The 72,089-nt window shown below is 34.9% G+C and overlaps 3 protein-coding genes and 1 pseudogene across 4 annotated transcripts; all 4 read right to left on the reverse strand.

Moving 5' to 3' along the window:
* Nucleotides 1–21,167: 21,167 nt before the first annotated feature.
* Nucleotides 21,168–22,969, reverse strand: LOC130589338 (cold and drought-regulated protein CORA-like). Its single transcript, XM_010684707.4, has 2 exons — nt 22,774–22,969; nt 21,168–21,948 (listed from the first exon to the last, which is right to left on the reverse strand). The coding sequence occupies exons 1-2, from the start codon at nt 22,883–22,885 to the stop codon at nt 21,419–21,421; spliced, it is 642 nt and encodes a 213-aa protein (XP_010683009.1). The 5' UTR covers nt 22,886–22,969; the 3' UTR covers nt 21,168–21,418.
* Nucleotides 22,970–35,888: 12,919 nt separating this feature from the next.
* On the reverse strand, nt 35,889–37,674 carry LOC130591971 (uncharacterized; annotated as a pseudogene).
* A 298-nt stretch (nt 37,675–37,972) lies between these two features.
* LOC104897760 (cold and drought-regulated protein CORA) lies at nt 37,973–42,760 on the reverse strand. Of its 2 annotated transcripts, none has more exons than XM_010684710.4 (2): nt 42,565–42,760; nt 37,973–41,829 (listed from the first exon to the last, which is right to left on the reverse strand). In XM_010684710.4, the coding sequence occupies exon 2, from the start codon at nt 39,249–39,251 to the stop codon at nt 38,361–38,363; it is 891 nt and encodes a 296-aa protein (XP_010683012.4). In that variant the 5' UTR covers nt 39,252–41,829; nt 42,565–42,760; the 3' UTR covers nt 37,973–38,360. The 2 variants fall into 2 exon arrangements, with proteins under 2 accessions (XP_010683012.4, XP_057251464.1); XM_057395481.1 differs by having other exon boundaries at nt 41,207–41,829; nt 42,565–42,758.
* Nucleotides 42,761–46,408: 3,648 nt separating this feature from the next.
* On the reverse strand, nt 46,409–47,792 carry LOC104897761 (cold and drought-regulated protein CORA). Its single transcript, XM_010684708.4, has 2 exons — nt 47,613–47,792; nt 46,409–47,124 (listed from the first exon to the last, which is right to left on the reverse strand). The coding sequence occupies exons 1-2, from the start codon at nt 47,722–47,724 to the stop codon at nt 46,739–46,741; spliced, it is 498 nt and encodes a 165-aa protein (XP_010683010.2). The 5' UTR covers nt 47,725–47,792; the 3' UTR covers nt 46,409–46,738.
* Nucleotides 47,793–72,089: the final 24,297 nt, after the last annotated feature.

Raw genomic sequence — 72,089 nt, forward strand, 5'->3', positions numbered from 1 at the left:
GTTCCTCTTTTATGCGCACTTGCTCCAACAAATTCTTCGAGCAACAATTTATTCCATGCTAGCTTCAACTATAAAACAACAATAACAACATACAACCATATCTAATAACCCTAATAATCTATGATACAAAGATTCTGAGTTACTAGATAATTAAACATACCTTGTAATTCAAAGTGTATAAAAATAATATCTTGACTTATATTATAAAATCTTTCTCTACAAGATATATAAAATAAACATGACAATATTTTTGGTGTTTCATAATTTTCTAAAATAAAATCATATTAATATCTAAGTATTTGACATCGTCAAAACATGAAATACAATACTTACCATGCTTCCCCAATTTCCTCTCAACGACTTTAATTTGTAAATTAACCTTTTAATATTGAGAGAGCCATTGATGATGCTTTTAATTGAGCTTTGCCAAATTCAAACTGATATTTATTAGTTTCATGCATATTAGGGGGATTTTGGTAAATTAATATATATCTAACTAAATACAATATTTATAAAACAAAGTATAGCATTTGTAAATTAATATAGTGTATCCTTTATCCATTAAAGTAAATATTAAAGATGAGTAAATAATTATAGATACTTGTATATACAATATTTTTCTCTAAGGTACAACACTACAACCTAGGTATTTGAAAAATACAACATTTATGGAAAGCTAAACTACAACATTTATCATGTAGAAATATGCCTTGAATCATTGTGCATCGAAGATGTTCGACAAAATGCGTCAAATAGTGTCTTCGGGGTTCCGCCCGATCGGGTCGGGCGAGGCCGCCCGATCGGGACCTCAACTGTGTTGAGAATTGAAGTGAAGAAGTGTTTGTCAGTGTTCGCCCGATGCCATCGGGCCTCTTCGCCCGATCGGGCGAGACACCAAATTACGACTCGGGCGATCTCGCCCGACCGGGCGCGCAACGAAGTTTGGGGAAGTGAAATATCGCCCGATCGGGCGGCTGCCCGGTAAACGCGGAAACGCGTTTTCTGAACGGGATATAAATACCTTATTTATATCTTAGGGTTTTATACTACGAAATTCATTCTTTTCTCTCTGTAATCTGTTCTTCTCATATAATAAAATATTCTCCCTCTCTCTGCCGTGGATGTAGCCAAATTGGTGAACCACGTAAATCTGTTGTCTGATTTTATTGTTTTTGCATTCGATATTTGTTTCTCTCTCACGTCCGTTATAACAAATTGGTATCAAGAGCTTTGGTGATCGATCTGTGTGAGAAAGATGTCTGGGATGAATGTCAAAATTGATAAATTTACTGGGAGGAATAGTTTTAGTCTGTGACAAATCAAGATGCGGGCTTTACTGAAGCAACAGGGGTTGTGGGCACCGTTGGCCAAGAAGCCAACGGATTCAGTTGCCGCTGAGATGGAAATTCTGGAGGAGAAAACGCATTCAACAATTATGTTGTGTCTGTCTGACGACATAATTACTGAAGTTGTGGAGCAGGACACTGTTGCTGGTCTGTGGTTGCAGTTAGAGAGCTTGTACATGACGAAATCTCTAACGAACAAGTTGCTTTTGAAGCAACGTCTGTTCAGCCTGCGTATGCAGGAAGGTACGTCTCTAAGAGATCATTTAGATAAATTAAATACCATCTTACTAGATCTGCGAAATATTGATGTTAAAGTAGATGATGAGGATGCTGCTTTAATATTGTTTGTATCTTTGCCTATGTCATATGATTTTGTGGATTCATTTATTGTTGGTAAAGATAGTCTGTCGTTAGAAGAAGTAAGATCTGCTCTGCATACTAGAGAAGTCCGTCACCAGGCTTCTGGGTCTAGTACAGAAAATCAGGCATCTGGATTAGTAGTTACTGGAGGGAAGGGACAAAAGAAATCTGGTAAAAAGAAAACGAACTTTAAAAATTCGAATTCTAAGGGTCCTAAAACTACTGATATCTGTAATTACTGTAAGGAGAAGGGGCATTGGAAGAATGAGTGTCCTAAGAAAAAGAAACAGCAGGATAAAAGTGAAGGTTCTGCTGCTTTGGCAGAAACTGGAGGTGATTCTGAGGAAGATCTGGCCCTATAGTTAATAGCCAGTCACATTGTGGGGATGTGTGGGTTCTTCATTCTGGGGCATCGTATCATATAAGTCCATGCAGGGAGTGGTTCTCAAATTACAAGCAGATAGATGGGATTAATGTTTCTATGGCCAACAGTGCTGCCTGCAAAGTAGTTGGAATAGGCTTTATAAGGGTAAGGACTCATGATGGTACATTCTGTACCTTGAACGAAGTTAGGCATGTTCCATTAATGACAAAGAATCTGATATCTTTGAGTCTCTAGATAGCAAGGGGTTCAGTTTTCAAGGTGAAGGTGGAGCTATGAGTGTCTACAAGGGTTCAAAGGTGGTTCTGAAAGGTATTAAAGTTGGTACCTTATATATTCTTCAGGGTCTACTGTGACAGGATCTGCTGCTGTTGCATCATCTGAGATTCACAAGGAGGAGTTGACCAAGTTGTGGCATATGAGACTTGGGCACATGGGTGAAAGAGGGATGCAAATTCTGTCAAAAAGGGATCTTCTATGTGGGCACAAGGTGCAGAGCCTAGAGTTTTGTGAACATGTGTGTTTGGGAAGCTTCATCGCAGCAAGTTTCCAAAGGCGGTTCATACAACTAAAGGTACACTTGATTATATTCACTCTGATTGTTGGGGACCTTCCGGAGTTGCATCTATTGGAGGTCACAGGTATTTTGTGTCGATGATTGATGACTATTCAAGAATGACTTGGGTGCCTTCAATAATTTCAAACAGTGGAAGGCTTTAGTGGAAAATCAAGTTGAAAGGAAGGCCAAAAGGCTGCGAACTGATAATGGTCTGGAGTTCTGTTTGACTGAGTTCGATGAGTTCTGCAAAAATGAAGGGATTGCTCGCCATCATACTGTTAGAAACACGCCACAACAGAATGGAGTTGCAGAACGCATGAATCAGACACTTCTGGAGAGAGCAAGGTGCATGCTCTCAAATGCTGGGATGGCTAGGAGGTTTTGGGCAGAAGCTGTAAGTACAGCTTGTTATCTGATAATCGGGGACCCCATACAGGTATTGACTGCAAGACCCTTATGAGGTGTGGTCTGGTAAGCCTGCAGATTACTCTTTGTTGAGAATTTTTGGTTCTACTGTTATTATCATGTAAATGAGGGAAAATAGAACCTAGAGCTAAGAAGGGTGTATTTGTGGGTTTTGGGAGTGGAGTTAAGGGCTATAGAGTATGGTCACCTTCTGAACATCGTGTCATACTTAGTAGAAATGTAATATTTGATGAAAATTCCATGCTTAACTCTCCTGTGAAGTCTATTGTGGTGTCTGTCAGTGGAAATGTTGATAAACAGGTGGAGCTGCAAGTCACTCAGGCTGAGAGTGAATCACAGCACCAAGGTGGAGAAAATCAACATGAAGAAGAGCCATCTAGCTATCAGCCATCTGAAATTCATCAACCAAGCATAGCATTGATAGAGCTGAAGAGTTGGTGTGGGGCCTCCAAAGAGGTATGGTTTTGAAGATATGGTGGCCTATGCACTTCAGGTTGCTGAGGAGGTGGAGGTTGAAAATCATGAGCCATCCACCTAAAAGAAGCTGTTTCTGGAAGTGAGTCTACTTTATGGCTTGCTGCAATGGGAGATGAGATGGAGTCTCTGATAAAAATCAGACTTGGGAGTTAGTCAAACGTCCTAAGAGAGGAAGATTGTGACATGCAAATGGGTCTTCAAGAAGAAAGAAGGGTCTTCACCTACTGAGGGGGTTAAGTATAAAGCTCGGGTTGTTGCAAGAGGGTTCACAAAAGGAAAGGGTAGATTATAATGAGATTTTCTCACCTGTAGTCAGACATACTTCCATCAGGGTGCTACTAGCAATGGTTGCACATCAGGATCTTGAACTTGAGCAACTAGATGTGAAAACAGCTTTCCTACATGGGGAGTTGGAAGAAGAGATTTATATGACACAACCAGATGGGTTCCAAGTTCCGGGAAAAGAAGACTATGTTTGCAGATTGAAGAAGTCCTTGTATGGGCTAAAGCAGTCTCCTAGGCAGTGGTATAAGCGGTTTGACAGCTACATGATTGAGTTGGGCTACAACAGAAGTGAGTATGATTGCTGTGTGTACCATAACAAGTTGAGTGATGGTTCTTTCATATATCTGGTTCTGTATGTAGATGATATGCTTATAGCTGCTAAGGCTAAGTCTGATATTCAGAGGTTGAAGGGTCTTCTCAGTGTTGAGTTTGAGATGAAAGATTTGGGTGCTGCAAAGAAGATTTTGGGGATGGAGATCTATAGGGAAAGAAGTCAGAAGAAACTTTTCTTGTCAGAAAGGTTATATTCAGAAGATTCTGTCAAGGTTTGGCATGACAACTGCAAAGCCTATAGACACTCCAAGTGCTTCAAATAATCATTTGTCTGTGGCTTTTGCACCCAAAACTGCTGAGGAGAAGGAGTACATGAGTCGGGTTCCTTATGCTAGTGCAGTAGGGAGTTTGATGTACGCTATGGTTTGCACTAGGCCGGATCTTGCACATGCAGTCAGTGTAGTTAGTAGGTTCATGGGTGATCCTGGTAAGGAGCATTGGCAGGCAGTCAAGAGGATTTTTAGGTACCTAAGAGGTACTTCTGATGTTGGTCTCATTTATGGGAATGATACCCAGTGTTTAGTCACTGGTTATTCGGATTCTGATTATGCTGGAGATGTTGAAGTAGGAGGTCAATGACTGGTTATATTTTACTCTTGGTGGTTTGTCGTTAGTTGGAAGGCAACTTTGCAGGTTACAGTTACTTTGTCTACTACTGAAGCAGAGTACATGGCATTGACAGCAGATGCTAAAGAGGGAATATGGCTAAAGGGACTAGTTAGTGATCTTGGGTTACATCATGATCAGGCTACTGTTTACTGTGACAGTCTGAGTGCAATATGTTTAGCTAAGGATCAAGTCCATCATGAGAGGACTAAACATATTGATGTGAGATACCATTTCCTGAGGAGTGAGACTAGGATTAAGGTGAAAAAGGTAGGAACTGCTGATAATCCTGCTGATATGTTCACCAAGCCGGTTCCGCAGAGTAAGTTTCAACATTGTTTGGACTTACTCAATGTTCGTGATTGTTAGTTGCCTTCCTTGGGCAATTCTGGGGTCCTTAGGGACTAATCTGGTCTGGTTGTCGTTTGGGACAAATCTGGTGTTTGAGAGATTCTGGGCGTTGTGATCAATGCATCTGGTTTTCTGGTTATTGTGAGAGGATTCAAGTCAAGGTGGAGAGCGAAGATGTTCGACAAAATGCGTCAAATAGTGTCTTCGGGGTTCCGCCCGATCGGGCCCGCAACTGTGCTGAGAATTGAAGTGAAGAAGTGTTCGTCAGTGTTCGCCTGATGCCATCGGGCCTCTTCGCCCGATCGGGCGAGACACCGAATTACGACTCGGGCGATCTCGCCCGACCGGGCACGCAACAAAGTTTGGGGAAGTGAAATACCGCCCGATCGGGCGAGTTCGCCCGACCCGATCGGGCGGCTGCCCGGTAAACGCGGAAACAAAATTCATTCTTTTCTCTCTGTAATCTGTTCTTCTCATATAATAAAATATTCTCCCTCTCTCTGCCGTGGATGTAGCCAAATTGGTGAACCACGTAAATATGTTGTCTGATTTTATTGTTTTTGCATTCGATATTTGTTTCTCTCTCACGTCTGTTATAACATATCAATTTATAAAAAATATTTTAACTTATTTACAACATCATCACCAGTGTATATCTGCATATTTGATATATATCGGTTTAAAATTTGACATTTCTCCCTTTAAGCGCACTTTTCAAACCTCATTGCAAATTGTGTATCATTTTGGAAACTATAACCACATGCTTTTTTTTCTTTTTTATTGTAGAAATGTGATTTTATATACTATTTGTGTGAAATTCTTTTTTTTTTATTGGGAAATTAAATCAGCCCAAGGGCTAACCCCTACCAAGGCTACTAGCCTTGTAGGAACTACCAGCACATTGGCTGGTAAAGCATGCACAGCATGCTAAGGAAATACCCCAACATAATGCTGGGGGTAAGGATCGAACCCCTGACCTCAAGGATCAGAGGGGAGTGCTCTACCACATGAGCTAACCCCTACCAAGGCTACTAGCCTTGTAGGAACTACCAGCACATTGGCTGGTAAAGCATGCACAACATGCTAAGGAAATACCCCAACATAATGCTGGGGGTAAGGATCGAACCCCTGACCTCAAAGATCAGAGGGGAGTGCTCTACCACATGAGCTAGCTCCTCATCCTTATTTGTGTGAAATTCTTGTTTCTGATATTTTATGGACCATAATATGTTTCTTATTTTAGATCTACGGTTTATCAAAATGTGTTTTGAAAAATGGGGTTAAGACATATTACTTTTTTCTCTTTACATACATTGATGAACTTCTTATTAGAGTTTTGGGAAGAAAAAAAAAAACTGCTCCTATAAATGAACATATCTCTTAAGCACAAATAAAATGTCACACCAACTGAAACTCGAAATAAGAATACGAGGCATTGAGGTACTCGAGAGTTGAGAGACATGACAGATAAAAGAGGCTCCGAGTCCGGGCCTATTGATTTCATCGCCATGTGGGCTTGTCCTCCAAAGTTGGTTAGCTGGTCCATTTATAGGTTCCAGGCCAGAAAACCAAAATTATTAGAGAGAGTAGATCATGCAGTAGGTCACATTGAGTCATTAATGCATGACATAATATAATATAAACTTACTTTATTTTTGTATGAGTATCAATATTTTCAATATATATATATATATATATATATATATATATATATATATATATATATATATATATATATATAATATATATATATATATATATATATATATATATGTAACATCCTGAACAAAAACATGTCATGTTGATATATGTACTTCACATTCCTCCATGCAATCAAATGACATATTAAACAATAAAAATGTGTGTTATATGCCTCGAACCCATAACCTCTCATTTGAGGTGTAATTGCACTAAACAACTACTCCATAATCTCATGTTAGTCTTCATGAGAAAAAAAATATATTTAAAGACAATACATTTTCTATTTTAATTTTAAGACAATTAAATACAAGTATATATATTAATACTCGTTAAGTTAATGTTAATAATAGCATGTCCTACTCTTTCAGTATTCTTATAATAAGAAAAAAGTTCTTCAAAGTTTTATAACTTACATAATTAACACTACTATACCATTTCATTGCATTAGTTATAAAGATTGTGTGTGTGCGCGCGCGCGCGCGTGCGTGCGTGTGTTTACTCTCTTGAAACCGAGGTTATATTGTTATTATGATTTACTCCCTCTATTTTTTTTTTATCATTCTCACTTGGAATCTTGACACTATTCATACTTAGAGAGAATCTTCTCAATTTTTTTCAACTTATAAGCAAAAAATATAGTCATGTGGGTGCTATTTGATTCGTCTCAATTAGTACTTTATTAATATTCAATCGTTACAATTTTTTACAAATATATAACAAAAGATATTTAAGTTCGAATATGTGTATTGGAAGACGAATACAGGAAAGTGAGAATGATAAAAAGAAAAAACAGAGGGAGTACTATGTAGAAACTAGAAAGTTTAAAAAGAACTCGAAAATCATTTAATTTCCTAAGCACAATCCAATATGTATCACTCTTTTTTCCACATTTCTCAAGTGTTTGATTTAAGAATTCAAATTCACATTGATAAATGATTAGGAGAATCGCCAGAGCCAACAACTTGTTTAAGGCTAAAACTAAAAAAATATTACTATACTATATAGCCAAAGGGTGAGTTGTTAACTTCTCTTAAAGAAAAATAAGTTAAATTTAGATAAGTCCAATTAAATTCAAATAAGTTTTAATACCTTGTAAAATGAACTTCAATAGTCTAAATTAAGTTAGATTAAATTTATATAAGTTTAGTTAAGTTTAGATAAGTTAAATTTAAATAAATATAGGAGAACGCACCTTTAGCCCCGTAAATGTCATGTATTACTATAGCAGTAAAATAAATACAAAAAATAAGAAATAGAAATCCCTCTTAATCTTTGTCTACTAGTTCAACTTTTTTCTTTCTCCTGTTTGGTACATAGCAATGCACGCCACTTACTAGATTAGTGGTACATTAGCAATACATGAATTTATTTTAAAATTATTGTTAACTATACAAGTATACAACACTTAAAAAGGTTAAATAGAATGGGTGATTGGGTGGTCTGGTGGGACAATATTTTAGAATGGTGTTCTTTGTGCAATCAAATGGTGGAATATCGTAGAAGTCACAAAACGGAAACAAAATGACAACAATAAAGAACAAAAAGTAATACTTATTATAGAAACACGAGAATCAAGAGGAAATTCACCAATTTTGCACTAGAACTTTGAAGGATATATAAGATAATACTGCAAAATCTCTAAATCTCGTTCTTTTTTCGTATTTTCTTTAACGTACACCACCGTTTATCTTTTTCATGCGAATACAATCAGTGGAGCAATAGATTATTGTCTTTTGCAATAAACCCATCTGACCAGGTTTTGTACTCCTTAGTAGAAGTATCAATGGTTATCGTCTTTTTCAATAACCCATTTGACCAGGTTTTCTCATGTCCATCTCTAAAATGCTGTTACTAGCTTGACCCAATTCTGCAACAAGTGATCCTGCATGATGTTCATTACTCGCCCAACAACGACAAAAACAATAAGTCTACCACCATTATTGAAAAGAATGTGGCAGTCTGGTTCCATGGCCCAACATGACGCAGACGGAAAATATGGAGAAAAGCAAGCGCTAATCTCGATCAAGAACGAACAGATTTACAAGCGATGAATATGTAGAAAATTCGGAATCCACCAGAAAAGAGTAGGAACTCTGTGATATTATTAAAAGTCAAAAAACTGACTCCCAATAATGACCTAATAATGTTTAAATACTTAACACAAAACCCTAATACGAAATTAAGAAAATAATAAAATTCGGAAATAATTAAAATGCTGATTTCGGACCTTAAACGAACTCGGATGACTCAAAAAGCCTATAGCTCACGGCATAGCGGTGAGTTTGACTCGTTGGTCCGTTCCGCTTCCAGAAAGGTATTACAATAAGCAATCGGACTCCGGAGGCCCGATTAGTAGAAATCATTTCAGGCTCTTTTGTCGAACTTCGTTATCGAACTTATCCGCTAACCTCCCTACGTTACAACACCTCACATGTGATTGATGAAGTAGGCGAATAGGGGTTGAATCGTTTGATGGATGATGGATAGGGTGGATGGGGATTTGGGTTGTGAATGATGGGGCGGGTTGAAATCCACCCGTCCCATTCTGACCCTTTGGCAGTGCTAACTCCTAACTATCAGAACATATAAACCTTATCATATAAAAAAACATAGAAACCAAAAACTCATGTAATGGTCTAATAGTGGGTATGTGGCGTATGTCCTAGGGCCAAAGCCCATCATCTTTTGTAGTCTAAATGAACCTAGTATTACTATTATTTCCAAGATGGATTTTTTTGAGCTGGACCACCTAGTTCAAATAATGGCCCAACTAACCTCTAAAATGGATTTAGGATACTCCAAAGCCCAGCCCGGTAAACAGGTCTATTTTTCCTATTAATTAGACGTTGAACAGGTCAGTTAATATTTAATAATTGATGTAGTACAATAAAATAGCAGGTCCCTCACAATAAATTAATTTGTCGATTTAACTAATGATATCCATTAGATTACAAAGAGATAAAAGAACCAGACAAGTGTCAAATTATGGGTACGTACCGCCTTCTTTGACTGCAATCACTCTTAAGTCGTACTGAGTAGTGAGTACTGACACAGAAGTCAAATCCACAAGGGTGCCAAATACAAAAATCAATAATGAGTGACCTACCAAATCTATGATTATGAGACAAAAATTAAAAAGGGGATATGCTAAGAAATATCCCCTTCCCTTTTTTGCATGGCTACGAATTAAGTATGATGCATAGTTGCATACTCACTAGAACCTACTGATTGGCTCATTGAGTCATTGGCCCCGCAGCTCAAGTACACTTAACAATACTTATCTAGTTGCCAATCATCTCCTTATAATTTATTCTATTTACTTAATTTTCAATTTTTATCAGAAAAATTAAGGTCATATGAATTCTAATAAGGCTTAATAAAGGTCAAATAACTTTTGGTAAGTTATGTTTAGTAAAAGCAAGGTCTGACGCTTTTAAAAAAGTCTAATAAGTAATAAGCTCGATAAATTAGGATAAAGACTCATAATTAATTTAAGATAAGTTTAGATAAAGAAATATAAGTAGAATAGAACAAGGTCTTTGTTTGTGTTTTTTTTTTTTTGTTTCTCTTTTAACAATTTGGAACATTCATTAATATGTTTAATTATATCACACATATCTTCTATGATAGGAAATTTATAGTGAACCTGGGTGTACCACGGTATGATGTATCCAAGACTATTTTTTGCTCATTATCCTCATTTAAATTCTCCAAATGAGCAAAATTATACTCATTTCTAATCACTTTTGCTCATTTACCGGGATAAGTATACTTTCTCAAATGGAAAAATACTTCTACTGATTTGAGAAAACGAGCGCACAATTTTGCCAAAAATGAGTAAACTTTAATTTGCTCATTTTCTAATGAGTATAAGTGTACTCATTTTAAAAGTGTAATATTGATTGAAATGTGAAACTAAGTTCACCGTTAATGAACTCCAAGACTTCAATATATGTTTCTGCCATGATGAAGCATAACGTTCTCAAATCAATTCGATTGACCATGATAAGAGAGACCATGAAAGATAAAGAAACTTGGATGTGAGAAATAATGAAGGACAAAGAAATTTTGAGGTGATAGAACAATGAAGGTAATTAAAGAAATCTAAAACAAGTATTGATTCTTAAATCATCTTTTGAGAACTCTAGTTTTGATTCTCAGATATGAAATTAATTCCGGCATTGATGAAAATCAGAGCTACAATGTTTATTTTGTCTTTCATTAATTTCAATGAAGGTTACAAATCTGGAAAAGAAAAGAAAAAATGTAGGAGAAGAATTTGGAATCGAAAAACAATTGAGGAAAGAGAAATTACTTGGAGGTGGGAAATAATGGAGGGTAGAGAAATTTGGAGGTAAGAGACATAATACAGGACAGAGAAAATTGAAAGTAAGAAAAACAATGAAGAAGAAGAAGAGGAAGAAAGAAGAGAGAGAAATAGGTGGTTAGAAATGAGTAACATATTACTCGGTTGGAGAATTTATCACATAATTGTCCTTAAGTGTACTATGGTCATGGTATACCCGAGTTATGTATGTACCCATCCTCTAATGATAATAATCTTATTTTATATACTTATTATGTATCAAGCAATGCTTTACCTAGTGGTAAAGGTTTGACCTTATTCTTTAAGGTCATGAGATCAAACCACACTATAGACTCTTTGGGAGAGACGTTTCCCTTACCATCGTCTCTCCCTCCAAGGAGTTTGACATGTAAACCTGGCGGTTTACCTGTACGAGGTGCTAGTTCAGTAGAGTCTTTCATCTTACCTACCTATAAAAATATAAGTATTATGTAATTTTCATTTTCTCTACATATATAATAGTGTGGTCAAGATGTTGTTGCTGCTATCGTCATTGGTATCTTTCAAACTGGGAAGCTTTTGAAATGCATCAATGTTACTGCTGTCACTTTGATTCCCAAGGTGAAAAGTCTAACTCGTGTTAGTGACTATAGACCAATTGCTTATTCCTCAATCATTTACAAATGCATAACTAAACTTCTATGTGAGAAGTTAAGAGGGTCCTCCCCTTTATTGTCGATCTCACACACTCAAGGTGCATATGTATCTGGCAGAAGCATTCTCCACAATGTCTATCTTACTCTGTCAAGATATTGTTAAGATGTATAAAAGGGGTCAACAACAAAAGGGATGCCTTATGAAAATACACATCCAGAAGGCCTATGACATTGTCTGCTGGGAATTCCTTGAGGATGTGATGCTCATGCTTAACTTTCCTCCTCAATTTATGAAGCTTGTGATGGTGTGTGTTTCTAGACCTATATTCACTCTCATGTTGGATGGTGTTGCAACCCAATTTTTTAGTTCCAAAAGGGGACTAAGGAAAGGTGACATAGGGTCACCCTTGCTTTTTGTCCTTTGCATGGAATATTTCACAAGAATCATGGCTTATGTGGGGAAACAACCTCAGTTTAAGAATCATCCCAGATGTAAGTCTCTTGGATTAGATCATCTCTGCTTTGCAGATGATTTGATCTTATCTGATCTTAAAGGGTGATTTTCCCTCTGTGTTGATGATGCTCCAAGGGTAAAAAAATTTCTCTGCCTCAACTATTTTAGTGGTTAGCCTGCCAAATCAGCTGTTTATAGTTGTAGGATGAGCTCTCAGGATATGCAAAGAATTATTGACAGTTCAGGGTTTAAACAAGGAAGCTTTCCTTTTAGGTGTTTAGGGGTTCCTATAAGCACTAAGAAATTGTAAGCAATTGATTGTGAGCAACTGGTTGAAAAACAATGATTTGTAGAATTCGTGTTTGGAGTTCAAGGAACATCTTTTTTGTAGGAAGAAGACAGTTAGTGAATTCTGTTATGTTAAGCATTTGTGTCTATTGGGGCCAAATCTTCTTATTGCCAAAGAAGATTATAAAACAGGATAATGCTATTTGTCGTTCCTTTTTATGGACCGGTACTTGCAATTCTTTCCAGGCTGGATATGTTAATTGGGATGAGGATTGTAGACCTAAGAGCAATGGTGGCTTAGGCTTCAGGTCATTAAGTCACTGGAATATGGCTATGGTGGGGAAGCAAGCTTGGAGTATAGCAATGAAGGAGGATAATCTGTGGGTGAAGTAGGTGCATGTGATGTATGTTAAGGACCAAGATTGGAGCCAGTATAGGGCTCCAAACTTTGCCAGCTGGGCCTTGAAGTTCATCTACACAAGGTTAAACAAGATATAACACAGTAGTGGAAAAAAAAAAAGCAAGGGTTGCAGTTTATGAAAAATGCAGCCCTTAATAATGAAAGGTTGCGGTTAGCCCGAAATCCACAGCCCTTCGCTTTGAAGGGTTGCGGTCAACGCAAAACCCACAGCCATGTAAGTGATAAAGGGCTGCGATTTTGGGCTAACCGCAACCCTTTATGGGCTTTTTTTATAGTTTGTATTAGAATTGCACAGGCCTTTAAACACAACCTCACGCCTAAATCCTAAACACAATATCACCCGCCTCCTTCTCCTTCTTCTCTCTCACTCTCACCCTCCTCCCTTCTCCCTCGTCGCCTAGTAATTCGAAACCCCCCCCCCCCAACGACTGCCAGCCTCTCGAAATCATCACAGAAATTCCGACTCTATAACCCTATGCTCTCTCCTCCCTCTTCCTCATTCTCCTTACCTCCTTCGACTCCTTCGTCATTCGTCAGCCCATTTCTTCGTCGACTTTCTCTCATCTCATCCCCATTTCTTCGCCGGTTTCTCTCTCCTCTTATTTCTTCGCCTAAAAACTTCGTCGGCTTTCTCTATTCTCTGCTGAGAGTGATTTTCGAACACAACTGTAAAACTCTGGTAAAAACTTCGAGGTTACCACTGAGTTCAACCGTTTCAAGCTTCGTGCGTTTTCCGGCGAGGTTTTCAAACTGTTTCAAGCTTCGTGCGTTTTTCGGCGAGGTTTTCGAACCGTTTTAAGCTTTATTCGTGCTCATCTCTGTTTTGGCCAGTCGAGGTCTCCAAATTCAGGCGTTGTTCGCTGGCTTTATTTTTTATTCTTTTGAATTTTCGGCAACATTAGGCACTGATTTTTCTCCCGTTGCTGCATCAGGTCTAGGGTTTTTTATCATCATTTTTTGTACTTTATCTACTTGTGATAATTGAGATTTAGTTAAGTGTTTTATTTTATATTCTAGGTTTTCTATTTTATTTTATTTTGTTACTTGTGATATTCCACTGTAAATTTCAGTTTGTTTTGTTTATAATTTATAATTTCAAAAGTAATCTATTATTTCGTTTTTTTTTACTCTAATTAATTTCTTGATATATTATTTACAGTTTATTCCAATGTGATGTTCTTAGCATTTTAATATTACAGTTTATGTTGTAAAAAATTTCATATATTTAGGTAAAAAAAATACAAAAAATAAAATAAAATATTTTTATTTTTTGGGTCAAAAGGGATGTGGTAATTCTTGTACTATCCAATTCACTAATGCTATGTGTTCCATACATGACCTACCTTCGGGGATGCTGATTGGAGCAGGTGAACCGCGAGGGAGGCTCGCTTTACTACATCCGCAAGGTGGCTATGGCACGGGTAGTTGAAGCTTCTGATCTGAGTTTATTTGACCTCTGGCATCAAAGGTTAGGTCATCCTTCAGAAAGAGTAGTGAAGATGCTTCCTCAAATTCAACCTAGTACTACTCAGGAAAAATTGAATAAAATTTGTGATTTCATCCAATGGCAAACACAAACATGTGATAGTTTTCCTATTAATGATAATAAGGCTACGTTTATTTGAGATGATAATACATTGTGATTTGTGGGGTCCTTACACTACCTCTTCCTCTTGTGGAGCAATTTATTTTTTGACTGTGGTTGATGATTACTCTCGTGCTGTTTGGGTATATTTATTGCATAATAAAATTGAGGTTTTCAAGTACTTCTCCTCTTTCTTTGCCATGGTAACTTGTCAATTTGAAACAATCGTAAAAGTGGTTCGTCGAAGTGACAATGGAACGGATTTTAATTGCATGTTTGATTTCTTTGAGAAGAGTGGTATCTTGTTTCAAACCTCTTGTACTGGGACAACCCAACAAAATGGCGAGTTGAACGTAAACATCAACACATTTTGAATGTTAGTCGAGCTTTGATGTTCCAAGCTAATTTGCCTGTTGAATTTTAGGGGGAATGTGTTTTGTCTGCAGTTCACTTGATTAACCGTACCCCTTCTGGTGTGTTGCGTAAGAAACCCACATTTGAAATAATTTATGGTCATGCTCCCGTTTTTAAGGTTTTGCATACTTTTGAGTGTTTGGCTTTTTCTCATAATCAAACGGGTAAAAAGAGATAAATTTTCTCCCCGTAGTAGAAAATGCATCTCCGTTGGAAATCTGACGGGGAAGAAAGGTTGGAAATTGTATGAATTGGAGACTGGTGATATTTTTGTGTCCCGGGATGTTCAGTTTCACGAAAATACTTACCCATATTCGTCCTCCACACCAAATGAACCCCATCCCACTTTGCCCAATTCTTATCCTCTCTCATTTCCTTTCCTTGCTGATGATATCGAAGCCCAGCCCACTGAGCCCAGAAATATTGAACCCCCACAACAAGAAACCCAACCCACACAAAAAAATCCCCATCCGTATCTCAGGACCGGTAGCCCAACCTGACTCACGACCAGCCCGCCACATCGCCCTCTCTTGGACCTCCTACTGCACCGGTTCACGTGGATCAGGCCACTCCCGAGACTCCTTCAGCCCCATATTCACCTCCTTTGGGTCGCGGATTTCGAGAGAAACGACTCATTGCTGTGTTAACTGACTATGTTGCTCATGCAGCCCAGCCCTTATGCCCCCTTGCTCTTCTACTGCTTCGTCACGCCCCTCAAGTACTTGTTCCTTTCCCATAGCTAATTTGGTGAATTATGATAATTTTTCATTGCGCCACCGTGCTTTTCTTGCTGCAGTTGACGATGGGGTTGATCCCACTAATTTTAAACAAGTTATGCAGCATTCCGATTGGCTTGAGGCGATGCAAAAATAACTTAGTGCTCTTGAGGGTAATGCTACTTGGGTACTTACTGATCTTCCTCCCGGGAAGAAAGCTCTAGGGTGTAAATGGGTGTATAAAATCAAGTATAACTCAGATGGTAGTGTGAAGCGGCTGAAAGCTAAATTGGTCATTCTTGGGAATCATCGGGTCAAGGGGATTGATTACAATGAGACTTTTGCACCTATTGCTAAAATGATCATTGTTCGCACTATTCTAGCTGTTGTTGCTGCCTGAAATTGGGCGGTTCACCCGATGGACGTCCATAATGCCTTTATTCATGGAGATCTGGATGAGGAAGTGTATATGAAACCTCCTCCAGGTTTTAGTGGTCTCCCTAGTCAAGTATGTCATCTGCAGAAATCACTCTATGGTCTTCGTTAGGCTCCCCGATGTTGGTTTGCTAAGCTTGACGCTGCCCTGCATCAGTATGGTTTCACTTAGTCTTACTCTGATTACTCCTTGTTCATCTACCACCGAGGTGATATCTCTCTTCATGTCCTCGTCTATGTCGATGATCAGATTATTTATGGCAATGATTCTGCTGCTCTCTCATCTTTCAAGGAGTATCTTAGTGTTTGTTTTCATATGAAAGATCTTGGTCCTCTTAAGTATTTCTTAGGCATTGAAGTTGCGCGCAGTGCTGATGGTTTCTTTCTCTCCCGGCGGAAATATGCTCTAGGTATTTTTTTCCGAAGCTGGGCACTTGGGTGCCAAACCCTCCGACACTCCTCTTGAACATAATCACAACTTGGCTCGGGCCTATAGCCCCTTAGATTTGGATCCTTCTCAGTATCGACGGCTTGTTGGTCGTCTTATTTATTTGGCGTTCACACGTCCTGATTTGGCCTATGTGGTTCATGTGTTGGTCCGGTTCATGCATGCACCTCATCACCATCACTAGGAGGCAGCTTTGCGCGTTGTTCACTAGCTACTTGAATGGGAATCCTGGTTAGGGTATTATTCTCTCTTCTCCTTGTGACTTGCATTTGACCGCTTGTGACTCCGATTGGGCCAGCTGTCCCTTGACTCGCCGATCAGTCTTCGACTGGATTGTGTTTCTTGGTTCATCTCCCATCTCGTGGAAGACTCGGAAACAACATACTGTTTCCCGTTCATCTACTGAGGCCGAGTATCGTTCCATGGCTGATGTTACTACGGAGCTTAAGTGGCTTCGTGCTCTTCTTTTGAGCTTTGGTGTTTCTCATCCCCGATCGAGTTCTCTCTTTTGTGACAGTAAGTCCGCTCTTTATATTGCCCAGAATCCTGTCTTTCATGAGTGGACGAAACATATTGAGGTTGATTTCGATTATATTCGGGATGCTATTCAGGCCGATCTTGTAGCCATCGCACATGTGCCTACTACCGAGCAATAATTGACAGATATCTTCACCAAAGTATTGGGTGTTCGAACCTTTACGTAATTATGTGGCAAGTTGGGAATTGGTGATCCCCATGCTCCAACTTGGGGGATGGGTGGGTTGGACCATCTATGTATAGTATCTTGGGGCTTAAGTTGTAGGCTTTGTATTATAATAGGCCCATTAGCCTAATTACATACTTAGGTTGTATATTTACTTTGATGATTGACAATCAATGACAAGATAACAAAAATAACTAAACCTATTCTTCTCCCTGACATGTCACTAGGGAACAGGTTCGCCAAGCTCACGATCTTGCAACAGTTATTCGCATATGTCGTACTCCTTTTATTAGCATGTGAATTTCTTTTCGTTCATTCTCCCAATGAAAAAAATTAAGCATCAACTTTTAAAAACTATCTATTTTTCATTTGAAAACAATAATCATTAAAAAAAGGTTGAAAATAAGTTTAGCCTAAGTTTTGGTTTGAGTCAATTCAATTTAGAAGTGATGAGCCATTTGATTACAGTCAGATTAATTTCAGATTGAGCCATAATTAGATGTATTATAGTCACTTGATCACTTCATTTGGACCTCTCAATTGTTTATGGCTTATGCATCAAGTAATGATAGTTAGTCGATATATTTATTTATTCTATGGTGATTGGGCCTGCTTCTGTGGTATCTAAAAATAGAACATATATTAATAATATTTTATATCCTTGGTGGAAAAATGCGTGTAAACTAGCATTTCAAGAGCAAAATTTAATTTAGCATGAGCTAAATGAAAAAAACCTTCCGATAAAAATATACAGTAAAAATGAAAATTTCTTATTAGAATCCCCTTTGAAACCATAATCAACAAATTCTTGTAAACTTTATTTAACTTCTAAGAAGTGAAGTATGTAGAGAGTTCAATAACCATGTAGTAATTCTATCCTAATTTCGATTAAATTAAGCTTAAATCCAATAGTATGAAGGAAATATGTTTTGATCTTCTACAAAATACACTATCGAACTCAACAATCAAAATGTAAATATGTCCTAGAACATATCTAAGATTGCATCTTAGGTGTAACATATTATATCATAACCTATTCTATAACATGTATAATGACATAAATTATACAAATAATGACATGAATCTCATGTCATTTTGTTACTTATTTCATGTCATTTTAAGTATTTTTACAAAAGAGGTGATAGTTGATGAATTGTTAGTTCATACATTATGATGTAACAGTTACTCCTTAAAAATTTGTGCATATATAAACAATTATATATAACTAATAGCCATACATGCAAATTATTGTTAGAATATTAGAACAAATATTTTTAAAATCCTGGCTACTTTCCTATTTGACTGGGTTACTCCTTACATGGTTTAGTGATAATCTTCAACATTTATAACAAGTGAAAGTATTGTGTCAGACCGTCTGACACAATCCATTTGGTCGGACCATCGTCATGTTAAAAACTCTCCTATTACTGCTCCTCCCGTTTCCCATCCACAAAAGAACCAACAATGGCAGCACTAAAAACTCTCCTATTACTGCTCCTCCCACTCCTCGTCCTCGCGACTACCATCTCCATTGTTGCCACAGCCAACGACACAACCAAAACCGTCACAACATCCACAGCAGTCGAGATTGACAAATGATTTTTATTTTACGGATACATCTGCAGTAATTGTTGTTTGCTTTTTAGGGGGGGTATCTTGAGATTTTAGTAACATGAACTTTACAGTTTACGGATTTGTATGCATATAAATACGAGATTATGTGTTATTTTTGTCTTTCCCAGGATCTAACAACCGGATCTGAAAATTTTTAACAGAAACATAGTTTATCAATTGGATGGATGAACTTCCACGTTTGATATTGTTGATCGCAGATTAGTATCACACTATCACCCAATTGGGAAAGATTCTTTTAGTTGTAAAAGGATACTTCCACAGCAGTCGACATTGACGACGATGAGGACTTGAGCTTCTTAGATGAGCCCAACGCGGCTGCTACCACCGAGCTTAAGGAGGGTGGATCCGACGTTGTGAAGACTACCTGAAAAAGAATGAAAACTACCTGAAAAAGAATGAAGACTACCTGAAAAAAAATAAAGATCAACTGAAACCCGAGTAAGTCTAACTGAAGCACAAGAACCAACTGAAAAAAAAAAGAAGACTAACAAAAAAAAATTGAAGATTACCTGAAAAAAAAATGAAGACTACCTGAAAAAAAATAAAGACCAACTGAAACCTAAGTAAGTCTAACTGAAGCAGAAGAACCAATTGAAAAAAATGAAGACTACCTGAAAAAAAATAAAGACCAACTGAAACCCAAGTAAGTCTAACTGAAGCAGAAGAACCAACTGAAAAAAAATGAAGACTACCTGACAAAAAAATGAAGACTACCTGAAAAAAATGAAGACTACCTGGAAAAAAAATGAAGACCAACTGAAACCCAAGTAAGTCTAACTGAAGCACAAGTACTTTTAACTGAAGTCGTCCGACGAGAATATTGTGTCGGACGAGTCCGGACACAATACGAATAATTGTAAGTCCACATTACCTTCTTGTCAAAAAAAAGTCCACATTACCTTAGGTTTATTGTAGTTAGGTAGATACATGTAATAGATACTTCTATTTTACTTACCTGAAATATAATAAACACATTGGATGGGTTTGAAAAACTGACATCCATGTTTACATACACACCCTGATGTGCTCATACTAAGAACATGTTTGTAATTAAGTTTGAAATTTAAGTTAAAAAGACATGCCTGGCACAAGTCACTAACACAACAAATCTTTATAACATGTACTCCTGTTTTTGTTTTTTCCTTTTTGGTAAAACCCGACCACTTTTATTTGTTTGGCCAATACTAGATAAAATAACCACTAGAAGTTCATTAAAATCCGTTCTTAAGCATCCATTAACATCTTTTTAATTCTCCTCTCTCTTTTCTCTCTCAAACCTTAGCCTCCAGCCTCCCCTATCTTTTTTCACCAATTAGGGGCTACCATGGATGATTTCATCCATGGTAAGCCCCCTTTACCCTTTTATTTTTAGTTTTTAGTTCATTTATTTCTTATTTGCTAAATAAAATAGTCTCTGTTTATAAGATTTTCTCAAACCCTGTTATGGGGTTTCTAGTCTCTGTTGTGGAGATCTCCTTCTCCGGTATGGGAGTTGTGAATATGGTTCTTTTGTCTTCAAGTAGGAGAAATTGTTCTCATTGTTTGAAGTTCGACACTAAACATGAAGGTTATTGGAATCTCGGATGCGGTCAACATGGCTAGATCAAGAATGTTCCCAAACTATGTCATAATGATAGACTTCCTCATCAAAGCTGCTTGATTCAGCAAATACAAGGGGGTTTGCTCAATCTAGTTCATTGTAGTTTCTTGGAAGATGAATTTGATGTAACCTTGTTTGACTGGATTTTGTTTTTCTTCAATACCTATTGTAGATGTCGTTTAACCTTCAATTAATGAAATTTCTCGCTAAAAAAACATAAAATAACCACTAATACATCTGAAAAATTATAGTCATATTTCCTCCAATATGAAATAATTATTATATAAATGAAACACTTTCTCAAAAAACTCTCACATGAAACACAAAAGTGTCTCAGTTATTTCAAAATAGAGGAAATAATATATTTTGTTTTATATTATATTTTTCAAAATATGTTAGTGATGCATAGTTAGATTTCCTAGATGTTAGATTACTCTGATTATAATTAGAGAGGATAGTTATCATTTTTGGAAGAACAGTGAGTACAGAACTTAGCCCTTTGATTCCCCTTAGCTTAAACACTTCTCAAGAAAGTTTGTGTTCAGAAGAATAATAATATGATTACGTAAGTCCATGTATCTCCTGATTTGTAATTTATACTAGCTAGTATGGATCTATATTTCTATGTTGTACAATCCTTTTTGCAAAAGTAATAAGTACAAAATTAAAACAATAATAAGTAATATAAAGACGTTTACGATTTTATATATATATGTAACTGAAAATAAGAGTACATTGCATGGATGAGAAACCATTACATGATCATAAATACATGTAACTACGTAAGAATAAAGCAACGTAACCTTTTCGTAATCCATAACATGGTTTTTTCTATTGACACAGAACGTAGTAGTACGTTTCTCTAGGATCACTATATTATTCATATACAAACACATAAATTCTATCTTACTAGAGACTCATTAGTCATTACTTAGTTACCCTTTTGTTCCTCAGTAGTCTTTGTCTCCTTTGGGGGATAGTGGCCACCATATCCGCCATGACCATAACCTCCATGGCCATAACCACCATGACCGTAACCGCCATGACCATAACCACCACCACCATATCCACCACCACCATATCCACCATGACCGTAACCTCCGTGGCCGCCGTATCCACCACCATAGTGCTGAGGGTCTACAACTTCAGTTTTCTCATCCTCCTTGGGTGGGTAATGACCACCATGCCCACCATGATCATATCCTCCTCCGTGACCATATCCACCGTGTCCATAGCCACCGCCACCGTATCCACCATGACCATAACCTCCATGGCCACCGTATCCACCACCGTAGTGTTGAGGGTCTACAACATTTTTCTCATCTTCTTTGGGTGGGTAATGACCGCCGTGCCCACCATGTCCGTATCCGCCACCGTGTCCGTAGGAGCCATGTCCGTATCCTCCACCGTGTCCGTACGATCCATGTCCGTAGGAACCATGCTTAGACTCTTCCACGGACTCTGCAAAACAGAATCATGAACGTACATTATATATGGTGTTACGTCATGTACTCATGTTCTAATAGTACGTATAACTAGTACATAAATCCGTAGTATGATATAGGAGTAATCCACCCACAAAAGGTTAACGTTTATGTTAGTTTTGTTTCGCGGTTTATTTAACACCTTTATGGCTTTATCCAATGATATATTGCGTTCAGAAAAGAAATAAGTAGTTAATAATACACACATACACTTTACACATATAAAAAAAATACGATTAAATTGACCGTCTTTATAAATAAGAAAGAGCTAGCAATAGAAAAAATTATATATCAACTATTGATTTTATTTCATCTAAACCCTTGTATATTCATGAGTGCCAACGTATGATTTGAATAATTAATATCTTTACTTATTGATAAAAAAAATAAAAAGTTAATGTTTTCAAAATACATATTGAGATAATCAAACAACATTTGTCATGTTTGAAAATATTTTTAATTTAGTATAAATCATAGACTATGATAAAAATAGAATATGTTAACAATACAAAAGTATTAACTATATAGATTAAATAATAAACAAAGGGAGTATTTAATTTTTGAGAGGGAGGGAGAGAATTCTTAATAGCTGAGCCACATCAAGTGAATGAGAGAATGCAAAATCAATGGCTCTAAGGGATACAAATTTTATTTAACTTCTTTTTTTTTTTTCCCTCTCTCTATATCCATTTATTGGACAGTCATAAATAACTAGATGAAATCCTATGGACCAATAGGAGTTTATTGAAATGGTAGCATGCTACATGCAAATAATAATTGGAAGCAGTAGTAAGAAACTCACGTGTCTTTTCAGTGGTGGAAGACTTAGCTAGCTGACGAGCTGAGACTTCAGAGGAAATGAAGAGAGTCACAACAAAAAGGAGAGCAAGGAGTAAAGCCTTTGAGTAGGCCATTTTCCTAATGTTTAAGAAGCTAATTAAAATCTTGTTTTGTGATAAGACTCAACTTATGTTTAATTTGAGTTTGGATGAGAATGTCAAGCTGGGTAACCCATGTATTTATAGCCAAATAAATGAGGGAAGGGGGCCACCAGTAGGTAGGTGATCAATTTTAATTGATAGTGATATGAATTATGGCTTATAGGAGGTTGAAATAAATTTGAGTTTGGGTGAAAGATTTTCCACAAGGCAATTAATAAGGACATTTTGCTTCTTTAATAAGTACTACGATGTTTGATATTTATACAAATATATTAAAATGCGCTATTATTAAAGGAATAGTGTCATGTGGTATTCTTTTTAAATTTCTAAAACACATGTTTATGATTTCATGAAAAAATGTTAACAGTGTGTAGCTATTAGGAATTGAATACATGACATTTAAAATGAAAGTGAGAGTTTAACCACCTATCCACTAGAATATCAAGGATTAATGTTTCAAAATAAAACATAATGAAGTCTTATAATTATATGTAACTATAAATACATAAATATGCTTTTTGATCTCTAACACTTTTATTAAGTAAGGTAAGAAATTCTATTACCTAAATTCCATTGACATAGTTATTTTTGTCCCCAATTACTTGCAAGTTTTTTAAAAACAGCTTATTATGCCTTAACGTCCATTTTTCAATTTTTCACTAGAAATTAAAGAAAATTACGAAAAGCTAATTTGAATTCAATTATGAAACTTTAGAATAATAATATATTTGATAATTGTAACTATTCGGAGCATCGCTCGGGACAAAAATATAATTATATCTTTAATTATAATGTATAATATATAAGTGATTAATTCCTTCATACCATCACAAGTCACCTTAATATTAGCAATAAAATAAACCTAACTTATGCTACCTTTAGTATTTTATTTTTTAAAAAAAGGTGCAATAATACTTGTTGTTTCACAATTTTTAATGTACAATTCAACCATTATTAGTGTGGATCAATTTTCATTTTTTTTTTGGGTAAAGGTAAGTGTTTTATACTATAAAGCACAAAAAAACATAAGGGATGTCTACTAGGCCAATTTTTACAACAAGCAAACAAAATCCCAACATAAATCCTAAAAACAGAAAACCCTAGTTAAATATATATAAATTTACAAGCTTTCAAACAAAGCAAAGTCCATAGCCCGTGTTCAATCAGGCAAGATTGCTTCAACTCTAATCCTAATTAACATTGTCTTGTATATGTTAAGAACTCGATATTTCCATAAACCTTTATCATGAGCATCCCCAATGTTGTGTTTTGAACTTTGAATATTTTGATGATAATAGATACTTTATGCTATGACATGAATATATGTAATAATAATCGTACTATTAAGATTGAACGAGTTGAAGATATGAAAACTTAGGTCTCGTTATATTAAATTCACGTGTATGCAATGCAATTAACACATTAGAACTTTGTGCTAAAATTTAAAAAATGGAATTAGGATGACTAACTATTTTCTTAGCTAGAGTTGAGAAAATAAGTGATTATGTTAATTTCATGTTTGTGTGGATTAATGAAAAAAAGGAGAGTTTTATTTTACAAGGATTTCAAAAATCATCTTTAAAGAGAAAATTATTTTATTTTCGAAATAAAATAATATAAAACATTTTTAAGGATTTTCCAAAAAATGATATTTTGTAAAAAGAAAAACTTATTTCTAAAGAAAAGATATTGATAAAGATTTTTGGATAAAAATTGATTTAAAAAATTATTAAAGTTGGCTTAAGATATGGAAGAATCTTTATCTTATAAGGAAAGAAAGAAATTCAGTTTTTATAAAAGATAAAATCTGATTTTGAAAAGAAAAAGATTTTATCCCTTAATTTTAAGAATAAAATTATTCAAGAAGATCTTGGAGAATAATTATTATTCAGTTGATTGAATTATCTAAGGGATGAAAATTTATATAACAAAACATGTTTTCAGATTTGGTGAGATTCGGATTTTGAGAGATGAAAACGAACTCCCAGAGCATAGTGTACGACACCGAGTTCTAGTAATTAAGTTAAGGTTTCTAAACAACGATTGTAATAATCCACTATTTGCTTGAATAAGAAGCATGCTTCTGAGAAATCATCCTTTATGTATTATAGAGAGTAGCAACATTCAAGGTTAAGTGTTGGGGAGCACGACTAGAATTAGTAGTGGGGGATCATATTGTATCAAAGGTTTGGTATTTTGAGATTCAAATAATAAAAGAGTAGTTTGTGCGAACATAGATCTCAGAGGTTAGATTGAACCACGTTAAATTTATGTGTCTTATTATTTGATTTATTGTTTTCCTATATTGATACAATTTCGTTTGAGCAAAAACATCAATAGAAAAGTTTACGAGTAAATAATACAGTGTAAGGCACTGTGCCATATGAGTGTTTTTGCGAAAATCGATTAATTTTTGTCACTCAATTCAACCCTATTCCTTAAGTGTCAACTTGTATTCCAACAAGTGGTATCAGAGCAGGCTATTTTCAAAAGGCTCATCCCTAGAGAATAGAAGTCATGAACATGCAACATGACTCTCGAGAAAGACACTCAAAGCAAGTGTCTGATTTTCAACGGAAAAGATTACGGATGGTGGAAGGCTAGGATGAGGATATACATCCAAGGATCGAATTATGAATGCTGGAAAGTCATAAGAGAAGGACCAATCCTTATCCAAGCCAAAAATGCTGAAGGAAAGATGGTCGACAAAGATGAAGACGACTACAATTCAGTCAACTATGCAAAAGCCGAAGAGAACTCCAAAGCTATGAGTATTCTCCAATATGGAATTGATCCTGATGAATACTCAAGGATCTCGGCATGTTCTAAAACAAAGGAGATATGAGATACTCTAAAATTGGCCCACAAAGGTCCGAATGAGGTATAATTAACAATCTCGAATTGATTTACTTGTGCAACAATATGCACTGTTTACTATGAATAAGGAAGAATCTATGAAGAAGATGTTAACCCGATTTACACTAATGACTAATGAATTGCATTCTCTAGGCAAAACCTATACTTTTGAAGATTTAGTAAGAAAGGTGTTAAGAATTTTAATATATAAATCGTTGGCTCCCTAAAATAACTGCTATTCAAGAAGCTAAAGATTTGACAAAACTCACACTAGAACAACTTATTGGATCATTAATGACTCATGAACTTGTTTTAGATTCTAAGAATAATGAATCAAAAATTAAGGGTATAGTCTTAAGAACTAAATTGGAAAGTGAAGATAGTGATAATGATGATGACGTTGATCTTCTTACTAGGAGATTTAAATTTTTTCTCAAAAAGTACAAAAACAACAATCATAAAAAAGGTGAAAATTTCAAAGGTACTAATTCTGGTTGTTTCAACTTTTTAAGTGTGATGAGTACAATCACAGGATAAATGAATGTCCCTTATGGGATGATTAGGGGTGTTAATTATATAACGAGCCGAGCCGAGACCGAACATGTCCAGGATCGGCTCGAAAATGTTTGAGATTGAGCTTGGCTCGAGCTCGAAGCTCGTCGAGCCTAAAAATCTAAGCTCGGCTCGAGTTCGAAAGACTCAAACCCAAGCTCGGCTCGAAAACAAAAAATTTCTGATATTAAAAAAAATTTGGCAAAAAATTTATTCATTAGGCTTTTCATAAAAATATAGCCCAACATACTTTTGCCAAGATTAAACTAATATGAAAGTCAAGTAATGCCCATTTAATAAATAGGCCCAACTTCCATTGAAGTTTGTCACTCTTTATCCACATGCCCTTTTAATGCAAAAGGTTCACTTTTTCCTTTCCTTCCTCACCAATGTAGGACTTCAGAAATTTCATATAACAAATCTTGCAATCACAAGCTGCACTTCACCGATGTGGGACACTTGCAATTTCATATGATGTAGCTATACCACTCTAGCATGCAATATTTTTTTATTTTTTATTTTGCAAGAGGCATGCAAATTTAATTTTTCTTTTGTAATATGTAGTTATTGACTTAGTGCCACCTTTTTGTAATATTATTTTTAGATATGATGTATTCAATGTTTATATAAATATTTTAAAATAAATGTTTATATAAATATTTTAAAATAATTAAACTAGTTAATTAAAGACTTTATAAATAGTCCAATAATACAAATAAGACATAATTTAAAATGAAGTTTAGTGAAAGGTAGTAAGATTTTATAATGAAAATAAGATTGTTGTTCACCTTCTATGTCGATGTGGGACATTAATATCTTATCTAAAAAAAATATCTAAAATACTTTCGAGCTAGTTCACGAACTCTCGAGCCGAACTTAGGGAGGCTCAGCTCGGCTCGTTAAGGTCTCGAGCCGATACCGAACTCGAGCCGAGCCCTCCCGAGCCAAACTTTGACCGAGCTTTGACCGAGCCGAACTCGAATAGTTTGTGAGCCACCCTGGCTCATTAACACCCCTAGGGATGATGAGAAGCCTAAAGAAAAAAGGGAGCAAACAAAGAAAGTCTTCAAGAAAGCAATGATTGTTGGCGTTTAATTGGGGAGATTCAGATTCTGAAGAAGAACAGTCAAAGGCACAATGCCATGAAGCAAAATTGTGTCTGAATGTAGTACAAACAACTCAGAAAAAGGCATGGATGATTCTCACTTGTGTCTAATGGCATAAAACTCGAACTCACAAGATGAAAAGGACAGTGAGGTAAGTTTTCTTTCTCTAAAACCTTCAATATATCTTCTTTCAAAAAACAACTTGTTATATTGCTTGTAAACATCATTGATGATTGTCAAAAATTGAATGATGATTTTCATCATGCAAAAAGAAGTGAAAATTTTAACTAAGCAAAAGATTGGGTTGGGATTGGAATATAAAGATTTATTAAAGGACTGTAAAGAACCGATGAAAAAGAGTGATGAAGTTGAAAAAACTGTTGAAGATAAAAATGTTGAGTTAAACGCCTTAAGATACGAAAAGTCCCTTGCAAAAGAAGTTGTTAACAACATTGTGCCATACATTGGGCCGGAAACCGAAAATGCGAGTCTTGAGAAACAAATTAAATCTTTAAAACATGAGTTATTACCCCCACTAATGGAAGAGCTTGTCTAGGCATCTCATCGTGTCAGACAGGCACACTTGACCTTTCGCACAAAAAGACAAAAAACAGACGCTGAACTTTGGTACTAACTTACACCAAAGTTCAGTAAAATTGGTACCAATACCAAAATAACTCTTATTTTGGTGCCTAGTGTAAGTGAATTTTGGTATCAACTTTGAGTTTTGGTACCAATTATACTTACGTTGGCACCAATTATACTTACTTTGGTATCAACTTTGAACTTTGGTATCACTAATACCTCCTTTAGTACAATAATTTGGTATCAACATTAAATTTTGGTATCACTAACACTTGGTACAATAACTCTTATACTTTGGTACAATAACTCTTACTTTGGTACCTATGAGAGGTCATTTTGGCCTCTCATGATGAGACGCCATTTCGGCCTCTCATGATGAGACGCCAAGTGTTTCTCTTGATGGAACTCAGGAGATGTAGAAACCGGTACTAAAACAAACTATAATCTTCCTTAGAAAATTTTCAACCAATACTCACAACCATCAATACTCAATTTCTTTAGAGATACTTGAATATCCGTATACTTCCTCTATTTTTTAATTGCACCATTTCTTTTTTTTTTTTTTTTTTTTTTACGTTTGTTGAGATGCTTATTTGAACATCAACATCTCTAATTGCGTATAAGTTAAAATTATGAAAAAAAAAATTGATATTTGAAGTCCTTGTATTGAGACGAATCTAATAAGACTCCACTTGACTATGTTTCTTTTTCTTATATAATGATTCGAGATAGCTTAACAAAATTGGTTGATGAATAGATCCAAGAAAACGAGAAAATAAAAAAAATACAAAGGAAATATCTTAATGGAAGCTTACCAAGTTTGTAACTATGAAATACAAACCATTCACTGAATTAAATCAGGAGAGGAGCGAGTGATCCTTTTCTTTTTCTTTTTGGTATTATAAATCTAATTTGCATACTTAGCTTATTACTTTCTATGTCATTTTATTGTATGCTCCATATAGACTTGGTATAAATTTTGATATGTTGTCAGCATTCTTCAAGGGAAGTTTAACTGTTCTCGGAAGGTTGACTATCTCATAAAGAATATTCTCCAAATTAGTAAAGGATTTCGGACGTTATCAAGTTAGCACACATATTCCGAGAAGCAAATCTAGTTGTTGATCATCTATAAAAATTAGGACACGCTATGTCCAATTCAACAACAGTTTTCAATTCGTCAACTGACAAGAGACTTTCTCATCTTCTATATTTTGATAAATTAGGAAAATACCTTGAAAGAAGGATTTCCTAATTTCCTCCTTATACAAACAAAAAAAAAAAATATTATTTACATAAGACTTGGGACTCATGGGATCTCTCATAAAAAATGAGCATCTTTTAGAGATATCTAAAAAGAGAAAAATAATGCTTACTATAAGACATATTAGGAAAGATCTAGACGTATCACAAGTTTACAACTTGCTTGCATATATATCCCTTCGACCCTTCCCGATAGACGATACCATGACTCATGTGTCACTTCTAAAAAAAAATTCCGAACTTAAATGAGATGATCTAAACTGAACTGAAATGAATTGAATTGAATTGAACTGAATGGAGAGAAACTGAATTGTAGAAAGAAATTGGATTGAAGTGAAATGAACTGAAAATAAGTCCAGAAGCACAGAGCCTTACTCAGGTTTTCCTTATGAGTTTTTGGAGCTTGGATAGGTGTCTCATCGTGAGAAGCTAAAATGGCATCTCATAAGGACGCTCTTGTCATTTCGCATAAAAGCAAATAATTAACTGTGAACTTTGGTACCAACATATATCAAAGTTTGCTAAAATTAATACCTATACCAAAATGACTTTTACAATATTTTGGTACCCAAGTGTAATTTGATATCAACTTTGAACTTGCTACAAATTATACTTACTTTGATATTATTTTTAAAAAAATATGGCCTCTCAAATTATGATACCAAATAATATCTGTAGAAATATGCCTTGAATCATTGTGCATCGAAGGTGTTCGAAGAAATGCGTCAAAAAGGGGTTTCGGGAAACCGCCCGATCGGGTCGGGCGTGGCCGCCCGATCGGGCCCGTAACTGAGCTGAGGAAAGAAGTAAAAGCTGGTCGCCCGATGGCATCGGGCTGGGTCGCCCGATCGGGCGAGTCACCGAACAACGACTCGGGCGACTTCGCCCGACCGGGCGCGCAACGAAACTGGAGAGGAAGTAAATTACCGCCCGATCGGGCGGGTTCGCCCGACCCGATCGGGCGGCTGCCCGGTTAACGCGTTTTCGCGTCTTTCTGACGGGATATAAATACTCTGTTTATATTCTAGGGTTTTTATCACGAAATACATTTTTTTCTCTCTGTAGTCTGTTCTTCTCATATAATAAAATATTCCCCCTCTTTGCCGTGGATGTAGCCAAATTGGTGAACCACGTAAATCTGTTGTCTGTTTTTATCGTTTTTTGCATTCATAATTTGTTTCTCTCTCACGTCCGTTATAACAAATTGGTATCAAGAGCTTTGGTGATCGATCTGTGTGAGAAAGATGTCTGGGATGAATGTCAAAATTGATAAATTTACTGGGAGGAATAGTTTTAGTCTGTGGCAAATCAAGATGCGGGCTTTACTGAAGCAACAGGGGTTGTGGGCACCGTTGGCCAAGAAGGCAACGGATTCGTTACCGCTGAGATGGAAATTCTGGAGGAGAAAGCACATTCAACAATTATGTTGTGTCTGTCTGACGACATAATTACTGAAGTTGCGGAGCAGGACACTGCTGCTGGTCTGTGGTTGCAGTTAGAGAGTTTGTACATGACGAAATCTCTAACCAACAAGTTGCTTTTGAAGCAACGTCTGTTCAGCCTGCGTATGCAGGAAGGTACGTCTTTAAGAGATCATTTAGATAAATTAAATACCATCTTACTAGATCTGCGAAATATTGATGTTAAAGTAGATGATGAGGATGCTGCTTTAATTCTGTTGGTATCTTTGCCTATGTCATATGAGAATTTTGTGGATTCATTTATTGTTGGTAAAGATAGTCTGTCGTTAGAAGAAGTAAGATCTGCTCTGCATACTAGAGAAGTCCGTCACCAGGCTTCTGGGTCTAGTACAGAAAATCAGGCATCTGGATTAGTAGTTACTGGAGGGAAGGGACAAAAGAAATCTGGTAAAAAGAAAACGAACTTTAAAAATTCGAATTCTAAGGTCCTAAAACTACTGATATCTGTAATTACTGTAAGGAGAAGGGGCATTGGAAGAATGATGTCCTAAGAAAAAGAAACAGCAGGATAAAAGTGAAGGTTCTGCTGCTTTGGCAGAAACTGGAGGTGATTCTGAGGAAGATCTGGCCCTAGTAGTTAATAGCCAGTCACATTGTAGGGATGTGTGGGTTCTTGATTCTGGGGCATCGTATCATATTAGTCCATGCAGGGAGTGGTCTCAACTTACAAGCAGATAGATGGAGGCAATGTTTCTATGGCTAACAGTGCTGCCTGCAAAGTAGTTGGGATAGGCTCTATAAGGGTAGGACTCATGATGGTACACTCTGTACCTTGAACGAAGTTAGGCATGTTCCATTAATGACAAAGAATCTGATATCTCTGAGTCTTCTAGATAGTAAGGGGTTCAGTTTTCAAGGTGAAGGTGGAGCTATGAGTGTCTACAAGGGTTCAAAGGTGGTTCTGAAAGGTATTAAAGTTGGTACCTTATATATTCTTCAGGGGTCTACTATGACAGATTCTGCTGCTGTTGCATCATCTGAGATTCACAAGGAGGAGTTGACCAAGTTGTGGCATATGAGACTTGGGCACATGGGTGAAAGAGGGATGCAAATTCTGTCAAAAGGGATCTTCTATGTGGGCACAAGGTGCAGAGCCTAGAGTTTTGTGAACACTGTGTGTTTGGGAAGCTTCATCGCAGCAAGTTTCCAAAGGCGGTTCATACAACTAAAGGTACACTCTGATTGTTGGGGACCTTCCCGAGTTGCATCTATTGGAGGTCACAGGTATTTTGTGTCTATGATTGATGATTATTCAAGAATGACTTGGGTGATTATGATGAAGCATAAAAGTGATGCTTTCAAGAATTTCAAACAGTGGAAGGTTTTAGTGGAAAATCAAGTTGAAAGGAAGATCAAAAGGCTGCGAACTGATAATGGTCTGGAGTTCTGTTGGTCTGAGTTCGATGAGTTCTGCAAAAATGAAGGGATTGCTCGCCATCATACTGTTAGAAACACGCCACAACAGAATGGAGTTGCAGAACGCATGAATCAGACACTTCTGGAGAGGGCAAGGTGCATGCTCTCAAATGCTGGGATGGCTAGGAGGTTTTGGGCAGAAGCTGTAAGCACAGCTTGCTATCTGATCAATCGGGGACCCCAACACAGGTATTGACTGCAAGACACCTTATGAGGTGTGGTCTGGTAAGCCTGCAGATTACTCTTTGTTGAGAATTTTTGGTTCTACTGTCTATTATCATGTAAATGAGGGAAAATTAGAACCTAGAGCTAAGAAGGGTAGATTTGTTGGTTTTGGGATTGGGGTTAAGGGCTATAGAGTATGGTCACCTTCTGAAAATCGTGTCATACTTAGTAGGAATGTAATATTTGATGAAAATTCCATGCTTAACCCTTCTGTAAAGTCTACTGTGAGTCTCGTCAGTGGAGATGTTGATAAACAGGTGGAGCTGCAAGTCACTCAGGCTGAGAGTGAATCACAGCACCAAGGTGGAGAAGATCAACATGAAGAAGAGCCATCTGAAATTCATCAACCAAGCATAGCACTTGATAGAGCTAGAAGAGTTGGTGTGGGGCCTCCAAAGAGGTATGGTTTTGAAGATATGGTGGCCTATGCACTTCAGGTTGCTGAGGAGGTGGAGGTTGAAAATCATGAGCCATCCACCTATAAGGAAGCTGTTTCTGGAAGTGAGTCTACTTTATGGCTTGCTGCAATGGGAGATGAGATGGAGTCTCTCGATAAAAATCAGACTTGGGAGTTAGTAAAAGTCCTAAGGAAAGGAAGATTGTGACATGCAAATGGGTCTTCAAGAAGAAAGAGGGTCTTCACCTACTGAGGGGGTTAAATATAAAGCTCGGGTTGTTGCAAGAGGGTTCACACAAAGGGAAGGGGTAGATTATAATGAGATTTTCTCACCAGTAGTCAGACATACTTCCATCAGGGTGCTACTAGCAATGGTTGCACATCAGGATCTTGAACTTGAGCAACTAGATGTGAAAACAGCTTTCCTACATGGGGAGTTGGAAGAAGAGATTTATATGACACAACCAGATGGGTTCCAAGTTCCGGGAAAAGAAGACTATGTTTGCAGATTGAAGAAGTCCTTGTATGGGCTAAAGCAGTCTCCTAGGCAGTGGTATAAGCGGTTTGACAGCTACATGATTGAGTTGGGCTACAACAGGAGTGAGTATGATTGCTGTGTGTACCATAACAAGTTGAGTGATGGTTCTTTCATATATCTGGTTCTGTATGTAGATGATATGCTTATAGCTGCTAAGGCTAAGTCTGATATTCAGAGGTTAAAGGGTCTTCTCAGTGCTGAGTTTGAGATGAAAGATTTGGGTGCTGCAAAGAAGATTTTGGGGATGGAGATCTATAGGGAAAGAAGTCAGAAGAAACTTTTCTTATCTCAGAAAGGTTATATTCAGAAGATTCTATCAAGGTTTGGCATGACAACTGCAAAGCCTATAGACACTCCAAGTGCTTCAAATAATCATTTGTCTGTGGCTTTTGCACCCAAAACTGCTGAGGAGAAGGAGTACATGAGTCGGGTTCCTTATGCTAGTGCAGTAGGGAGTTTGATGTACGCTATGGTTTGCACTAGGCCGGATCTTGCACATGCAGTCAGTGTAGTTAGTAGGTTCATGGGTGATCCTGGTAAGGAGCATTGGCAGGCAGTCAAGAGGATTTTTAGGTACCTAAGAGGTACTTCTGATGTTGGTCTCATTTATGGGAATGATACCCAGTGTTTAGTCACTGGTTATTCGGATTCTGATTATGCTGGAGATGTTGACAGTAGGAGGTCAATGACTGGTTATGTATTTACTCTTGGTGGTTCTGTCGTTAGTTGGAAAGGCAACTTTGCAGGCTACAGTTACTTTGTCTACTACTGAAGCAGAGTACATGGCGTTGACAGCAGCTGCTAAAGAGGGAATATGGCTAAAGGGACTAGTTAGTGATCTTGGGTTGCATCATGATCAGGCTACTGTTTACTGTGACAGTCTGAGTGCAATATGTTTAGCTAAGGATCAAGTCCATCATGAGAGGACTAAACATATTGATGTGAGATACCATTTCCTAAGGAGTGAGACTAGGATTAAGGTGAAAAAGGTAGGAACTGCTGATAATCCTGCTGACATGTTCACCAAGCCGGTTCCGCAGAGTAAGTTTCAACATTGTTTGGACTTACTCAATGTTCGTGATTGTTAATTGCCCTCCTTGGGCAATTCTGGGGTCCTTAGGGACTAATCTGGTCTGGTTGTCCTTTGGGACAAATCTGGTGTTTGGGAGATTCTGGGCGTTGTGATCAATGCGTCTGCTTTTGGTTATTATGAGGATTCAAGTCAAGGTGGAGATTTGTAGAAATATGCCTTGAATCATTGTGCATCGAAGGTGTTCGAAGAAATGCGTCAAAAAGGGGTTTCGGGAAACCGCCCGATCGGGTCGGGCGTGGCCGCCCGATCGGGCCCGTAACTGAGCTGAGGAAAGAAGTAAAAGCTGGTCGCCCGATGGCATCGGGCTGGGTCGCCCGATCGGGCGAGTCACCGAACAACGACTCGGGCGACTTCGCCCGACCGGGCGCGCAACGAAACTGGAGAGGAAGTAAATTACCGCCCGATCGGGCGGGTTCGCCCGACCCGATCGGGCGGGTTCGCCCGACCCGATCGGGCGGCTGCCCGGTTAACGCGTTTTCGCGTCTTTCTGACGGGATATAAATACTCTGTTTATATTCTAGGGTTTTTTATCACGAAATACATTTTTTTCTCTCTGTAATCTGTTCTTCTCATATAATAAAATATTCTCCCTCTCTCTGCCGTGGATGTAGCCAAATTGGTGAACCACGTAAATCTGTTGTCTGTTTTTATCGTTTTTTTGCATTCATAATTTGTTTCTCTCTCACGTCCGTTATAACAATATCAAAGTAACTTTTACTTTGATAATATTCAAATACTAAAATAAAAAAGTCATTTTAATCTCTCACCATAAAAGGCCAACACTTTTTCGAGTTTTTGGCCTTCTCTTTCACGTTCCGATGCAATGTTTTGACCATAAGTCCTGACAATTTGGTTTGGAATTCGGGTGCAAGTTGCGGAGGATATTGAAGTACTCGGCGTCTATCCTATACTATCTTCTGCCATCATCCAATGTATTACTTACTCGTGTAGGTGGATAAACCTTCTAATGGATTCCATAAAGGGGAAACTTGTATACATATTGACAAACGTGCTAGGGGTATCCCTACACGGCTACACCTCCACAAGGCTATAACTACAAGGCTTTATACTTTATTGTCATATTGGTATAGTTTGATACATATTTTCTCATATTTTCACGTTCTTTCCATATTTACAATTATTTAACTTTTATGTTTGTTAATTCATATTTTACATGATGTACTATCTTAACAATAGGGGCAGCACACCCCCCACTTCAAGCGCACCTCTGTATCGACTGAATCACTCTAAGGGTCTAGTCGGTGGAACCGGTGAACCACGCGAGCTGGTTAGATGCGTGGGGCAGAGGGCTCGTAGTACCCCCTTTTCCTTTTCTTCGCTTCGGTAGTGAATCACCCACTAAAAAAAGAGGCAAGCCTGCGCGCTCTATTTGAGACTACTAAGGCGGGCGTGCCTTAGGGTGTGTTTATCCCTCAGACTCAAACCCAAACTTCAGACTGTGCCACATCAGCTTTCCACTAATTTTTATCTACTTTTTATTCTTCAGACTCACTCCAGACTCATTCCAGTTTTACACTTTATCCCTCAGACTCTCTCCAGACTCTTTATCAAAAGTTTAACATATTATTTTATATTTAATCATTTTCATGTTTTTTTTCTATAACATTATTAACTTAATATGTTATGAGCATATATAGTTTAATTATTTACTAATTATTATAACATTAAAATAACAATTTATCTAATTATTTATTTAAGATTACACGAAATAGTAAATTACACACGAAATAGAAAAGTACACACGAAATAAAAAATTACATACGAAATAGAAAATTACACACGAAATAGAAAATTACACACGAAATAGAAAATTACACATGAAATTTAATTAGCGTCTCCTCCATAACGCGACCATATGTGTTCCACCAAATCATGCTGTAGTTGGTGGCATTGTGCTCGGTTGCGAATTCGCGTATGATTTTCAAAGTACCTGCTTCGGTTTACATAATAATTTCTTAGCCGCCCGGTATGAAGTTGTGGACTTTCGCTTTGATTCCTTGCTACTGTATAATTAACGCTAGTGGTCATTAGAGTATCATCTCTTTCATCCTCAATAATCATATTATGTAATATGATGCATGCTTTCATGATATCACCAACTTCACTTTTTTTCCATGAACGTACCGGGTTGCAAACAATCGCGAATCTCTTTGGAGCACCCCGAAAGCTCGTTCTATATCCTTCCTTGCACCTTCTTGATGTTGAGCAAATAGTTTTCTTTTCTCGGATAGCATGTTCGCTCGAGGAATGGTTTTGACGAATACAGGCCATTCAGGATAGATACCATCCGCAAGATAGTATCCAATATTATACGTGCTTCCATTTATCGTGTACTGGATTTCGGGACCTTGACCTTCAAGCAACTCATCAAATACCGGGGATCGATCCAAGACATTAATATCATTGTTAGATCCTGCAACACCAAAATATGCATGCCAAATCCATAAATCATAAGAAGCAATAGCTTCTAATATCATTGTTGGTACACCTTGATGACCCCCAGTATATTGACCTTGCCATGCCGTGGGACATTTATCCCATTGCCAATGCATACAATCGATACTACCAAGCATACCAGGAAATCCGCGGGATTCCCCAATTTGAAGAAGACGTCGGGTGTCATCAACTGTTGGCCTTCTTAAGTAATGTGGTTCAAAAACCTCAATCACACACTTACAAAAATTCTTCAAGCATTGTAGTGCCGTATTGCCAGCTATTCGCACGTACTCATCTACAGCATCACCAGCCACTCCATAAGCCAATAATCGAATGGCAGAAACACATTTTTGAAGTGGTGAGAGAGAATTCCTACCAAGAGCATCAAGTCCCTTTTGGAAATACGTAGAATGATTTTCGAGGGCATTGACGATGCGAAGGAATAACTCCTTTCTCATTCGAAACCTTCGGCGAAATTGTGTTGTGCATCATATACCGGGTCACTTGAGAAGTAATCATTCCATATGCGCTCATGTCCTTCCTCACGATTTCTTTCTGTGTATTTTCTTTTCTTTCTTATTTTACTAATGTTTGAAGGTGATGTATCTTCAATGACATGATTTAAAATCTCATCTACTAAATCTGTGGAAGTGTCACCCCCCATGTATGAATCATACGTTTAATTGTACAATTCATCGAATGTGTTGGGAGGGTTAAAGTATGACATATCACTATGACTTGAGGTTTTAAATTTTTGAGAGGATTTGTGGATAGTTTGCTATGAGAATTTGAGTTCAGAAATGGGTAAATATATAGAAGTTGTGGAAGTTAGTAATTCAATGCACAACATTCAAATAATTCAATCACTGTAATGAGTACTACAACAATAATGCACTGATCTTTGGTACAAAATTCAAAAAATAGTGCAATTATATCTGACAAAGTTACTGAAAAGATGGATGTGAGGTAACAAGTCATGTACTGATATAGACTTGGAGGTGACAACTCATTGAAATTGGAATCAATTCACCATTATTATTATGATTATTTTTATTAATAATATTACTAATAATTATCATACTTAATGTTAATAAAGGAAATAATTAATTATTATTAATATTAAGAAGTAACATAAGTTCATGAAATAAAAACATGCTTTACTGAAACATAGCTACAATATATTAAAACAACATAAATAAACATTAATAAACATAATCAAATTTTGCAAGTTGTAAGCAACCTAATCATCAAAAGTCCATCCATATTTTTCTGCAAGTGCTTGCAACTTCTTCTCATGAATCTTTCTTTGCAAAGGAGCCATCTTGGTGACATCGGCACAGAGTAGTTGGTTTTCAAGCTCCTGCTCCTTTAAATCTGCCATACGACTCATTGATTGTGCACGTGACTCTTGAATATCTTTTGCAACTGATATGGCTTCACTATGATCACTTTGGGTGCTTTTTCCCTTTCTCTGTGCAGCTAGTTGTTTCTTTGCAGCTTGTTGACCTGTTGTGGTCGGGCCTCATCAACTTCATCAAAACCCTCAACATCCTCCCCGCTTGCTGTGTAGTCTCCTGATTCAGAAATCTTGTTCCTTTTTGACGAATCACTATCGTTGTCTTTCTTACGTTTGCTCTTTAGTTCAGCTTTGAACTTATTAGTTTCACACACAATAATCCACACATGATCGTATTGAAACTTGGAATTGTAGAGACTTTGGTAAAGTGCACGAGCCTCCGAGAGCTTCAAAGCTTCATTAAACCCACTTCTCTTTTCATACTTGGCATAACACCCTGCAAACTTTCCAAGTGCATTATTAATTGCCCACCAATGTTGTTTGCAAGGGTTTACCTCTCGTTCAGCTTGATTTGTTTGCCTATTTTCATTGAAGAATGCACAAATTTTCCCCCAATATGCATCGGCTCTTTGTGCATTGCCATTCACTTCATCTTTGGTAGTATTAATCCATGCAATACCAAGAAGTGTTTCATCTTCTATCGTCCAAGTTAACCCTTTTTTCTCTTTAGTTTGACTTACTTTGCGACGTGATGTAGTACGAGCAGCAGTACGAGTAGTTGTAGTAACATCAATATTCGCCTCTTCAATACCCGCATTATCTACAAATACGTTGTCGGAATTGGGCCCAATACTAATAGGGGTAAAAGGAGGTTGGTCAATACTTTGAGTAGTAGGAGTATATTGGTTATTTGGAGTTTGGAGAAATTGGGTAAAATTTTGCACTTGTGCATTACCCATACTAGTGGGATTGGGGTTAGAAAAATTTGTATTTTGGGAATTTTGGGAATTTTGATATTGATTTTGTTGAGCTAAAAATGTCTGAAATTGAGGATTATTTTGAAACATACTCATAAGGGAGTTTAAATCAAAATTTGATTTGGATCCATTAAAAATATAATAGATAGATTTTTTTTTTTTTGAGAGAATAGAGATAAAAGGGAAATTGATATGGGAGAATATAGAGAATGTAAAAAAAAAGTTGTACCCAAAGAGTTATTTATAGGCATTATTACAAATTATTATACAATAAATTATACAGATCATGACATTTTTTATTACTAAAATTTATAACTGTTAAAATTTAGCCGTTGAATTTGTGCAATTGGACAAAGTATCCGTTGCATTTGTGTTGGTGGGCCATGCTAATAGTATTAAAGGGAGTCTTTGTCAGAGTTTTACAAATCAAAACTCTACGCGAGACTCACTTCCATTTTTTGGCAGTTTATCGCGTCAGACCCAATGAGACTTTGCAAAGTCTCTGCTTGAGACTCCAGGTCTAGACCGCGTTAAACTCACCCTTATTTCCTTGTCTAACCGAGACCAGTAGCAACCTGAAGATGGGCTGGAATAACTTGGGGCATTTTTTCATCTATGTCCCTTTTAGTGGATCAAACTCGTCCTCCAGAATTGCTATACGACCTAGCATATCCTCAAGCTTTTTGCCGAAACTCTCAATTATCAATATTATTAAAAAAAACAATTATTTGAAATATATATAGGATTAATTTTAATAATCCAATTTTGAACGTGTTCGCTGAATTTAATTTCACTGTTAATTATTTTTTGATAACCCAACTTATAAAGTAACTTCTCAAAATAATCTAAACTCTTTTTTTCGTCATCATCTATCAATTTTGAGTTTACTGTATGAATGGAAGAAAGTAAATAATAATTGAGTTGTTGTCGATGTTAATAGATAAATAGTGCAAAAGGTAAACAGTTGCAAACATTGAAAAAGAAATTAATATTATTCTATAATTTACGTTTTTACATTTGACAATAATGTAAAATTTATATAGTGTTATATATTAGAAGGTTCTACATACCACTAAAATGGTTGTAATTGATATCATTTGAGCTTCCAAGTTCCACCTGATTGTGTGCAAGAATTTTCTCATGTAGATATTAGAGGGATGGTAAACCTCTTTCAAAAGGAGTCCATTTTCTGTATACTTTCAGAAGGCAAACTAGTTGTTCTGCATCTGTGTTGATATTGCATCTGTGTTGATATTGAGAAGTCTTGTAGAATTCCACTATAAGGTTTTATGATTTACTATAAATAAGAAGTTAAGGGACAGAACATCTAAATCTAAAATAATTTGTTATTTGTGATATGATTTATATTTAAGAGTTTCATTTAGGGCACCATGCTATTAATATGTTTCCTTGTACATTGATATTGTAATAATTCCGAATTTGAACCACAAAGACTAACTACATAACACAATGTTCAAAAACCTTTAGTTAGCTATCTAAATAGTTTTTATTTAGAAGATTGAAAATGAATATCAAGGTTTAAAGGACGGAGAAAATATATATATTGTTTGCTTTTGTTTACAATATAGTTATGGCTTTTGACTCGGCCCATGAGAAATCTAGTTAATGAGTTTGTTCTCCCTAATAATCATGGCTTTTACCAAGTTAAAATCAGAGTTATTTCCTTATTTTTGAATAGTTGATTCCTTTTAACTTTAACACTATTTGCATATTATATTCCGACCATATGTATAAAATTCAATATTAGCTTACAAGATACTGTTGAACGTGTCTCCACAGACATGCTCAAATTATCAACTTTTATAATTTTTTAATAATAGAAAAATAAAAATATTAATAATTAAAGTTGTGTGTCGGCAAATGTATAAATTAGGTTAAATTCATACATTTATTTGAAAACGGAGATATCAGTAGTAAAGCTTGCAATTCCGGTCAATAGGGATGCATGCATGGACACATGGTTCAAGAAAAAATATGTTAAAATAAATTTGAAAGAAAATTTTACTAGAAAAAAAAGTGTAGAACTCTACTAACAGAAGAAACTTACATTCCATAGAATGCAACTTAAAAGCTCTGTGCATATCATACAAGATCTCAGATTACATTAAGTAGAAGATTACATATCATTACATGATGCATCGAGTATAAAAGCAACATTTCCGTAATTTATGTCCTGTTTTATAAGACACAAATACATCTATACTTTTCTCCGATCAAACATGTATTATTATTTATTAATATACAAACACAAACACAGAGAATACATTTTTGTTTTTGGGAGGCATTAGACTCACTCAGACTTAGTTACCCTTTTGTTCCTCAGCAATCTTTGTCACCTTTGGGGGATAGTGACCACCATATCCACCATGTCCACCGTGACTGTAACCTCCGTGGCCGCCACCGTATCCACCACGTCCTCCGTATCCTCCACCACCATATCCTCCGTGGCCACCACCGTATCCTCCGTGTCCACCACCGTAACCTCCGTGTCCACCACCGTAACCACCGTGGCCACCATAGCCTTGAGGGTCTACAACTTCACTCTCCTCTTCCTTGGGTGGGTAATGACCGCCATATCCACCGTGTCCTCCGTGTCCACCATGTCCATGTCCTCCTCCGTAGTAGCTATGATGCTTAGACTCCTCCACAGACTCTGCAAAAAACATTATGAGAAATATATTGTTAGTGCATTTTTAGTCAATGGGTAATGGCTCACTAAACAGTGGTTGGACGGAAAACATTTTTTAAGAAAAACATTTTTTGAGTAATATTGTTTAAAAGAAACATACATCTTTAATTAAGATAACTATAACTAATCGATATCTAAACTATTTTCACCCATTTCGAAGCAAATACAGGATAACGATAAGCCTACTTTTGAGTATATTTTCCTCAGTCCTACTTAAATTAACACTCTTATACTTATTTCGCTTCAAAATATAGTTCTTACTTTCATTTTTTATGTTCCAAAATATAGTTATCATTTCTATATTTAGTTACACATTTTTCCATAATTTACCTAGAAAAACCGTGTCCTCATCAGCTCATTCGTATGTGCAAAATTTTGATTTAAGTAATAACATTTTGTTTCTATATATAAAAATAATATGACTAAAGTGAAAATATATGAATAATGCAAAAATCATAATATGGCTATGTTTGACATTACTAGCTGAAGATAAACTAAAACTGATAAGTTAATTGAAACTGAAGATAAAGCTGAAACTGATAAAGCGCTAGAACTGATAAAGTATCATATTATAACCGCTAATAGCTAGCCACAAAATCGGAGAATGCGTACGGTTACGGAGTATCTAAAATATTCACAAACAACCTATATAGACTGCCGAAGGCCCGAAAGAGGGAAAAAAAAGAACATTGTACTCACGTGTTTGTTGAGTGGTGGAAGACTCAGCTAGCTCACGAGCCGAGACTTCAGAAAAAATAAGAAAAGCCATGGCAAATAGAAAACCAAGGAGTAAAGCCTTTGAGTAGGCCATTTTCAATTTCCTAAACAACTTGAAAGAGATTTTTGTGAAGACTGTGTTTTTGTTTGTGGGATGAATGAGAAAGGCAATAGGATAGCTATATGTATTTATAGGCAGATACATGAGTAAATGGGGCCCCTAGTAAAATTGTGCATGTGGTGTATATAAAAGGAAGATGAAATAAAAATCAACTTAGAGTGACAGATCATATGTAGAGGAATTATATTAATTTCACGCAGTAAATGGTTAGCTATATAGGTGGCTAGTACTGTACATCCAGTTATATTTTGTCAAAGATATGAAACTCGGAGTAAAGACGATGAATCTGATCTTTTGGGTAAACTTAAGGCCGTATTTGGACACGGGCAACAGAGACATATGCGCAGCAGCCCAGGGCTTTAGAATGCAAGTCTCAAGTTAATAAAGGCTAAAGAGATAAAAGGAAAAGTTTTTTTAAAAAAAAATACCACTAAATTGCCGACTGTCGAGAATAGAGCTTAATCTACAACCTTTTTAGTCCACCTCTTTTTCAATATTTGATAGTTTTCATACTTGTTCAATTCTCCCACTTTTTTTCTTATTCGATTTTGAAACTTATTTTCATTTTATTCTCCAATTATAATTCCGTTGCAAAAATCTTGGCGAAAATCTATATATAACTTGACGTTGATTTGTTTGACAAACGATTTTCTCAAATGTTCAATTACCGAAAAGGGATTAAAGTTAGTCTATGAACACTCCTCCTTCCATTGTTGGTTACATCTCAATTACTCATCAATTTTCCCTCTTTCTTATGTTATTTTTTTCATCCTTTCCTTTGGAAATTTGGTTGCTGAGTTGTTTTTTCAAAGGTTTGATACTCCAAGAACTCAACTGTTCAAGGAGATTCTACCAATCACAAAAACATTAGGGAAATTTCACTAAATTTTGTACGAAATTTGGTGCTTTAATATATTGTCTTTTAAGGTAATAAATAGTGTCATTTACAACCATTTTTTTACTCACTACATACTCTAGATATTGATTTTCTTTTTTATCGGCTATTAACTAGGGTCCCATTTTGTAATCACCCATAGGGCATGTAACTCCAAAACGGGCCTAAAATAAGTCATATACACTAGTTTGCTTTAACATACTTTAATACTTTCATTTTTGTTCTCACTTTGTTTCTTTATTATAATTTATCACTTTATCTTTGGAGAGAACCAAGAAGGAGATATAAAAGTATGAGAGAAAAACTAAAAAAGAAGAGTAAAATTGAAAAATGAGAGAGAGCAACTAAAAAATGGGTTAAAATATTAAAAAGTGGATGCCATGAGTAGAAAAAGAGGAAAAATTTATGTGACATATTACTCTAAATAGAATAGATAACAGTGTGTAGATTAAAAAAACGGACCAAAAAGAAAAGTGTGTATTTAAAAAGAAATGAAAAAATAGGATTTTTTTAATTTTAATAATGCAACCTTTTAGCCATTCAGAACGAATAAGCAAACCTTTTAGTTAGTTCTAAATAATGCAAGCTATATATTAAAATTCCTACACCAAGTCAAATTGGCTGGTAAATTTTTTTTGTAAAAAAATTTAAAAACTCATTCTCTCACTCCCTTCTCCCTCACGCTGGCTGCCCACCCCATCTCCTTCCCCTACCCCTCGCCCCACCCGTCTCCTTCCCCTTTCCCTGAAATCAGACAAACCACCTACCCATCTCTGAAACTACCAAATCCACCCATCCCATCCCTTAAACCACCAAACCCCCCTCCTGTCCACACTCTCTCTTCTCTCATATTCCCTCTTTCTCCCATGTTGCGTATTGCCAGCACCACCGCCGTCCACCAGCGCTTATCCTGTGCGCCACCAACCGCCAACCTAGTACGCGTCCCCTTCTTCCCCCATTCACATTCTCTCTCGCCCAAACTCTTTCTCTCTCTCCTCTGTTTTATGATTACTAACTCCACCACAGCACCACCACACGTCTGCTCAACCACACCACAACCATCTGCCACCAAGATCAGCGCGCACACGAGCCAACCCCATCCTCGACCGCCATAGCACTAACATTGCCCAATCTTTTCTCTCCTTTTTCTCTCGCGTGGTTCGTAAAAGAGGGAGAAGTTAAGAAGGTGGTATGGTGGGGGTTGTAGAGAAGGGTGGAAGTGAAAAGAGGAGAGTTTGGGTCTGTATTTTTTCAAGGGTGAGGGAGGAAAAAAGTGGTGATTTTGAGGTAAGGGACTAGGGGCGGGGTTTTTCCGGTGGGTAAGGTCGTAGTGGTGGGGTGTGGTGGGGAAGAGTTCAGTACTGGTGGAGAGAGATAACGAAGAGAGAAAAAAATAATTTTGATTTTTTAATCCTACAAAAATTTAAAACTAACCAATGAAATTGTGACAAGTGTCCCGGACAACCTGTTTATCAGGTTGCATCGGGTTCTAACCTATTCAGAGAATTTTTAGATAAAGGTTTTATTATATAAGAATAATTAAAAGATTTGCTTATTCGTTACGAATGGCTAAAATGTTGCATTATTAAAACCAAAAAATCTAAAAAAGTATTATTTATGAACAAACTTTGACCAAAAAATTTGAAGGGAAAGTTGTTTCCTCCTATCAATTTAAACCTATTATAAATTGCCAAATTAAATAATATTAAACCCATATAAAAAAAATTATTGATTTCATCTTAACCCAAACAACCTAGAAATTCTTGTGTCAGAGCCGATTTGCCTCGTACTTGATCGGCCGATCCGAAAACTAGTAAACTTGTGCTATTTTTTTTCAAATTATAACACTTTCCATCCAAATATACCATTAACTATCGCAATTATTGATTTTGGCATGTCGTTTAATTTTTTGTTGAACTTAGACATCATGATGAATGACTATATCAATTATGACTTACTTTGTGTGACATATTATTTTATTTCATTTTTTTTAGAATCGGGTACATGGATGGACTAATGAAATCTCTATCTCATGAAAAAATCACCAGGCAACTAAAATAGTGGAATTCATATCTCAGAAAGAAAGCACTAGAAACTAAAGTAAAAAGAAAAGGAAAAAAAAAACAAGATCTAGCTTCCCAAGGAAGCATTACAATTATCGTTGGCAAGATCCCGAAATAGCCACACCACCTAGCAGCGATCGAAGTCGAAGACGGCGTAGCAGCGACTGGATTAAGGCTTCGACTGGATTAAGACCCATCACCAGAAATAACGACTGGATTAAGAGCCACCATAGTGTCAACAATGGCAGATCTGGCAACAAAAATGCCTAAACCATCGACGACGGAGGTTAGTGTCGATGACGTGCAAAAAGAAAAGTGTTTAGATTAAAAAGAAACAGGTAGAATAAACTTTATGTTTCATTCCACTTTACTGATGCGCATCTCTCATTTTTATTTCCCTATATTTTTTATACATGTGTGCAAGATTCTCTTAGCGCAAGCGACTGTGTAGGATCTAATAACGGTATAATTTAACATGGACGCGAGCTTGATGGAAGAATCCAAGGAAAGAAAGGCGATTTAAAGAACGAAATTTTGGTGCCCTTCTTTGTCTTTCGAATTTAGGATTCATTTTATTGTAAATGTATATTTTGATTGTAGCAATCACAACTCACAGTGGTATAAGTTTAAGTAAAACGTACATCTATCACAATAATAAGTACAAATATTAATGGTCAAATACGTATATTGAAGACTCTACAACAATAAATGGACAAAATTAAAAAAAAAAAAAACTTATAAAAGAGGTATAAAACACTCTTAATCACATTTCATATATGTAGCTAAAAAAGGAGTCCATACATCACAATATTAAATTTACAATAGCACATGAAAAGAGAAGTATTACATGATAAACATATAGGAAGTAACCTTCTAGAAATCCATGTCCTATTTTGCATAGACACAAAAGGATGAATCCTTTTGTTTTGATTTACATACTACCTTCGTTCGCCTTAAGTTGTTTGTTACATTGTTGTTTGAAAGTACATCATCAAATGTGACAAATACTTGCGGATAGAAGGAGTCTTTGACATAAATAAACACAAAGTACATAGTTATTATTTAAGGGCATTATACTCAGTTACCCTTCTGTTCCTCAGCAACAACCTTTGTCTCCTTTGGGGGATAATGACCACCATAACCTCCGTGGCCATATCCACCATGTCCATAACCACCGTGACCATAACCACCATGGCCATATCCACCACCACCATATCCTCCATGACCACCGCCACCATATCCACCATGACCATATCCACCGCCACCATATCCACCATGACCATATCCACCGCCACCATATCCACCATGGCCGCCATAGCCACCATAGTGTTGAGGGTCTACAACTTCACTCTCCCCTTCCTTGGGTGGGTAATGACCACCGTATCCACCGTGTCCACCGTGTCCGTGTCCATGTCCATGTCCTCCTCCGTAGTAGCTATGATGCTTAGACTCCTCCACAGACTCTGCAAAACAATATCAAGAATGTTTTGTACGTTAGTTGCTTTTGTGGGGAAATGTTAAGTACGTTTTATAATACATAGATTTCATTTAGATGGACGAGAAAGTATTTTCAAAACAACGATATATCATGAAAAGTTCACTTTTATGAAGCAATCAAATTATATCGGGTCTTGTTTTCACTTTTTCAGTCATTCTAAATACAATTTTAAAATATTGGATTTTTCGTTATTTAAATCGTATATCCCATCACTTGTATTGATTTATCAAGGTGTAGAACACCCGAAGTCAAACTCAAAGAGGGTGATCATAGTTGCTGAAAAATTAAGGTGTACTGCACTAGTAGTACTTTTTTTTTATATATTATTCTTCTAGTTTTTAAGTCCGAAAGGCATATATAAACTAGCAACCTGTATTATAGAAAAATGCCCAGCCTTATACATGCATGCTACAAGAAATACTTGTTTACAGTATTTTGACAAGAAAAACTCACGTGTCTGTTCAGTGGTAGATTCAGCTAGCTGACGAGCTGAGACCTCGTAGGAAATGAGAAGAGTCGCGGATAAGAGGAAACTAAGCAGTACTAAAGCCTTTGAGTAGGCCATTTTTAAGTTCCTATAAAAAAAGGAGAAGTTTTTGTGTAGGCTAAGCTTGTATTTGTGTGATGAGAAAGGCAAAGAGTAACATATGTATATAGTGCTGTCAGTTTGGTTGAAAACCGATGGTTAAACTGCAAATGGTTGATCAACTGAACTGAATAAACTGAACTGAATTGACCCATAACTGAAAAGTTAAAAACTGATAAGTCAATCAGATTAAAGTAAACTGCAATTAACTGAACTGAACTGAACTGAAAATCAACCGAAAACATACCAAACTGAAATTAACTGTACGAAAAACCGATTTAAACTGAACTAAACTGAACTGGAAATGAACTGAATTTAACTGAAAACTGTTTCGAACTGTTTTTAACTGAACTGAATCAAACTGTTTTTAACTGAACTAAATCAAACTGTTTTTAACTGAACTAAATCAAACTGTTTTTAACTGAACTAAATCAAACATTTAATATAAACTTTGAATATCATGTACTTGTTTATATTTTCATTTAATTATCCAATCTCTCCATTTTCAAATAATATTCTCCCAAATACAGAATGCTAGCTAGTGTTCTTAATTATGGAAGTCATAATTTTTTTTAAAAACCAGCTACATCCCTTTAATCTAAGAGATGCAAATGATTTAAAATTTTACTTAAAATCTGAAGTAATTTTAAGGAAAATATATACACAAACCAAGCATAAATCAACAAATATACAAAACATAAAATCTCAAATTCAAAATTTTCAGTTAAACATGGGTAGATCTAAAATCAAAATCCTTAGTAATTACATTCGCTCATTACAGAAAATGATAAACTAGATCTAAAAGTTACAAAAAAAATAATTACAATAAAAATAATAACACTTTAACTCTTAAATCTGTACATTGATTTGGTTATTTCAGCGTCACCAAACTTCAAACTTCCCAAAACTTCAAACTTCCCAAACTTCTGGATACTGAAGACAAAAGTTACAATCACACAACTAATTCCATTTATTCCTTCTTCGTCAATATTATTGAAATCTGGAAAACTTAATTATACTAAAAGAAGAAAAGAAGAGTAAAGAGGAAGAAAAAAAGAAAATTAACCATGAACATTCATGAAGTAAATATCTAAAACGAAAAACCAAAAAAAAATAAAATTAATCTAAACCTTCAAACGATCGACACAAGGAACCACCACCACCATAAAAGAACGAACGAACCGAGGAACCACCGCTGATGAACGGACGAACGAAATGCTCTCTTTCTTCGTGGTATTGTTTTTGCGCACGACAAAATTACAACAATTAATTAATCCCAGTTCTTCGTTTTTCGCTGAATTAATCAAAACCCAATTATCCCCTCAAAAAAAAAAATCAAAACCCAATTATATTATATTATTGCTTGAAATTGGAGAATAAATTATTGGAAATTTAAAAAAGTGTGCAAAAGATTCGTTATATATGTACCTACATCTAGAGGAGGGTGGTAGAGTATTACTTTGTATATTTCAAGTTTTCAACGCCATGTTACATGTAGGAAGAAGGGTTGATTTGTATACTAAGAAAAATGTAATTTTGGAAGGGGAAAAAAAAAGGAAGATTGAGTTGAAGGAGAATTGAGAATCTGGATGAAAAGGGTTTTGAATGAATGGAAGTAGAAGAGATAGGAAAGGAGCAGCACAGAGAAATGGAAGGAGCAGCGCATGAATAGAATTTTTAGGTTTCGCAGTTTGGAGGAGAGATGGGAGAAGGTAATAGAGTAGGAGACGATCTAACGGTTTATTTTGTTTTAGACATGTATCCAACGGTTAATATTTATGATCCGTGTGCTTTGTGTTGTTTTCTTGTGTGCCCTTGATTATGATAATCTAATGGTTTAGATTTTGTCCATTAGATGGTTTTGGATTTTGCATTAAGAAAACAAATAATCCTACCAAATTATTATTCATAACTAATCTCCATGTTCCACATCCCTAAACCCCAAACTCATACTTTATAACCCCATTTTCAAATAATAATATTATTATTTATAATAGTAATCTCCAGTTAAGACATATAGCTCAAGTAGATGTTTTAACTCAAATATTGTACTGATGTATTTTTTATCTTAATTAGCCTATCAACTACCATTGACACATTCATTTAGTATAATGTGTAATTCGAATCGTTCAAGTATATTTTTTTGTTTATGAGACGCATTACACTCGAGGATGATTATCATTGACTAATATATATACTAATTCATTGTATTACTTTGTGTTTATACTAATGTATACTGGCTAGAAATGCAACACATTGATATATACACTATCTATACATTGACATATAGTCGAAATGCAATACATTAATCTATATACTAATCTAGTTTAGCCTAGTCATTACCCCTTATTATTATTATTATTATTATTATTATTATTATTATTATTATTATCATTATCATTATCATTATCATTATCATTATCATTACCATTACCATTACCATTACCATTACCATTACCATTACCATTATCATTATCATTATCATTATTATTATTATCATTATTATTATTATTATTATTATTATTAAAGTTGTGAATTGAGTTTCTTAATTTTAGTTATACTCCTTGTAGAGTTATGTTTATTAATATGCATAATGATACTCTACCGGAGTCTCGATAGCTCATAGCTCGACTTACATTGGATGTTTAACTTAAATAGAGTATAGTTATACTCCTTGTAGAGTTATGTTTATTAAAGTTGTGAATTGAGTTTAGCCTAATGATTGTCCAACTATACTGATTTTTGTCACATTATACTCGTATTATATTAGCTTGTGTTTATCGACTTTAATCATCATCCTCATCACTAAATTATAAGCATTCACCATTACTTGTTACTTCATTACTTGTTGAGTTTAGCCTAGTGTTTGATTATGTATCATTTTCATATGACATATTGACATATTCGATTAAGTGATAAGTGATTAACGTTGATCATTATTACTTCATTACTTGTTGAGTTGTTACTCTAGCTCTAAGGTCATTAATGTTTTGATTATAGTCATTTACATGAATTATAGTATAACAATATAATTATATTGACGTGTTATAGGATACATATACTTTTGCTTATCAAGCTATAATTCTTATAGAGTTATAGTACGTATACAACTATTAGTCTATCACCTAATTATATAGTAGTTAGATTATATTTATTTAAGTGAACTTATTGTGTAACGATATAACTTATATGAATTTCATTGAGTTGATAGTAACTTCTTATAATTTATGTTCATTATTGTTATTGTTTTCATTGTCATCATAACTATTTATCGCACACACGAGTTGACTAAGAGTAACTGACTAAGTGTCATCATAGTTATTGTTACTATTATTTGTATTATTACTATTTTCATCATCGCTTTATGTTACTTATTAATGATACATTGATTATTCATATGTCTGACAACAACTTATTCTACTTCAATTAGATATTTTTAGTTTCAAAATTAGTTGAAATTAAATATGACTTGGTTAAATAGAATATAGCTATGTTGAATCAACTTAGTGACTTATATTGATATACATCGTCCATCTAACCCAATAACTACGTATTAGTTCAATCATATGTTTTATGTTTCAAAATGCATTTCACATAAAGACGATTAACTTAAATATCACATTGTTATCTTAAATCAACTTAGAGGCTACCATTGGCACATTCATTATGTACACTAATAAATACTTGGATTATTTAAGTAGATGTTTTTGTTTCAAATTCCATTATACTGATTTATAATGCTTAACCACTTACATTAACTGATTTATAAAGTAATTCATCATTATCAATCATCATCTTGATCTTTGACCACAACCAATCACAAATTCATCATTGATATTTACACATTGGAAAACTATAGAATAATGAAGAATTTGAAATTGAATTTTTCAATATCAGCCAAATGTTGAACCTTTAATAAAATAATTTTACAGAAAATATGGCAACTTCAAAATGCCCTTTCGTAGACAAATATATATATGTCTCTTGGTGTCATTGTTGTGTTCGACAAGTTTAACGGTACTTTAACCTATGTGATAAAAGTCCAACTAAATTGGAATTTCCTGCAATGGATAACGGAATGACCCGAAGCGAGACCCGAAACACACGTCATAACCGGTATCAACTTTCACCCGAGTCAATGCGAGTTTCCTTAAGAAACTGAAAATAACTGAATCCAAACCGAAAATAACTGTTTAACTGATAGTAATCCGTAAAAAGCCAACTGTTTAAACCAAAACTGTACGGGTCAAACCAAAAGATAACTGTAAACTGAACTGAACTTAACTGAAAATTGGATTAACTGTATGGATTGAAACTGAAACCGAAAAAATTTAAACTGAATCAATTAAGTTTGGAAAAGTAAACTGAATTAACTGAACTGAAGTCAACTGAACTGTTTGGTTTAAATCAGAACTGAACTGGTTAACTGAATTGACACCACTATATGTATATATAGGGTGATATAGTATGAGACAATGGGACCTGAGTAGTTGTGTACAAGTGGTGTACATGAAAGGAGTATGAAATAAAAATCTAGTAAGGGTGAAGATCATCTCCACGAGTATTAATTTCTATATGCAGTAAATGCAAATAAATAATATAGGTAGCTAGTATCGTACAAAGAGTTGATTTGATCAAAGATATCATGATACTTGGACGAAAGATAAACCTAGCTAGTCATCTTTCCTAATTCTATATATGTGTATTGGAAAATGTCGGTTCATAATCGTTAGAAATACTTTTTGTCCATGTAAATATTATTTTGTGTCAACTAGGGGTGATAATGAGCTCGCGAACAGCTCGGGTTCAGTTCGGTCAAAGCTCGGCTCGAGACTTAAACGAGCCTAGCCGAGCTAGGCAAAGCTTGGCTCGTAAAGCTCGTGAACAGCTCGATTATTATTTTATACTGAAAAAAATATTTTATATTAAAAAAATATTTTATATATAAAGTATTTTATATTAAAAAATTATTTATAAATATTAAAATTTATATTAAGTATTTCTTTTAAGATATTAACTAAGGTATATAATAGAAGAAAGATAAAAAGAAAAACTAAAAACAATTAAAAAGAACCCGAGCCTAATCGAACTCATGAGCCGAGCCTAAACGAGCTCATGAGCCGAGCCTAAACGAGCTCACGAGTCGAGCTCGAGCCACAAATTCTAATCACGAGCTTGGCTCTCCCAAGCTCGGTGAGCTCACGAGCTAAGACGAGCCCATGAAAAGTTAAACGAGCTCGAGCCGAGTCCAGTGCTATTCGGGCTCGGCTCGCTCGATAAGCACCCCTAATCACTGTCAACTGTCAATGTAGCGAAAACCATAAGATCCCTCGTACAAATTGATTCTCATGCTTATCGGTATATTTACTTACTTCCTCCGTTTTTTTAGATGTTACACTTTCTATTTTAGTAAGTTTTAAATTAGATGTTATACTTTTATTTTGGGTAATAACTTCTCTCTATCTCTCTCCTATCACAAGTTTACATGAGACCCTTTTGATTTTCATTATCTCTATCTCTCTCCTCTCCAAAAATTACCTAAGATTCCGTGATTTGAAAAGTGTAACTCTAAAAAAAACGGAGGAAGTATAACAATTCAAATTCTATGTCTGTGATTGGTGGTTTCAAATTATTTTTTAGGTATGTGAGGAAATTAAAGTTAGGAAAACCTTTTCTCAAGGATACTATTAATAAATCAAGAAGGACAAATTTATGTAACTAGCGTTTAGTTGAAACAAACACGTCAACTAAGGCAGCATAATTGTTGTGCTTTTTTTTAGAAGATACGTTACCTAATTAGCTTCCCGAAAAATATGTTTAATAGTGTAAAATCTAATATGACGAAGCAGCTGCCAAATGCCATCAATGAAGGTTAAGATAGTCCAAGGGCAAGTGTAATGCCCTTGCAAACTCTTTTGACCACTTGGTTATCTCATTTAATATATAGATCTTGAATATACTAATGAATAAATCCATTTCTCAATCCCAAGCTTCTGCAACGAGAGCTGAGGTTTGGTTAAAATGATATGCTTGTGTGGCCACAAGCAGGTCAGCGGAGTTGCAAACTGCCACACTGGCAGTGGCTAAGGAGCCAAATCAACCAATAATAATCATCGAAATTTAGCTTGAAACAGCTGAACTGCAAGCTGGCTGCACTGGAAGTAGGAAAACTGCAACAAGGAAATGAAGTAATAGTAAAGGAAAAGTTCATCATAGTTCGAGCAATCCATTACATATACAGATGTTAGGTTATATAGTAAATACAATCTAAATTAAGAATTTTTTTCTCAATGACAATTGAATTATATTCATTACAAATACTAGTCCACAAATTGTAACAGAATAATTATTACTTGGCGGATTGGCGGTTTCAATTATTAATCTAATCTTTCTGGACCACTTAAAGACATATCTAACATAGAAGATGATGAGTTAATTTGGTTTTTAGCCTCAGCTCATAAAATTATTTGAATAACCTATTTAATGCTCTGCAAACTTCACCGCACGATTATGCTCGGCAATCGGCATCTATCAGTAAACTGCGTGTGTTGCGTCGGAGTCGCTTACTTGTCAACCAAAGTTCATGATATAGCTAGCCTCAACTTAGTCACATCTTACTTATACTATGATTTTTTGATACCAATATTTAATATAGTTTACAATAATTAACATTCTCATACTGCTCAAAGATGACCCTCACCATCTCCTTGCTTTTCCAGAGCCACCCCTTCTTATACAGTAACTATAAAAACATCAATTTTTAATTTCAGTGCACTCCCTATATATACTTTATAGTTTGTATATTGCAATACAATTGATAATTGATAATGCAATTCAGACAGATACAAGGCTCTGAAAGTACCTATGCATTGCATGGGCTAGCTAAAAATTACTCTATCTAAATATCTAATAAAACCTAATTGTATAAATAGATTACCACCTGTCATTTACAAAAAATGTATCAAGACTTATTTGCATTTTAAACTAGTAGTTTTACGTTTACATGCATGAAGCTTTATAGTTTGTATTTGTATTTGACAAGTTTGAAAAAGTGAATCTTATTCAATCTTATTCACTCCTTTTTTGTTCTCACGTCAATCTTTATTTACTACCTCCGTTTCCCAAAGATCTTCCTTGTTACTATTCCTACAGATATCAAGAATGATCCGTTTGTGTGGGATATGGGGTGGGTAAAGTAGTAGAAAGAAAGACGTTAAGATAAATAAACAAATAAAAAGGGGTTAAAGTAGGAGAGAGAAAGATAGTAAAATTGAATTAATAATATAATGGTGGACTATATGATAGGGACATGAGAGTGTAAAAAGGGAAAAAAATTCAAATAATGAATAAAGTAAAACAGGAAAGATCTTTTGAAAACGCACTTAAACGGAAATAGAGAAGATCTGTAGGAAACGATGGGAGTACTTATTTAGAGGAACTGATTATTAACATAATCTTAACTCCCACTCATACTTTCAAAAATAATCTAACTTGAATCTTTTACGAATAATTCTAAATTTTCAAAGGATCTTCTCAACATAATTCACACTTTTATTTTTCTTGCCTTTTAAAATCCCTTTTGGATGTAGGTATATAGAAAATTTAATAATTTGGATTATTTTAAATGGTATGCCTAAACTTGGGATTATTCCGAAATAATCACAAATTATATGGACAAGATAAGTTGATATTAGGATTAGATATCAAATTTAGTCGTTTCAAGTTCTTTTGAATTTTAAAAAATAAAATGCAAAACATTCTGATTAGTTGTGTATCCCTATCGTACTCATGAATCGGGTGTATTATTTTGACTAGTAGTCCATCCAATAAATTGGATGACGCAAGTGTTAAAGGACATTGAAGTGTTCCCCCTTTGGCGCCATTTTACAAAATAATAATCATATCCATATTAGGAATTCAAACTATATAAAAATAATACAATATATCTTAAATTAATGAGAAAATATTATCCTAAATATATTCTCCATTATTAATATTTCTCCATATGCATTAATAGTTCAAAACTAGCTCAGAATATTCATAAAAATCATATTTGGCTTTAAATCAACATACTCATATAAGGTAGAAAACATCTAACTTGAGTGCGAAAAATTTCCAAATTAAGTAAATCTATGAGTATCCTATTCTCATATATCATTGTAAGTTAGTTGTGAATCTAAGATTTTAATATCAAGGTGTGAGTTATAGATTTTGAAATTGGTAGTTTGGAAGGCTATGTATGTATCAATCAACATTAACAATAAAGAATGAAGAAAAATCAACCAACAACCAACAACCAACCTACATGTAATGAATACACATTACCCAACAGGTAACAAATAAAAATGTAGTTCTTATAAAAACAACATATATACGTTTTGTGAATTGTTCATGCTTATCTTATCTGTACATGATAACATTAGTAGTCCACGTTAAAATTGATGACAATGTTAAACTTTAAAGAATCAAGTTCGATCGCAGCTTACTCTCCATCGTTACCATTTAACTTTCAGTGACTACCTTCACAACAATTCATTTAAAAATTATACTTTATCTTTTTCATTCTAAATACAATTAATATTTGCATATACCAATATCAATATACTAATCTTATCTCATATTACCTCACAAATGTATAAAAAATGTTATAACGAACGCAATAAAACAACGAAGAATTAAAGAACAATCGACACAAGAATTAATGTGATTCATTAACAATGTGTTCGCTACATCCATATACAAAGGATAAATCTTTTACTATATTTAAAAGAGACTATAAATTACGGAATAATAAGGTACAATATAAGTTAAGAATAGGATTTTATAATACCTCCTAATTAACCTAAACAATATGGATCCGAAATGCACCTAAAACATAAATTATATACTAAACTATATATACCAAAAAAAGCTTTGGGGGCATTGCCTCCACGCCTCCACCAGGGCGTGTCACCCACGAATCTCTATGCTTGTTAATCCTCATGTCAAATAATTCAAGACATATTTCAAAAAAGAAAAAGACAAATGTGTGATTTTTTTTTTAATTCGATTTAATGATATTTTTATAATATTAGCTTTTTATAATTTTCACTTATACATAATTAAAGATATTAAAAAATAAAATCTTCATTCAATAATGTGTAGAAAAAAAAATGTATTTAGAAACGTATAAAGTACTATTTTATCATAATTAATGAAGACGCATTGATGAAGACGCGGTAAGTTTTTTTTGGATGGTCCTTATTAATCCTACAATTTTGAGAAAGACTATCTTACAGATCAGATATAAGTTCTGCTATAGTCAGCTATACAACTTTCTAAGTTTTATGTTTTACTCCCTCTGTTTCAAAATATAAGATATTAACGTTTTACGAAAATTTGCTTTGACCACAAATATCTCTTAAATACAAAAAATAAAAATTATACAAATTATAACGTTGGATTCGTCTTGAAAAATACTATAATAACATTATTTTTAAAAATTTTCTGTCAACATAAATTGAGAGTAATTAACGGTGAAAGTTCGACCTCGAACATCGTGCGTGTCTTATATTTTGAAACGGAGGGACTAATTTATAAATTTAAAGTTATTTAATAATTTTTCATAGACTTACACTATATTAGAGTATGGCCCATCGTTCTCCTGTAGTGTGAGCATAAGGAAAGAGAAGGTAAAAATAGTATTGTTTATTAAGAGAGAAAAGAAAAAAGAAGAGAGAGAAATGTTAACCAGTCCATGGTGAAGAACCAGAGCATAAGGAGGACAAAGCTTTAGCACCTTACACGTGGATAGGTGGGAAAAAGGAAAGTTGAGCTTGCAATTTGAAGGAAAGACAAAATATAGTAGGATAACCATTGGGAGTAAAAAAATTATGGGTTTGAGATGAGTTAGTTATGAGTGAGGTGGAAGAGAGAAGAAATAATAAATTAATTAATGACCATAAATAATATAGGGTAGTCATTGGATTTGTTCTCTTATCATTCATTTCATTTATATTAAAGTGTTATGCACGCGATATATATGTCAACTTGTTCATGATCAACACATATTTTTTCATGATCTTTAGGATGTAATTAAAAACAACGATTTCGTACATGACAATGTTCAGAGGGATTAAAGATAATATATACAGAGCAATAAATTGCCAGTTTTTCAATTGTATTTCGACGTGAAATTGTTTGATACTTGTTAGATACTCCATTTGCACAAAGTTGAACGAACCTATTATAGGGATGACGAATTATGACTATATTTTATGTAAAAACAACTGATTCTCATTATTGATAGATTGAGATAATATACAAACTAAGCTAAATGTTGGGAGTAAAACTAATAGGAACAATGTTATGAAAAATAATATACACTTTACATAAACACAATATCTTCAATATACTTACATAGAGATTAATTATAATAATAATAATTAATTAGGAAATTATAAATATAATTTGGTTGGTATTCTATTCTATATTGGATTATTGTTAATTTCCTAGTGGGATTAAGTTATTTCTAGTTGACTATTACTTCCTTCGTTTTTTTATAGATGCTACATTTTCCTTAAATGAAAATGTCATAATAGATGCTACATACCATAAATGGATTCCTTTTCACTATAAAAATCTTAAAATACTATTAAAAAGTTGGTGGTCCCCCACCTTCTCTTTTAAAATACTCATACTTTTTCCTTAACAAATGTTTTTTTATTCAAAAAGTGGTGGTCCCCTACTTTCTCTCTCTACCTTTCTTAAAAATCCCCTACTTTCTCTATGTAGCAAGAATAAAAACACGGAGGAAATATATATAGATCAAAGAAGATATGAGTGTATGGACAAACACGGGTTAGGGATTGGATTGCTAAGTTCTAGTGTGATTAGGTAGGATTGAGAGAGATCTTGGAAGTCTTGTAAGTCATCACTTTATCGTACACAACACATTATTTGGCAATTTTCTCTTGTTTCTCGGGTTTTCATATTAAATCTTCTTGTGTGATCTTTATAATTATTGTTGTTTCTTATATTATTTCCGTGTCATTATGCTTGCGAATACATAATTGAGTATTCCCCTGATCCTAACATATTTGACAAGGGGGAAAACTAGGTCGATACTAGTGTCCTAAAGTCAAACAAAATATAACTAGACCACTAAACTAAGTAAAGTGACAAGCAAGGGTCATTCTTCCACAAGGACTAAGGAGCGCACCAATATGTGTTAATTTAACAATAAGCTAGGCCGAATAAATCGTCCAGTTTGGTTAAACTAAGGGTGTAAAATATTGAAATCATATTAGGAAAAGCATTAGAAATGAGAAAACACCACAATCATCATTCACATCCAACAAACGAGTAGAGATATAGGGATTGACATGTATTGGCGATATGCAAAGGGAATAAACAAATCTAAACACCTCTAAAATCATTGTTAGGGAGTTTAAAGTCCTAATTATGGCAACATAACCTATATTTTGAGGTGTTATCACCTAACTAGGCCAAGTTAGGAATTGAAATCAAACCCAACTTTATAACAATCAACAAATGATGTATTTTCAGCTAATCAATCAATCAATCAATCAATCATGAAGGTCAACCACATAAAAATGAACCATTAAATGGACAACAAAAGGATCAAAAGGTGATGGAGCTCACATCAACTAAGTGACCCATCAACATCAATGATTGAAATTGCACAAATCCCAAACATAACCAATCTAATAAACTCGCTTTACTCATGAATATAGGATGGAAACAAAGATTTTGGGCTACACCTAATGACCTAATCCTAGCTAATGAACTACTCACTAGCCATTATATATACTGCCAAACATCCTAAACACAGAAAAAATAGCAATAAAGCATAAATTCAAAAATACCAAAAATCAAGACTTCAAAGCAAAACAAAATAAATCTAGTGAACAAACAAGCTAAGAAGAAACTAGTAAAATATGAAAAATTTAATCTAGATTAACTATTAAACATGAAGATTAAACAACGAAAACAATTAAACAAAGCAATAAAACAAGAGGGTATAAAATGCTCATAGATAAATTGTTGAATCTTTAAATACAAATTTTCACCCTTTAATCTCCAAATCTTTAATCTCTCTTTGAGTTTTTTTCCCTAAACTAAGCTGTGGAGGCTAATCCTCCTAAAACCCTAAAAATATTCTAAACCTAAGACGGGTGAATAAAACAAAACTTGGTTCTCTTGGAATGGGCTAAAGGGGAGTATTTATACTCCCCCAATTACAACATTTTAAATAAAAAAAATGGGCCGGCAAAACCCACACATGACAGCAGCCCGGGCGGGCTGCATATATAGGGCGCGGGCAAGCTGACTGAGGGAGCTCGAGAGAGCTGGCCTAAGACCCGTGGGGGGCAGGGTGCATGTGCCTGGGTGTGAGTACCGGGTGTGGGCTGTATTTGAACTAAAGTGGCAGGAACTTCCAACATCAAACAACCCGGGTGAGCTAGAAAGTTACTGGGGAGGGTTGAGGAGCCCGGGCGGGCTGGTCGCAGCTTGGGTGGATCAGCAGACGCGTCTGACTTCAAAGAGCCATATCTCTTTCATTATCAGAATTGGAATTCTGACCACACTTGGGAAGCTATCGAGCTAAATTTTCATCTCAATTTTGAATCACTGGAAAATATTTTTTTGGATGAAAATTATGACCGTTTTAATATGAGCCTTGTGCATAAATCCTTCCAAAAGCTCTTATATATGTCAAAATTATGCTCCACTCTATCCTTGGTGTGTGGTATGCAGACCTCTAAGGTTGATCCTACAACATCAAACACAAATAAGTGTTACCAAACCCTATACAAATAGTCAAAATAACTAATATTTATAAATAAAGTACAAATAACTCAATTATTATAAATTACGCAAAATAAGCTAAAAAATTATAAATAAAGAGAAAAAATAACTCTAAGTCTCTAAATATGAGGAAAATTAGGTATTTAAGTGATACATTTATCACTCATCAATATTCAACCTCGCTAAACACTCAAACCAAGCATCGACACCAGAAATGATTTTATAGTTATAGGTCTATAAAAAGATTGTTATGACGTGCTATTTTAATGAAATGGTTAACTTAAGAATTAGTATAAGGAAAAACTGAACTCAATTAGATTAATACCGATATTGTGTCATTAGATAATTGGCCATAATTTTGGATATACTCTCCAAGATTACATCGTCACTGCATCACATGTCCAAAATGTTACGTCCACGGTCCACACATAATAGTTCTCGAAATACTATTTGAAATCCCTCTATTAATGAATTAGCAAATAACTTTAGATGTATAATTTATGTCGCATTACAAACTAGTTAAGTAGGTAATAAACTAATAAAAACCCTAGTCTTCTTGTCTCCCCTTCCTTCTAAAAACCCTAATCTTTTCTTCTAGTTCGGGACTAACATTATTTTTTGGATAGTGGTAAGTCCCGGATTATTCATTTTTCTTCTAGTTTTATTGCTTTTGTTATTAATATATAAACCCCCATTTTCTCTCTTTTTGAGAGTTTTCTATCCAGTTTTTAGATTCTTTTTCTCTTTTCATGGGAGTTTGGAGTTTGATTTTACTCTCTTCCTACATGGAAGGTTAAAAAATTGTATGAGAAATTGGTATTATTAGTTGAAGATCAAGACTATCAACATAAAGATATTGGAAATTCGAATTCGGTTAACGTGGTTGAATCAAGAACTTTCTTTCCCAAACTATATTAGAATGATAGAACTCTCATCAATAGCTGCTTGATTCAACAAATATAAGGAGTCCGTGATATATTGCTCGATCTGGTTTATTTTAGTTTTTTTGAAGACGAATTTGATTTGATCTTGTCTATTTATATCTTATTTTTCTTCAGTACTTATTGTAGATGTCGTTTGACATTTAATTAATGAAATTTCTCTTTTAAAAAATAATAAACTAATAATTATACGCTTAACTATATCTTTAATTTCTAAAGCGCCTGCCTATAAGGGTTCACAAATTCTACCCTAATAACATGGAACTAGATAGGCAATTAGGAGTAACGTGCAAACTGCAAAGTAGCTAGTTAGGAGTTGTTTGTCTTTAGAGCTTTAGTTGAAAACTTGAAATGAAAGAGTTCTATTCTCTATCTTTTGATGTCCTTAGACAATTTATCATTTGCTTCGATCAATTAAGTTGTCCTCATCATAAGGTCTCTTAGCTTGTAAATCAAAATTAAGCAAATACAATTTCGTGTTTAAGCTTGCACTTGAAACGTATAAATCAACCTTTTATGGAAAAGATGCCTTCATCAACCTCCTTTAGTGTTTAATTTTTTTTGGTTTATTAGTCTAGTCCATGATGGCATCCCATCAAGATTCAAGCTGCAGGTGCGTGTATAGTCAAAATCCTAAATCCTAATTAAGCAACTAATTATATCATTATTATTTTAGTTCAAGGGAAATTATATCATTGTTTGTTTTACATGTTTACGTACGCTCTCATCATCGCACTTATTCAAATTTAGCAGATGCGGCAGCTCGAAGCCTCCTGGAATGAGTGATTCTGGCCGGTGGACAAACTATGTTTAGTTGACCTGAAATTCTCTGATCTACACTGATCTGATTTGATTTGATCTGAACTTAACTGATCTGATCTAATTTGATTTACAAGATCTCATCTTTTATAAAATATATTATTACTTCATAATTCATTATTGTGCAATACTTCCTCCGTTTCATTTTAATATACACACTTTGACATTTTACACTATTCACCAATTTCACTTTGACCATCATTTGTGATTTATACGCGGATGAAAATATAATCATGTGAGATCTTGTTAGATTCATCATAACATGTATTTTATTAATATATACTTTTTATAATTTTTACAAATACAAAACTAAAGATATATGTTCTTAAAGTTTTGCATTAGCATGCGTGAAAAGTGTAAGTGTGTTGATTAAAATGAAAAGGAGGGAGTACATTATAAGATCTTATTTATAATATTACTATTATTATCATTTTATTTCTATCAGAACTTTTACACAACTTTTATTAATAATAATAATTACAATTATTATTATTATAATAACAACAACAATAATTACAATAATAATAATTACTTACAATAATTATATAACTCAAGTCATCAATTTATAAGAGCACTTATAAAATGTTTCACACTTTCCCTTAAAAAAATGTTTCACACTTGAGAAGTCGGCAGACTCATCTCCTTTTTTCATATAAAACAAAATAAGATATACAAACAACTATGACTTGCGCAATAAAGAAATGGATAACATGCAACTTCTAACAGCTAGTGAGATTTGAAATTCGGTACGAAGAGGTATACAGGATCTAAATTTATAATTTGTATCTCGCACTTAGCTTATTTTGAAATGTAATCCGAACTTAGTAGTTTCGCTGTCATGAATTTGAGCTATCATATTTTATATATTTCTTATTTTTGCACCAATCTTATGTTCTTAACATGTGGCTTTAAATTTTCTATTATTTAATAACAACAAAATAACTTAAAATAATGATAACAATGACATTTATAATGATAACAACGAGATTAATAATAATTATCAATATTAATAATTAATAAATACAACATCAACAATAATAATCATTTTGAGCAAATGTACTAGTAAATAATAGTATTAATAGTAATAATGAGTTTTTTAAATATAAGCATGATCTGATGTGATATGATCTGAAATAAGCAAAAATAAGACTGAACATAGCCTAAATCAAATTTCAATCACTACCTAAAATTATTATATTGCTCATCTATCTCTATTATGTCTCCCTTTGAGATGATTAGAATACGCTCTAATAATTTAAAACAACGTTTTTTTACAAAAAAAAATATAAAAAATGAGAATCAATGCAACTTGCCGTATGAGTAAGTTAAAAATAAAATATGCAATCACCATTAATAACATGACAAAATATATTGACACAATCAGTTCACAAGATTAATTAGAATCTTCAATCAAAAAAGTTAGCGATATATCATGACAACATAATAATTCGTATTTACAAAATTCAAACAATATGGTTTATTAACATTTATAATCGTTAAATAACTATTCTAAAGTCATTAATAAAGAATATTAAATCATCTATCAAATTTTTCAGTGACAATATTGAACAACTAAATCGGCCACCTTCAATAAAAAGATAATAACATCTACAAAAGAATCTCAACAAGTTATATATATCACTACCAAAATAATTTTAGATCAAAAAAAATATGTTCATTTGTATATACAGCTACATAAGATTGTTGAAGCACGCATAGCATATGCGACTAGTAGATTATAATGCCAACAGAGTCTTGTTCCAATTAATGGTGTGTTTATTTGTAATCACAATTTAAATCAGGAGTACATGTTCTCTAAGAAGTAGGTTACAATTTCGCTTTAGGCTCTTCGAAAATACTACCCACCACTAGGTATAAATATATATGAAAATGAGTTATGATTTGTAAATATAAACTTGAGTTTTTGATGCAGCTCACAAACAATTCGGATAAACTAATGATAAAAAGCATATTGAGTTTGACCAGATACAAGGCTAACAGGGTCTTATCCGGAAACCAATTGATAATAGGTGGAGAAATCCGATCACAAATTTATATGTTTGTCATTCCTCTCTGTTTTTTCAATGTGGAACAATTAGACTCAACTCAGGGGTAGATTACTAAAATTTGTTTTCAAAGCATTTAGTTGATATTCTAGAAGACCTCTATCAGATTCTGATTTTGTAAACTATCGCCATGTATTACCGTATGTCCCCTTTGTATATGTATTCCCTTCTATTCTCATTCACTTATTCGTCACCATTCTGTGATTTGATTTTAATTAATTTTACAATTTCATATTTTTTAGCATTTCTTTGAATATTTTTATTATTAATATATAATAAAAAGAAAAAGAACCTTCAGCCTAGAAAAAAGAGCAAGTATGGTAGGACCTTTGAACGAGCATCACATACTACCTCCGTTCTCTTTTAGTTGCAACGTTTGACAAATTACACTATTTATGTTCTCTTATTTCACCATATTTATTGATTTATATGTTAAACAAAATTAGTCATGTGGGGTCTTGTTTGATTTGTTTCATGTAATTTCATAATAAATAATTTTTATAATTTTTTTACTTACATACAATTAGAGATAAAACGATTTGAAATTGTACATTGGCAAACGTGAAAATTAAAACGTTGCAACTAAATAAAAACAGAGGTAGTATGAAATCACTTTTCAAGATCTAGAATTCCGTGACCTTAAAGGAACGATGTCTCCCTCTTAAGTAGAAAGAGCATAATTGTTTTTAATTTGTTGTTGTTGGTTTGTTTAAGAAAATTGGTTGTTGTTGTTTTTTCTTTTAAGAGTTAGTGTAGGTTGTATTTGCTGACGTCTTGCTTGCTTTTGGTAATATTACTTACGGTTTTTTCACCAGGTACCCCTGTGGTTTTTCAAAATTCATGGGGTACCCCTGGTTTTAAGAAAATGCACAAGGTACCCTTATTATTTAAGTTAAATGCACCAAATACCCTTAATGACTAACGGTGTCAAGTTTCCGTTAGTCATTAGGGTTAATTAACTCCTCTAATCCTAATTTAACCCTAATTAAGCCCTAATTAACTAACTAAACCCTAACTCATAACTTGAAACCCTAACCCCAACCACCACCCAACCACCACCACATCCCTTCCTCTCCCCTAACCCACCACCCCTCCAACAACCCCAGCCCCCCACCCAGCCCCCTCCCCCTCGCCGGCAACCCCTCTCCGTTGCCGGCAACCACCTCCGATCCCTCTCGCGCCGCCTTGCCGACAACCCCCTGCAGCAAGCCTCCTTCCCCCTTGATTTCCCCAACCCACCGCCACCGCCATCCCCCAGCCCCAACCCCACGCCCACCCCCACCCCCGACAGCGTACCCCCCTCCCCTAGCAGCAACCACCACCATTTTTGATTTCAAAACCTGTTTTCAAAAATCAATTTCAAAAACAATTTCGAAATCATTTTCGAAAATCAATTTCGAAAACATTTTCGAAATCAAGAACCATTTTCGAAAAGGTTTTTGAAAATGGTTTTCGAAAACCTTTTGCGAAAATTTGCGAAAACCTTTTGAAATCATTTTCGAAATTAGTTTTGAAATCAGTTTTTGAAATCAAGAAAATCAATGAAGAAGAAGGAGAGAGAAATTAAGAACAACATTTGCGGGGGTGGGGGTGGGGTGGGAAATCGAGGCGAATGGGGGAGGGGATAGGGCTGCGAGGGATGGGGGAGGGTGGCTGTCGTGGGGGTGTGGGAGGGGAGGGTGATGCGGGGGGTGGGGGAAGGGCGGCTGCTGCGAAGGGTGGGTAAAGGAGGGGGGGTGTTGCAGGTGGTGGTGAGTGGGTGGGGGGGGCTGGGGAAGGTAGAAGGGGGATGTAGTGGGTGGGTGGTAGTTAGGGTTAGGGTTTAGGTTGGGGGTGGGTGTGGAGGTGTTAGGGTTAGAAGGCTTAATTAGAGTTAGAGGGCTAATTAGGGTTAATGACTAACGAAAACTTAACGCCGTTAGTCATTAAGGGCATTTGGTGCATTTTATTGAAACAATAAGGGTACCTTGTGCATTAGTTTAAAGTTAGGGGTACCCCATGAATTTTGTTAAAGTATAGGGGTACCTGGTGAAAAACCGTATTACTTATATTTTACCCAAAAAAAAGAGCGTAATTGGAGACAAATGCGTATATCTAGGGTCAAGTTTCTTTTGTATGATATGGAGCTTTCCGCAGATTATAAGGGTAAGGGTTCGAAGAATCTGTGTACTTGACATGCACGCTGTAATTTAGCCAAAAATTAATTTCGTCACACCAATGTATTCAGCTGATAAATCTTGAGATGTTTAAGGACGTTTTGGAGCAAAAATTGCTTCTATTATTTTTATTTTATTTATTAGGAAAGATAATTGGTTCAAAAACCAACTTATGCTAGGCTACTAGTTTGCAGGGCACATCAATTCAAAAGCTGGGTACAAGGCTAAACAATCTAAAAGTAAATACCCCAACATATTATTGGGATTAAGATTCGAATCATAGACAATGTCCCTCAAATTCGAGGTGGTACTCCACTAGGCTATCAACCTATCACCTCTCACTTTGCATATTCTAGTTTTATAGTATATTGTATTTGATTTTTCTCATTTTCCATTGTTTCCTTTAATTTGATAATTACTCCAGAGGAATTCACCAGAAGATTTATAGACCAAGTCACCAAACAAAACAACTACGCACAGGACAACATCTTATATTAGCAGTCAACGATATAATTGATGTTTTGGCAAGTATGGCAACAACCTTCTTTATGTTTTTTTCTCTTTTGGTAAGGAAAAGTCTTGGCTGGCAAGTTAACTAAGTAAAGAGGTTCCAACAATTTTTTCTCCTTAACAAGTTGGGATAGTAGAGGGGATCTCAATTAATTTTTTATGTAAAGACAACACTATTGCATTGTAGTAAACCAATTTTGCCATGTTATATTTTTATACGTGCTTTTATGAAAATCTCAAAGGAAAATTATACCATGTTTATGAAAATTTAAATTATATAGGATAATTTTAGTATACTTTCTCTTTTTTAGAGGATGTCATATTTTGAATTACACGTTTGCCAATATATAACTTTGACTATCAATATTTTTAATTAATTGTTAGTGTAAATGATTGAAAATTGATATTTTTTGTACATATATACGTTAAGACAAATATCAAATCCAACATGTTATTCATTTTGTAGTATTTAATTTATTAGTTAAAATTTATACATAAATAATGCAACATTCAAACTATAACAACCTTTAAAACAATAGAAGTATTTTTTTTTGGGCCTGCCTTTCGTGAACTCTATGTTAAGATTAATTTCCTCTGGGCTATCCTCGCACAAGGTCACTTACCCATAGGCTCAACAAACCCCAAACCCATGTCCCAACAATGAAACCCATTCATCGCCTCGACCACGCTCACACTTCTCATCCTCTTGAGACACATTTTCCTTTATCAAAGATTCCGAAAAAACTACATATTCTACTTCGACAACATTAAACCTCCATTTCTTATCCAACTGGCAAATATTTTATGAGTGTCGTAGCCAACCACGAACAATAGCCTTAGCAACTCGAAAGAAACAACTTACTTCAGTTACAGCGCAACTTACGACACAAATTAGGAAAAACTCCAACATACTTGATGTGTGTGAAAGTAGACAGAAAGAAAAATTGTTATTATTACATTAAGAACTTCAAATAATAGGTAAGAAAAATTATCGAAAAAGTTCCTATAGAGAAAAGGTTAACATTATTTGTATTTGGCAATTATTAAATAATCACCTATTTACCGTAGTGAAATCTATTTATTAAAAAATATTTCCATCCTTTTTCAAATTAATTTTATTTCATTATTATACATGAATGAGGGTAACTTTATCTTTTTCACGTGGACACCAACCTTTTCAAGAGATGACTTATATAGTAGAGCGATGAAAAGGATTAAATTATCATATTACCTAAAGTGTTTGTTGTATTATGATATATTGATACAATTAATAATTACACATAAATATGAGTTACTTATCCTTATGTGAACATATTACACCGTAAATTAATGTTATACCTCCCATCCCATAACATAGTTTCGGTTTTTTATTTTGCACAGGAATTAAGGTAAGTGGGATATTAATATAATAAACAATTAATGTATGGGGAGACAATTGATATTAGAAGAGAGGATGGAGAGTATTGGATGAAAGAGCATTAAGGGCCTGTTCTCCCCAACTTATTTTCAGTTCAGTTCAGTTCAATTCAATTCAGTTTAGTTCAGTTCAGATCAGTTCAGTTCAGCTCTTGACAATACTTTTACTCTCACATATCACTATTCATTTTAGTTCAGTTCAATTCAGTTCAAATCAGTTCAGTTCAGATCAGTTCAGTTCAGTTCAGTTCAATTCATTTCAGTTCAGTTCAATTCAATTCAGTTCAGTTCAGTTCAGTTCAGTTCAGATCAGTTCAGTTCAGTCCAGCTGTTTTATGCCGAAGAGAACAGGCCCTAAGGGAATGTTCTCCCCAACTTATTTTTAGTTCAGTTTAGTTCAATTCAGTTCAGTTCAATTCAATTCAGTTCAGTTTAGTTGCAATGAGTCCAGTTCAGTTTAATTCAGTTCATCTCCAACTATCATTTCTTAGGGCAATGTTCTCCCCACCTTATTTTCAGTTCAGTTTAGTCTAATTCAGTTCAGTTCAATTCAATTCAGTTCAGTTTAGTTGCAATCAGTTCAGTTCAGCTCCAACTATCATTTCTTAGGGCCTGTTCTCCACAGCTTATTTTCAGTTCAGTTAAGTTCAATTCAGTTCAGTTCAGCTTCAGTTTGGTTCATCTTAGCTCTGGACAATACTTTTACTCTCACGTATCACTATTCATTTCAGTTCAGTTCAATTCAGTTCAGTTCAGTTCAGTTCAACAATTTTATGTCGATGAGAACATGCCCTTAGTTATAATTTAATTCATTTCAGTTCAGTTCAGTTTAATTCAATTCAGTTCAGTTGTAATAAGTTCACTTCAGTTCAGTTCAATTCAGTTGCAATCAGTTCAGTTAAGTTCAGTTCAATTGTTTTATGTCGAAGAGAGCATGCCTTAAGGGACTGTTCTCCCCAACTTATTTTTAGTTCAGTTCAGTTCAATTAAGTTCAGTTCAATTCAGTTCAGTTTAGTTCAGCTCTGGACAATACTTTTTCTCTCACATATCACTATTCATTTTACTTCAGTTCAATTCAGTTTAATTTAGTTCAGTTCAATTCAGTTCAGTTCAGCTGTCTTATATCGAAGAGATAATGCCCTAAGTGTATGGAGAACTTAACTTTGAGTTGAATAAACAAAGAAAAAATTTAGTTCCTAGACGCAATCAAATAATTGTGGCAAAGATTTTTTATAGGGCAAATCAACAATAAATGTGAAACGTGAAAATTTGGAACAACACCCAAAATGAAACACGGAAACTATATTATGGGTACAAGTTCTTGAGTTTAACTGTTACACCATACTTTTGGTGTAACAACACACAAACTACTTCTTTTTTTGAAAAATAAAAGAAAACTCGAATGACATAAAATAAATGACAAAATGACATGAAATAAATGACAAAATGACACCAAACATCATTAAGTATATGAACAACTTAACTTTGGGTTGAATAAACAAAGAAAAAATTAATTCCTAGGCGCAATCAAATGATTGTGGCACGTACGATTTTTAGATGCAAATCAAGAATAAATGTGGAATTAGAAAAGGAAACATTATTAATATTTTGGAACACCCAAAATCAAAATACGAGAATTATATTTTAGACACAAATTCTTAAGTTTAACTGTTTTTTTTGATAATTTTTGTTCCCATTTTATTGCTATTAAGAGTTTCAATACACTCAAAAAGGAAATGATTACAGCCCTTCTCAAAGATCATCAAATCTGTCAGATTATATCAAAGATGAAGATAAAATGGGAGCTAACACCAGGCCAAGAACTCTTCCACCCTTCTCAAACCCTGCTTCGCCAGTGCGTCAGCCACGGCGTCAGCCACGGCGTTTGTTGCGCGTCTTTTGTGCTGTATTATAACTGAAAGCCAAGATTTGCGGGTATTTCGGATGAAAGCTAAGATTTGCGGGTATTGTAGCTTAAGTTTAACTGTTACACCATATTTTATGGTGTAACATCCCACAAACTAATTATTTTTTGGTGAACTCAAATGACATGAAATTCATGTCATTATTTATATATTCAATCCATTGTTGTTAAAATCCCGATCCGGATCTTACGATTCTACGATTTTACGATCCTGGAGGACCTCACCGATCCCGATCTTACGTAGGATCTTAATTTTGTAGGATCTTTCGATCCTGCCCAACCACAAAAAATCACATGGTAGGATCTTAACACGATTCTACGATCCTACGATTCTACGACCCGATTCTACCGTATAAAAATTATAAAGTAATTTCACATATTATATTTCTCCTATTACATTTTGGTCGGATGTTACTTTAATCTTATAGTATTGAAAAACTATATCATTTGCTAATTAAAAAAATTCATTATTAACATGTGTAAATTTTTAACATGAGGTTCTCACCATATTTTAGTATAATTATCTCTATTTCACCGAATTGTAGGATCTTACGATCCTACGATCCGATCCCACCGATTCGATTCTACCAACCCCTACGATCCAAAGTAGGATCCCGATCCTGATAACATTGATTCAATCTCATTTTTGTTAAAGTTTTATGTCGTTATGCATATTACATAGTAAGTTATAGTGTAATATGTTAAATTCAATAAGCTCTCTATTTTAAGATGAATGAAGTATAAAAATTGCTGAATTGGTTCGGAAAAATAGGAATAATAACCTAGGGGTCGGTTCTCTTCGGCATAAAACAACTGAACTGAACTGAAATAAATAGTGAAATGTGATAGTAAAATTATTGTTTAGAGCAGAACTGAACTGAACTGAACTGAAAATAAGTTGGGGAGAACAAGGCTTTATTGGGGGTTGTTTGGGGAGGAGCATTAGCGACAAGTGTTCAATATTTTCCACGGATTGAGAAAGTTCGTATCTACCAAATGAAAGTGACGCTCAAGGATACTAACAAAATATGTAGATAAGATCTTCAAATGACAAGATTAACCAAATCAATTAACATCAAAGGTTAGGTTTGTGAAGTGGCGCCCATGGACTTACAGAGTTCTAGTTCCATCATTAGATCCAATAGGTTGCAAATTTGCAATCACTTCATACGATATCTTACCCTGTCCACCGCATAAATATAAAAAAACAACAAAAATCTTGTTAAGTACAAATCATAGGTGATACATAAAAGGTTAACGTAAACCATACTTTTTTTCCTAGTGCAAGAACATATCATCACCCCAATAACTAAAGTCTAAAGTACATAATGACACAATTACCATTTAATTATAAATGAACGCATCGTCGCATCCCACTAACTAAAAGAACCAGAAGTATATTTTTTTCTCTCTCTCCCCTCTCTCCTCTCTATTTTCAAAAACCCTAGCTTCTATGGTTGATTTTTAAAGGGGCTTACTTCCATCGGTTTTTACCGTTGGAAAGCCCCAACCTTTGCTTTTTTATTTGTTTTTAGGTTTCCAATAACGATTTCTCCCTCGAAAGACAGGGTTTTCGATCTACTTCGTAAGAAAAGGTTTTTCGATTTCCTTCGAAAGACAAGGTTTTTCGACCTCCTTCGAAAGACAGGGTTTTTCTCCTCTTTTAGAGGGGGAATTTCTACAGGTTACAATATGGGATAT

This window comes from Beta vulgaris, chromosome 6, assembly GCF_026745355.1.
Source record: "Beta vulgaris subsp. vulgaris cultivar EL10 chromosome 6, EL10.2, whole genome shotgun sequence".
Classification (NCBI taxonomy): domain Eukaryota; kingdom Viridiplantae; phylum Streptophyta; class Magnoliopsida; order Caryophyllales; family Amaranthaceae; genus Beta; species Beta vulgaris.

What these genes read in the sequence shown, in the direction of transcription:
- LOC130589338 (XM_010684707.4), bottom strand. Translation starts at nt 22,885, where the DNA reads ATGGCCTACTCAAAGGCTTTACTCCTTGCTCTCCTTTTTGTTGTGACT. An exon ending in TTCCACCACTGAAAAGACAC is followed by an intron (nt 21,949 to 22,773) that starts GTGAGTTTCTTA and finishes TCTGTTTTGCAG; the next exon opens with AGTCCGTGGAAGAGTCTAAG.
- LOC104897760 (XM_010684710.4), bottom strand. Translation starts at nt 39,251, where the DNA reads ATGAGTATGTTTCAAAATAATCCTCAATTTCAGACATTTTTAGCTCAA.
- LOC104897761 (XM_010684708.4), bottom strand. Translation starts at nt 47,724, where the DNA reads ATGGCCTACTCAAAGGCTTTAGTACTGCTTAGTTTCCTCTTATCCGCG. An exon ending in ATCTACCACTGAACAGACAC is followed by an intron (nt 47,125 to 47,612) that starts GTGAGTTTTTCT and finishes ATTGTTTTGCAG; the next exon opens with AGTCTGTGGAGGAGTCTAAG.